This window comes from Oryza sativa, chromosome 5 (genome assembly GCF_034140825.1).
Source record: "Oryza sativa Japonica Group chromosome 5, ASM3414082v1".
NCBI lineage: Eukaryota > Viridiplantae > Streptophyta > Magnoliopsida > Poales > Poaceae > Oryza > Oryza sativa.
Window position 1 is genome coordinate 9,313,016 of NC_089039.1, and position 72,089 is coordinate 9,385,104.

Genomic DNA, 72,089 nt, shown 5'->3' on the forward strand with positions numbered 1-72,089 from the left:
ACCATTTAAAACTCCAATTTAGGCTTGGGAAAGAACTTCGGGATGTGACAAACCTACCCCCCTTAAATGAAATCTCGACCCCGAGATTTGGAGGAGCTGGCGAAGAGGTGCGGATGGGTGGCCTTCAACTCATCTTCCCTTTCCCAGGTTGCTTCTTCCTCAGAATGGTGGCTCCACTGAACCCGGCAAAACCTGGTGACCTTGTTTCTAGTCCTCCTTTCGCTGGTCTCAAGGATACGAACTGGCCTCTCCACATACGTCATATCTTCTTGGATATCGATGTGCTCCGAATTGGCTTGTTCTTTGGGTACCCTCAAGCACTTCTTTAATTGGGATGCGTGGAACACGTCATGGATACCGATCATATTGGATGGAAGTTCTAGCTGATACGCAACTTCTCCTCTTTGTTCCAAGATTTTGTATGGTCCCACGAAGCGTGGTGCCAACTTGCCTTTCGTTTGAAAACGGTGCACTCCCCGGAGTGGAGTAACACGAAGATACACGTAATCCCCTGCTTCAAAAGTGAGCTCTCGTCGGCGGTTGTCCGCGTAGCTTTTCTGTCGAGACTGGGCAATCCTCAGCCTCTCTCTGACAGTCCTGACTTTCTCTTCTGCTTCCGCTAACACTTCTGTTCCGAACAGTTGACGTTCGCCTGTCTGATCCCAGAAGAGAGGTGTGCGGCACTTCCGACCGTATAATGCTTTGAACAGTGCCATTTGAAGGCTAGCCTGGTAACTGTTGTTGTAAGAGAACTCCGCATACGGCAAGCTTTTGTCCCAAGCTCCACCAAAATCAAGTGCGCAAGCCCTTAACATGTCCTCCAATATTTGATTGACTCTTCTGTCTGACCATCGGTCTGCGGATGGTAGGCTGTGCTGAAATTTAACCGGGTTCCCAATTCCTCTTGCAATTTCTGCTAGAACTTTGAAGTGAATTGGCTCCCTCGATCAGATACAATCTTCTTGGGTACTCCATGTAGACACATGATTCTCGAGAGGTAGAGCTCTGCCAACCTTTTGCACGTATACGTGGTATGTACTGGTATGAAGTGAGCAACCTTAGTGAGTCGATCCACGACTACCCAGATTGAATCGTGACCCGATGATGTCCGGGGCAGTCCTATTATAAAGTCCATTCCAATCTCCTCCCATTTCCATTCCGGGATTTGAAGAGGTTGGAGTAAACCTGCTGGCCTTTGGTGCTCTGCCTTCACTCGTTGGCAAACGTCGCAGAGTGCGACGAATTCCGCTATTTCCCTTCTCATGCTGACCCACCAAAACTTTTCTTTGAGGTCTTTATACATTTTGGTGCTGCCTGGATGAATTGAGTACTGAGTCTGATGAGCCTCGATAAGTATCAGATCCTTCAGTTCCTTGTCGTCAGGTACACACAATCTTTCTCCCATCCAGATTGTGCCATGTTCATCCTCAAGGAAGTCCCGGGCTTTTCCCACCCTCATATTCTTTTTCAGTTCAGCTATTTTGGGGTCATTTACTTGAGCTGCTCTGACTTGATCCACGAGCGTAGGCTGTGCTTCCAGAGCGGCTACGAACCCGTGTTCAACAATTCCCACGTTGAGACGCTCAAGATCCTGCTGCAATTCTCCACACATGCCCTCGATGCATAGGGCATTGCAGTAGCTTTTCCTGCTTAGCGCATCTGCCACCACATTGGCTTTACCCGGGTGGTAGTGAATGCTCATGTCATAGTCTTTGATTAGTTCTAACCATCTTCGTTGTCGGAGATTTAGGTCCGGTTGGGTGAAGATGTATTTCAGACTCTTATGGTCCGTATATACTTCGCAGCGGTTGCCAATCAGATAGTGCCTCCAGATCTTCAAAGCATGAACCACTGCTGCCAATTCTAGATCATGAGTTGGATAATTCCCTTCATGTGGACGCAACTGCCGCGAGGCATATGAGACCACTCTACCTTCCTGCATTAGAACACATCCAAGCCCGTGGCGGGATGCATCGCAATAGACTTGGAAGTCTTTCATCTGGTCGGGCAGAATCAAAACTGGTGCGGATACTAATTTCTTTTTGAGCTCCTCAAAACTTTTGTCGCACTCAGCTGTCCATTTAAACTTCTCATCTTTCTTAAGCAACTGAGTCATGGGTCGGGCGATCCTGGAGAAGTTTTCAATGAATCGGCGGTAATAACCCGCAAGTCCAAGAAAACTCCGAATCTGCGACACGGCCTTAGGTGGGGTCCATTTGGTAATTGACTCCACATTCGATGGATCAACTGCCACGCCCTGAGCTGTAATAACGTGACGTAGAAATTTGACTTCAGACAACCAGAAGTCACACTTGCTGGACTTAGCGTATAACTGGTGCTCCTTTAACTTCTCGAGTACCAGACGGAGATGTTGCTCATGTTCTTCTTCGGACTTTGAATAGATAAGTATGTCATCGATGAATACCACAACAAACTTGTCCAGAAATTCCATGAACACTTTGTTCATCAGATTCATGAAGAATGCGGGTGCGTTGGTAAGTCCGAAAGACATAACCGTGCACTCATATAGCCCGTACCGAGTGGTGAAGGCCGTCTTTGGAATATCCTCTTCCCGAATTCTCAACTGGTGGTAGCCTGATCGCAGGTCTATCTTAGAAAACACTTTAGCTCCTTTCAGCTGATCAAACAAATCATCAATCCGCGGCAAAGGATATTTGTTCTTGATTGTGACCTCATTGAGTGCGCGATAATCGACGCACATTCTCTTTGTCTTGTCCTTCTTCTCCACAAAAATGACCGGAGCACCCCAAGGTGAGGTACTTGGTCGAATGTACCCTTTCTGCAGCTGCTCATCAACCTACTTCTTGACCTCTGCTAGCTCGTTGGCTGCCATCCTGTACGGTCTCTTGTAAATTGGAGCGGTTCCCGGTGCCAAATCAATCCGGAATTCAATCTCTCTCTTGGGTGGCATGGTAGTGAGGTCTTCGGGAAACACTTTTGGGTACTCGCAGACTATGGGAATCTCTTCCAATTTCCTCGAATTCTTCTCCTCGGTGACCACTGGGATTTCCACCTCAATCTGATTCAAAGAGACCCCTTGCTTTGGTGAGACTGGTGATTTGTACACTACTGTTTCTCCCTTCTCGTTGGTCAAGGTGACTGTGCGATTCGCACAATCAATGACTCCCTTGAACTTGGTCAGCCAATCCATCCCAAGAATGACATCTAGGTCTTTGGATCCGAGAAGGATGAGGTTGGCCAGAAATGGTGATCTTTGAATTTCTATTGTTATAGAAGGGCTGAATTGAACCGAAGTGGAGCTATTCCCTGGGGTATGAACCCGCATTGGTGTGCTAAGTTCCTCTCTTATTAACCCATGCATCCCAACAAACTTCTTTGAAATGAACGAATGCGTTGCACCAGAATCAAAAAGTATTGTTGCAGGGATTGAGTTAACAGGAAACGTACCTAGTACGACCTCTGGTGCTGCTTGTGCCTCCTCTGTAGATGCGTGGTTGACACGGGCCTGGACAAACCTTGGCTCGGCACGCCTAGGCTTCGGGCATTTCTTAGCGAAGTGGCCAAGCTCGCCACAGTTGAAGCAGGACCCTGGCTTTGTCCCAGTCTCCTTCTTGGCTTGCGCGGACGTAGCTGACTGTGCTAGTGCCATTTGTGGGCGCGGAGCTGCACTGCGGTTGGGCTGACCACCATGGTGGTTCTGGCTGCCACTGGCACCCTGATGGAAGTTGCTGGCATTGAAAGGGCGGTGCTGGTGGACGATCAGGGTGGTAGGTCCACTCTGCTGTCCGGGAGTGAAGCGCGGTCGCTGGTGGCTCCCTTGGTTTGACCGGAACTGCGCCGCCTTGCTCTTCCTGTCCATTTTGTTGCGTTGATCCTCCTGGCGGATTGCCTTGTCAACCAGCCTCTCAAAGTCGGCGTAATCTCCAGATATCAACTGATTGGTTAGCTCATCATCCAGACCTGCTAGGAATTTCTCCTGCTTCTCGGCGTCGGTACGGACATCCTCCGGTGCATATCGCGCGAGGCGATTGAACTCATGGAAATACTCCGTCACTGTCCTGTTGCCCTGGTGGAGTGCCCGGAATTCCCTCTTCTTTTGTGCCACAACCCATCTGGCACTTGCCTGAAGCTGCGACAGAACTCTGCCCAAGTGACTTCAGTGCCTGGTGGGCGTGTGGCCATGTGATTGTCCCACCAAGCTGATGCGGGACCTTGGAGCTGGTGTGTGGCGAAGGCGACCTTCTCCTGATCATTGCACTGTAGGAGATTTAGCTTCTTCTCTATGGCATGGAGCCAGTCATTCGCCTCCATAGGGTTGGTGGTGCTGGAGAAGGTGGGTGGTCTAATGCGTCGAAACTCCGGCAGTTTGGACGGAGGGGGAGGGGGACCAAACTGCTGCTACTGCTGCTCGGCTTGCTGCTGCATCCTCTGGTACATCTGCTGGTGCTGCTGCTGCACCTGCTGCGTCATAGCTGTCATCATCTGTGTCTGATGAGCCATTACTTGGGCAAGGGTCGGATTCTCGGGGAGTGGTGGCGGACCATTGCCGAAATCGCTGTTGGGATGCACACCATCAGTGCGCTCTTCGCCGTTGCTGCCCTCGCCTGTTGTACGGCTACCATTCCTGGTGTAGACCATCTGGAGGAAGAGCAGACGGGGCAAAAGAAGAAAAACAGATGCTCAAGAACTAAGCTTTATTATATAGCAATTTAAACTGCAATTGTTCTGATCTGAATTAAAACACTTAAACAGCAAGCAAAAATCCTTATTAGGACAGCCATATCATAGGCACATGATATCGACCGTCGACTGACCCCCAAGCGAACAGACCTAAACACTCAAACTAACAGACAAAAGCTAAACAGTCGATAAACTAATGGAAAGCGAGCCTAATGCTCGGAACGGCTCCTGCGGTCGATGGAGTCGAAGGCGTCCTCCTGCTCGTCACCAGGTCCCTCTGAGCGGCTCCTGGAGTCTGGCAGGTACGTCTCGCCACTACCCGGCTATGTACCACTGGAACTGCTGCTGCTGTGGTCGCGACTGCCACTGGGAGTAGCAGGCAACCAACCCCCGTTGCCACTAGCTGGACCCCTGGCGGCCGATGCTGGAGCGAAGGAGAGAGCGGACGCGGGAGCTGGCACTGGAACTAGAACTGGAGCTGGGGCTGGAGCTGGAGCTGCGGGAATTGCGGGCAGAGGTGGGTTCCTGGGCGCAAGCTGAATGCGCACAGGTGCAGTCGTCGACTTGCGGGGCGTGGTGCGGATCCGGACTCCTCCTGGCGCTGGGAGACCCTTCAATTGAGCATTCTCCCTCTTTAGGCGTGCTATCTCATCCTTCAGAGCTATGATCCTCACGAGCTTCCCATCGTTCAAGGCCTTGGACGCCTTGTGTAGATTCGAGTGCATCCTATCCATTCCCCTCATCACGGCGCACATGTGGCCGAAGGTGGTGTCGTTCTCACCGGCTGTTGGACGGAAGGTACTGACATCATCACCGCTGGCTCGACGAGGGTGAAATTGGTACGCCGTGTCGTGGAAGATGTAGTTGTGGCGCTCCCGTAGTCTGGGCATCATCAGGTATGCTGCCTCCTGACAGGCGTGATCTGCTATGCCTCCGGACGCCTCAACCACCATATTAGCTAGGCAGGTACCCACGTAGCCATGGACCTCCAGGCGGACACGGTGAGGAAGCTCACCACTGAGAGGTGGAACAGTCGTGTACTCTGGCGCGTTGGGGTAGCCCACCACCAGCGTCATACGTGCCAACTCTGCCACAAAGTCAATCATGCCTTCTCCGCGGTGGTTGGGTGGGTGGTCGGCCATCTAGAGAAGACAAAGGAGTAGGATCAATGCATGCTCAAATCCAAATTTAAATAAAGCAATAAAGGACTCAAATAAGAGAAGCGAGTAAGAACGAAATTTTATGCATAGATCGTTTTGCATGAGAGCGAATAAATAAGACAGACTTACATAACGATAAAATAATGGGGAAATTAGATACATACTAATAATAACAATAAAAGCAGAAATACCTTGCAACCCATATTCCTGAGCTAGGACCTAATGCATTTCACCCATCAAATCCCAACTGACTGACGAACAAATCTCAAATAATTTTACTAAAACCGTAGACTGACTTGTTTCGACAAATCTCACTTAAATGAGCGACCAAGATTTTTCCCTTGAACCACAAGAACAGATCCCAATTTTCCCGGAACAAATCCAATTGCAAAGAACATATGCAATGAAAAGGATTCAGAGGGCTCTTAGGTTTTTCCATTTTGATTGTCCTACGGTCAAGGTCGGCTCTGATACCAACTTGTCATGCCCAGAAATTCCCGAATAGAATTCCAAGCAGAATGTGCATTAAAATCCCCGTCCAGGACCGGCCGGGGTACACAAACGGCAATGTTGACATTCAGATCCACGTCTTACAAACATCATAAAAGTCTTACATAAATGCAGCGGAAAAATGAAAGATAACTGGAGCTAAGCCTTGACTTGATCTGCAGCGGGAACACCACTCCACAGGCATCCTCGACGGCACGGACGAAGCCTACTCCTCGGAGAAACCACCATCTGACACATACTCGTACTCTGGGGTTGGGGAAAATAGAGCAAGACTGAGAACTACCCACTGTACTCAGCAAGTCATACCGGAATAGGGGTATGATGCAGGGAATTATCAAAGGAGAGCTAGAGTGGTTCATTTGCATAAAGCGAGCATTTATAAACAGAAGTTAAAAGAATTAAACAGTCGTGATAATTAATCAATATTATTCATCCACTGTCCAACGCTATACCCCGTTGCGACAGGCCCAACCATCCACCTATACTATCCAATTTCATTAGACTAAACTAGGATGAGACTAATCACAGTGAATCTGGTTGACCGCCCATAACCGCGGGCACGGCTATTCGAATAGTTTTACTCTGATCAGAGGTGTACAACTGTACCCACAAGACACAGCCCCACGACACGTTTCCGTGCGCCAACATGCCACCACGACATACCAGAAAGAGGCCGTGACAGGACCCTTCGCATAACCCCCTCTAACCAAGCACACCACACCTCAAGTTTCACCCCCACTCCTTGCAAGGCAGTGGGCAGTCCCCTCTCATGCTTAGGTGAATCCGGAAGAGACAGAGGCCGTCGTAGGGCCCGCCCCGCTCCATCACGCCCACCCTTGCCTGGATGCGTCAGCTAGAGGAAAGCTACACTATAAGCCCAGCCGTTGCCCACGCTAGTTTGTGGTAAGTACGATAAGTTCTTCCAGGGCATCCCGCGAACCGGTCCTTAACTGCCATGGGTGCGACCAGCAAAACCATGCACCCACAGCCCACCATGTGATTCATTTTAATTAACCAACACCAAAGCAGTGGCACTAATCCAACAATACCATTAGAACTAACAGTCTAAACATTAATAGGATTTTTCCCATTGTGTACTAGTTGAACTAAGCATGGCTAAGCAACCCCTAGTCCAATCTCTAGTCATGTTATAACCCAAGCTAACAAAGGAACATGGTACAACAATAGCATGGCTATAACAATAGGTAAACACCCCATAGTAACATTATAAAACGATGCAGTATTTGAAGAAAAATAATAGAGCATTTGCAATATAGGATCAACATGTTCAAGTGACAAGTATGACTTGCCTTGCTCTGTTGTTGGAGGAACCTCGGCGACTATTTCGAAGTACACCGGAGCGTCAGAAGAACCGGAATCTAAGCGACATACAAAGCAAACAATACAAACAGGCTATAAGACTACTGAAACAGAGAACAAAACCATTTTTAATGGATGCTACACATTTTTCTTGATTTACTGAGACTTGAATGGGCTTAAACGGAGCACGGATGAATTAGTTATGAATTTTGGAAGATTCACTGTATTTATTACTATAACAAAAGTCCTTAAATCATTTATTGCGCAATAAATCCCAGGGCTGACGTCATCAGGGGGGCGGCGCCGACAGGCGGGGCCCGCATGTCAGTGGCGCACGGGGGCCGGTCTACCGTGGACCGGGACCACGCGGGTGGTCCACCGCCGGTCCACGGGATCGACGGCCCGGATCGGCCCGGGGCCGATCGGACGGTGCGGCGGCGGCCTGGCTTGGCTCGGCTCGGCACAAAGCCGGCCGGCCGGCCATGGCAAGGGCGGCGGCGCGCGCGCGTGTTGCTGGCGACGGCAACCGGCGGCGGGAGGCGGCGGCGCAAAGGCGGCGGTGCACGACCGGGGCGGCTAGGAGGGAGAGGGAGGGGAATAGAGGAGGAGGGATGCCTCACTGAGAGTGGCCGGCGCGGAGGAGAACGACGGCGAACGGCGACGGCGAGCCACGGGAGGACAACGGCGGCGGGCGGACGAGCTCCGGGAGGCCCTAAGAGAGGAAAAGAGAGAGATTAGGGGGAGGGAGATGGACCACGGCGATCAGAAACCATGGCCGAAGGCGGCAGACATGGCGGCTCTCACCGTCGCACGGCGGGAATGATGCTCCGGCGGCGAACCTCGACGGAGGAGGGGTGGACGGGGTGGATCTCGGCCACTCAAACCCAACGGCGGTGACGGCGCGGTGCGGCGGCTAGCCTAGCGGCGGCTAGCGGCGGCCGGAGTAGCGGGAAAGGCGGCGGCGGGTGGATGCACGGTGCGGGAGCGATGGAGAGCTCGGGAGAGTTCGGCGAACTGGGGAAAAAGAGAGAGAGGGTGGCGGCGGAGCTTAAATAGGGAGAGAGGGGGCCGGACGTGGCCGGAAGAGGCGGGAATCGCCGGCCGACGTGGGTGAGTGGGAGAGGAGAGAGAGGCGGGATTCGAAAATCGAATCCCGGTCGTCTCGGGAGCGCGGGCGAGCGGGAGAGTGAGGGGGAAGTGGGCGCGGGAGACGCGGCGCACGACCGGGGCGGCCGACGTGGCCCGGAGGGGGCGGGACGTGGGCGCGGCGGCGGTTTCGGCGGTGGTGGCGACGTGGGGACGGGCGGCTGGAGGAAGGGGACGACCCCGACAGGTGGGGCCCACCTGTCGGCGTCCCGGGGAGAGAGGGGAGGCGGGCGGCAGGCCTGCGCGGCTTAGCTGGGCCTCGGCCTTCGGCCGGCCCAGCGGGAGGAGGGGGAGAAAAAGGAGGAATGGGCCGGCGGCCCATTCAAAGGAAAAAAAAAGAAAAGAAAAGAAAGAAAAAGGAAAAAGAAGGAAAAAGGATTTTTCCTGGGATTAAAATTGCATGTGCTTAATTTTAATTGGTTAAAATTATTTCAAGAGCTCTAAAAATTCCACTAAAAATCTTGTTAGCGTATTTCGGCATGTAAAACTCAAGAAAAATTCCACATGCCAATTCCGATTATTATTTGCATTAATTTATTAAGGTTTACTCTTGCTTGACACAGGTATTTTCTTGAGACCATTTAAAACTCCAATTTAGGCTTGGGAAAGAACTTCGGGGTGTGACATTGCCTCTCCAATATAAATGGCAAAACTTCTTGTTCTATTCGGTCAAAAATCTAATAACAGAAACAGAGTCAGCAACTGAAGAATAACCCTCGTTCTAACCGGATTCTAAACCTTTGCACACAATTCTTTTTCGTAATCGGTGTGATCTCTATCAAGATTACAAGATAAACTAATCTACTCCTAGCTTGGTGCATGGCTTGAAGATGATCGATCGTGTGACGCACCGCGGCTCACCGTGGTAAACTGCAACGGCTTCCAAGTTCCAACTAACCTCGAACCGGAAACTGTATTTTCATATTAAGAGTTCTTAAAAGTTATCAACTCAAAGCCCAACCGTCAAAGACCGAAAACCAAAAGGGGAGTTGGTTAAGCGCGTGCCGATTTCGAGTCGGGTCCATGGGGCCCACGCACCTTCGCGTCGCCGACTCCGTCGGCGGCGGACGCAGAGCTTAATTCATTTTTTCTCTTCAAATTCCTGGGTATGCACTTGAACGAATTTTTCAACAAATTTTAAATCACATTTGGAAAACCCAACATTCTACTAAAACATTAAAACCTTGGACTAAAAGTTTAAAAAGAAACAATTCTAATATCGAAACTTTCAACTCAAACTAGAAGTTTCAGCTTAAATTAAAAAATATATACTTAAAAACTAAACTCAAAATTTGAAATTTAAATTTTTCAACTGATTTTTAAAAATCTTTCATATGTTAATTTGAAATTTTCAACTCAACTTATTTATTTATAATTTTCTAGTAGAAAGTTATCAAATGCTAGAAAGGAGAACCACACGGTGCAGGAGGGGTTGCGCGAGGAATGAAAACCGTTCACGGTTAGCCTAGGGCGTTCACGTTGCAGGATACATAGAGTTATGTGGCAGCATACCATGTAGTTACATGATGAGGTTATACTATAAGAACACTAGCTGTAACATCATAAAAATTAATTTAAAGCACACAAAAAAAAAGAATAATTTAAAACCTTTTTTTCCCCCAAATTGCATCATGTATGGGGATGTTTACTGTGAAGAGTGCATATATAGCTTGGAATCTATCTCGGAAAGGTCTTGTCCAGGCATCTTCGGGCACCGCAACATCTCGTAAAAGGGAGGTATGGAATAGTGTGTGGAATGCCAAAGTGAAGGGCACTGTAAAGATTTTCATTTGGAAGCTGGTCTAGGACAAATTGCCAACGTGAGAGAATAAAGAGAGAAGAAAAATCGAAAGGCAAGGGATGTACCCACTCTGTGGAGCAAAAGAAAAGAATAGCTACCATGCAACAGTTGAATGTACAAAAGCTAAGGTGCTAAGGGAGGCTTTTAGAGCAGTCTGGCACCTTCGTGAAGAGGACAAATTTGCATAGACAGGACCGGATTGGTTACTGATATTGTTGGATGCTGTAAATAAAGAGGAAAGAGTGCACATTATGTATATGCTATGACGGGCTTGGTACCTACGAAACGAGTTGATTCATGGTGATGGATGAAGGCCAATAGCAGTATCAGTGAGCTTCCTTGCTAGCTATGAGGAGGTGCTGCTTCGCATCTGACAGCAGCTGGACGACACATAAGGAAAAAAGCCAATGTATAGCGAAGCCCAGACCGAATCTCATAAGGTGGAAAAGCAAACAAACAAATGCACGGCTCCACCTGAAGGCTCGGCTAAGATCAATGTTGATGCTAGATTCAGGGCAGAAACAAGGGACGCAAGTGTAGGAGTAATAATCAGTGATTGCAGAGGTCTGATCCTACTTGATGCATGCAAGACGCTACACCGATGCAGTTCAGTAGCATAGGCAGAAGCGCTGGCGTGCTTGGAAGGCATCCGACTGGCGATTGAATGGGTGCATATGCCTGCTATTCTAGAATCTGACAACGTGGAAGTTGTGGCTAGCTTGACAATGAAAAGCTCATCAATATCAGTGTGGGAAGGAATAATCTTTGAAGTGAAATCAAACAAAATACTCATGCTTTAGCTCAGCTAGCATTTAGTTCAAGAATCTACTTAGAGTGGAGATTGTGTGCCCCAATAGAAATACTTGAGCTTCCTAAAACTGGTAGATGGTTGAGGGCAGGATCTGGACTTAGTGGAATTGGTCAATTTCATTGCGTTCCCTAGAACCCAACCTATGCCTATCACATTGTCTGAGCTAGGCTAGGCTGGAGCTGAGGGTAGTTCAGCCCTCACTCTGTGGCTTCTGGTGGACCCTCCTTGTTAGTCTCGATGGTCTCGCAGAGAAAAAAGAAGCCAGCGATTGCGATGTCCCAATTTTCTAATTTCTCTTCGTCTGTCGTTCTCCTCTTCCTCCTTCGCTCCGTCTCCCCTTGAACCCTAATCATTTCCCTCAAACTCCATCTAAAAATCATGTCGGGAAAGACTTTGATCTCCCTCACCGGTTCAAACTGCACTTTCCATCTTGAAGGGGAGATGCTTTCACCGGGTGAATCCTTTTTGCTTTCACTTTGTTTTGTCCTTTGTGTATTTGAAGCACCACAGGTACAAAAACAAGTGTGGGGGTGATCTTGTGATCACACGACACATTCACATACAAGATCACCCATATCCGTGCTACACCATAATGCTTGCACATTCACGAGATGAAACGTAGCATCCATCGCACACACGGCTGCTCGTCATCACACTCACATATGAGCGTCGCTTTGCACGTTTATCCTTATTCTCCTTAATCTTTGAGTAGGATTAATTCTGCCAAATAAAAATTAAGTCAATAATGAAAAATGAGTATTGACATGATCAATTAGTGTATAGGACTTGCTTGCAACAAGGACTTACATGCTTTTTAATCTCTGAACATCACATGTTGCTTGTGAATCATATTCATTGTATCACATGTTATCTGAGTTATTGATGAATGAGATATTGCCCAATGGTATGAACTTTGTTCTTAATGTTGAACCCTTAGGAATTTTAGAAAATAAAATAAAATGAAATAACATTACATACTCCTCATTGATGTTTCATTCGTACCAAAGCTATATGTCGATCTTAATGATAAACCTTGAACATATGCTGCTTGCCATCAATTTGAGTGTTATCAAATGGTTGTAACCCTTGTTAGATTCTTTTCATATTCTCATGATCAAAGTCTTGTGAACTTATTCACTAAAATATATTGCTCTCCCTGTACAATAGAGGATTTGCAAGGTATTCCATCCACCTATCATACGCTAAACTTCTATACTAGAAATCAGCATCCACCATCTTCATCCAATAAATAAAAACTCTTGATACTAATGGTCTCTCCTCCTATGATCCATGCCAAATGAGACACGAGCTTAAAAAAATGAAAACAATGCCCAAAAGAGAATGAAACAAAGTATTATTGAGCATGATGAAAAAAAAGAGAGATAGTAATGTAGTCATTCTAAAATAAAGTATAATGAGGAGGGCCATACAAAAATGAATCACCATCCAATTTCCCATTTTTATACATTTTCCACTTCCATCCAAATATAAGTGCACAAGCTTGATCATGGTTATAGGATTGGTTATCTTCTTGGATCCTCTATTTGACTTTACAATATATTTGATACAAGTATGCTAGTTCTTATTCCCTACCCTGACCTCCACATAAGGCTCAGTAGAAAGGTAGGATAAGAAAAGGCAACATCAATGCCTTGGTGACGAATACACACATTGAGTGATTCGAGAGAAACACCAGAGGAGTATAGTAAATGTTATATTTTTATGAGCAACAAAGAAAACCCCAAGGTTCTTTGGGAGAAAGAGTAAAGGTGACTTGAGTCAAGGACCGTTCCACTCTTCAATCACCCAAGATAACATGGTAGACACATCAAGGTTTTGACAAACATAGGTATGCCTTGGAATAACTCATATGCCACATATCATTGAACGTGAAGTCATTGTTCTAGTGGATCCAGGAGCTTTACTCAGGGACGAGTAAAGGATAAGTGTGGTGGTATTGTTGATAGTCGTTATGTACAAGCTTTAACTGTCAACTTCTGCATGAAAGAAATAAACTATAAAATAAAAACTTAGTGGTAGGGGTTTATTACTAACAATTTCCACTAGCTTTGGTAAATATATGTATGTAGGTAATTTAAGGAGAAAATACACCCACCATGCGATGAAAATGAATCTCCGGCCAATCACACATGAGCACAAGGATTGAAGGGCCCATCTGATAGTCAAAACCTACTTAAAGTGGGGCCAAACCGTCCTCAACCGGGTCCACCTGTAAGGCATTGGAGAAAGGCGGTGGAGAGAGGTAGGGCCCACAAGTTTGGCCGAACTGCCACTGGCCTCCCTCATCTCCACCTCACACATGTAGGCTCCTGATGCTCTCCCAATGATGGTTGTGGAGGAGTAAACGCCATCCTCAACCGTCATAGATCTTGACTCACTTGGAATATGCACAACAAAGTAGAGTACAACTCACTTTTACAATTTATACTTTACTTTAGTATGTGGGTTTAGGAAGAGAGTGAGGGGAAGCTCCATAAGGAGGGCCCGTATATCAGAGTTTTCTTCGAGAATTTTACGGAGGAGTGCTGTAATTGTTGACATTCTTCCAACAGAGTTTCGGTGAAGCGCCGGGATTGTCGGCCTTCTTCTTGCTTGTACCTCGGTGTTTGCTGTCTTTTATTCGAGATTCTTTTATGTTATCTAATTAATTTACTTAAGTGAGATATATTCTCATAGGTGCGGGTTCGTCGCTTAGTTTGTAATTAAGTGCTCTAGTACTAGAACTCTGGATAAAGAAAGAAGTTCATGTACGAGGCTAGTATTGTAGAAGATGGTAAATACTATCCCCCTATTCAGCCTAAACATTCTAGGAAAGTTGGAATGGAGTTGTCCAAGGTGTTTTCTAACAGTGATAACTTCCTTTCGAGTTATTTCCTATGGTCAGAAGGGAAATACCCCATTCAAGCTGTTTCCCATGGCCAAAGAGAACTCTCACCGATGATTTACGTACTCAACCCATCGAGAATGGACAAAGTGGTTTTTACTTATACCCGGAGAACTTCCTAGTGGCTTTTACTCATGGCAGGTAATCTCTAGACGACCGGTACGCACATGGTTCAAGCTCAGAGTATCCGAACTCGTGGACAAAAGGAGAAGTTGCTCAAGTGAAGTTGGGGGAAACTTCTAGGAGATGCCATTGGCCAAGGAATATGCCATGGGGACCACGTAAATGTGCATTCATGTCCCCAGTATCATGCACTTTATAGTGGCATTGTAGTAACTTTCTATGCCTTTCTCCGGGGCAAAGTTGTAATAATATGCACACCCTTCTAGGCTATATAAACAACCCCAGCCCTGTATCGGGACAAGACATAATTAATAGCAAAAATATCATCTCACTCATCTCAGCATTTTCCTTTGAGCTCATTTTTAGGATAGAATTTGTGTTTTGCCGCTTATTGCCGAATTTGTCCGTGACTCAAGGACACGACAACTAGAGTAGTAATCAATATATTAGATGTGGTGTGTTGGTTAGCGGTTATCTTCGTTTGTTGTGTGCTCTATGGAAATTGAGGTAGGTGGCAAGTGGTGATAGCCCTGTTCGTCCTTTACATCCTTCTATGTTTGGGTACATAATAGAGCTCAAGGCCGAAGTCAGCCTGCCAGACTAGGGGAGGGCTGTTGCCCGAAGTATTAGATAGAGTTTTACCTTTAACATAAGCTAGCTAGTTTGATTCATAGGAATCTCTATAGCCAAACCTATCATCAGTTGTTGTCCTTGGATAGAATCCCATTCGTAGATAGTACACACATGTTCCTCATGTCCGATACACTTGGAATACTTCAAGGGAAGTGCTACAGCGGTATCTGCACGGATTTATCGTGTAGCAAATACCAACAATATTGACTAAACACGATAAATATAAAAGTGCTTATGAAGCCATAACTATTCTTTTTATCTTTGTCTACTAGCTAGTTTACTTGTTAATATGATTCTTCCGTGTCACACTACCCAATTATTATTAAAATTATCATTTACCTCTGTTAGACTATGACATAACTATAGTATGATTATGAATATATCAACCCATAATGTACACCACCATCATCCATGCAAAAAAAAAACAAATAATGATACCTATGGAATACTCCCGGGTGAACTAATATAAAAGTATACATGCGCTTGTGTATTTAATTGTGACCGTATCAAATACCAACCACAATTAAACAGTAAAACAACAGCAAAAGAAAAACATAGATTGGACTTGTCAACCGCATAACATTATCAGTTGACTCACGGCTGCAACGGATTATGATTTATTCTTCGAGAAGGCCGCATAGCTCGTTTGATTCTTAGCCATCCGGATGAATAGGAAATGAATATATAAACACAGTTGCGTTGCCCTTATCTAGATAAGTTTCATACACTCAATGTGCATGCAAGTGTAACATGCATCACTCCTGCATGGCTCTGCCTATAAATAGTATCAGCCTATGCCTGATTTAATACAACTTGTTTGATCTTTAACCACCTGAATGAATAGGAAATGGATGTATAAATACAGTTGCGCTACCCCTAATCTGCATAAGCTTCATGCACTCGATGTGAGTGCATGCGCGTGTAAAATGCATCACTCCTGCATGCCTCTGCCTATAAATAGTATCAGCTTATTCTCGATTTGATACAACATTTTTCTTTGTGAGAGGTGAGCAGAACAAACAGAGGAGTGTATTCGTTGCGGTCTCAGTCCAGACTTTCAGAGGGGTGTATTCCTTGCGGTCTCAATCTAGACTTCAGAGGGGTGTATTCCTCAGTCTCAGTCCAGACTTCAGATTTATGGATGGCAGAAATGTTACTGCTTGTTTCCTCGTATTACTTGTGTTTCTTGGGAACTCGAATATTGCAGCAGGTTAGTTTCCCTCTCCTCATCTCTTCAACTGACTATTGACAAACAAAATTTGTATGTTTTAAATTTCACCAGTTTCTTTTTTTCTAAAAAAAATAATATTCATTTCTTCAAATACTGATAATTAATTGGTAATTAACCGGTTGATATGTGCGTGTAAATATCTTGCAGCTGAATGCTGGGAAACTACTTCGAGTAGTCCGATCTGCGTAGGCTTTCTGTGCAAGGGGACGTGTTGGATTGGTGCAAAAATCTGGAAAGCCAAGGTCAAGGTTCACAAGTGTATGGGATCAACACTGAGCAGCAGCTGTTACTGTTACTATTGTGACAATAAGCCCTGAAGATAGATTATTGCCTGCAACTATTGAAAGGAAATCAAAGATTTATTCGTTGCTTTTTTAGCTAAGGAAAGAATAACTAAAACCTGGAATTTAGTAAGATAATTAGTTTTCTAGTTTATGAAATTGTTCTTCTTAATTTTCCTAGATTTTATTAGTAGTAATATTTAGTCACTTACTTCAATTAATGGTGTTTATTGTATTTATGTATCCTCCTGTATTTTTGAAGCTTGCACTTACTATGGTGAAATGATGGATTTTACAGGCGTAAAAATTGGCTATATTTATTTAGAGTAGTATGAACATCTACGGCGGCATCCTATTCATGATACTGAAAATTTTATGTCTTGGTTCAATTAGATCAACATTCTGGAATTCTATACGACGCGGGAAATGTGTTAATCGGCCTGACTAGGTTGTACTTCTGCAGAAGCGATAGAATAACTATATTTCATTTAAATGAAACTTTTCGTATGAATTACAACCTTAAACGTTATATTGAAGGACTCAAATTTGCTGCACGCTTAAAAAAATATGAATTTTCTTATTAAATTTCCTTTTATCACTTGTTTAAGGCTACTTTTTGAAATGCATATTTCTTAAAATATTAAATTTATCCTTACAATTAAGTAGATAATTAGTGCAAAAATCTAGTCAGTAATCTAAATCAAATAGGACCAATCACTCATCCAAAAATTTACTCAACTTATTTTTAGATACAAAATCTCGTAAAATACGTGATACATATTTGATGCGATTTGCACCCCTGAATAAAGATTTTTTTTTCTTTTTAAAATAAACAATGCAGGGTAAGCCTCCGCACCCCTGAAAAAAAGATAGTGACTTATTTGAGAAATCCTTTGTAGTTCTATAGTTTATATCCACTAAGTATATAGGAAATGCTATTTCTCTCATCTGTTATTAATCCACACCATCTCAATTATTTCCAGCACTGGATAATAAATTTATGGTCCAAATAACCCCTCATCTTTTCTTCTCTCACAAAGTCACATCACCTTAGTTTTTGCCTTAATCAAAGATGCAAATTATACAAAGTATCATTTTCTATCTCATTAAGCCACATCATCTATCCCTTAGATGATTAGTTTATGATCCAAATTATGTCTCTTCATTTTCTTTTCTCAAGAAGCCACATCATCTTAGATTTTTTCTTTGGAATTTGGATAATCAATCTGTATATGATCAAAATTGTCATAAAGCACATCATCTCGATTTCTCAGCTGTTTATAGCTTTTTTTATGATAGATCGAAGATGCGAACTATACAAAGTACATAAAGTTTTGTCGTTTAGCTAGCAACAAATTCATCTAACAAATTATGTATACTATTATTATGAAATATTTCAGCAGCAACGCGCTAGGTTTCATCTAGTGTAATTATAATTATAAGGTGAGTGATTAAATTGCACCACCTTATTAGTGTGGAGCCACAAATTTATTTAACAACAAAAGGAATTCAGTACCAATGATAAATTTCAGAACAACCAGCAGTCCTGTTCTTCCGGCGAGAAGATGTGTCATGCAGAGCAAGATCAAGGTTTCCTTGCTAAGCATGATCGCCTGCTGGCAACCAGCGGGATTCAGTCTTGGTTAGTTACCGTTTACCTCATCTTCATCACCATGCATGAACAATTGAGGAACCTCTGCTTTTTGCTAGCCCATTCTTTGGCTAGGTCTTTCTGCTCTATATTAATTTCGAACAGAAAATAATGGCCCTAACAGAATTCGGTTATGATATATTATTGAAGGAATATAAGCTTTTAAAGGGAGGAGATGAACTAATGCAAACAGTACATGTGATTGATTAATTTTCTGTCATTTAAGTTAACTCGTTAATCATCTAGTACCCTATAACTAGTAATATGCATGTGCTAACGCTACGATAATATTTAATAATTCAAATCAAATAATATAAAAAGATATATGTTTGAGATTGAGATATATACTGAATATTGATTGAAAAAAAAGAAACAATATAATATAGAGTTATTATACATTGTTAATTACATAGCAACTTTTTTGTCTTTCAAAACCCAAGCTGGACTTCTCATGGAATGTGTGTTTGGCACTTAGTAATTTTATTCATTGCAATGGGGACACATCAACACCTCAACAAGTCTACAATGGGCTCAGTTGCTCAGAACTGATCATCGAACATAACTTCCTAAAACCATTGTATTGGCACTTAGTCCTCTCGGTCATGGAGTATATTTGTGAGCTGGTTCACAATATTGAGAGCCAAAGCACGGTGTATGCTCTTCTCCTTCATGGACTATAAATAGCAGAAATTTGATGGGATTCATAGCACAAAAAACAAAGGAAATCCTCTTATCCTATATGCCATCGTTTGTAAATATACTTCTTGTTCCTCTTTGCATCAATATATCAGCCAACTAAAATAAATCACCAACTGATAGGGATGGATGCTTCAAGCCTTCAACCGCTACTTCATCTTGCAAGTAGGTGCGTGTTGCTAGCCATGAGAAGTTTCTTACTTCTCACAGATAGGGATGGATGCTTTGATTTTTGTTTCAAAATTTTGATCCGGAGCAATTTTTTCAGGTGGAATGGTTAAGGCGAATTTAACACTGAATTACTTTATGTCTCCAGACCCCAGACATGACACTTTATCAATTTATCTCTACGTATTTTGTATTCTTTGACCCCCAATCTAGCATTCTGTATCTTGTGGACAGCGTGTATTGCATTAGCACTGTGGTGCCACGGAGAGGACCGATCTGCATAAACTTTTAGGAGTGGATACGAAGTTTGGGGTGTAAGATAAAATCAAGCAGTTTTCAGAAACTTATATGAGTGAATCATGGTTCTTTAACCATGGATTGGGGCAACTGGTAAGGCATTAACGAATGTTCCGTCTGTTCGAATAGGTTGTAGCTTTCATGGCCCTCTGTTTGTGCTTGCTGACCTTCCAGCTGCTATGAGTCAAGGCGACAATGCCTTAAGTCCTGGTGCAGCATGATTCTTGTACTAGTGTTTCATGACCCAATTAAGTGGTTATTATCTTTTTTTTTTTTCAAATCCTTGTGAATTGGTGACAAAACTTAGAGCTCAAATGGGCTACTCTATATACCATGACAGTGCGCACTCTCAGAGATTAAAGGAGTGCAGGAGGATCTAGTTAGTGGAGCTATTTTGATTGCGACGAAGTTGGTCCGCTCCAATTATTTAGCTTTCTATATCTTTCTATCTTTTTTACAAACTCAGGAAGGAGAAGGAGGCATCTGCAGTATCAGTTACTGTATGATGTAGCTCTCTGTTTGTACTGCTTTGCTTATTTAGTAACATTTTTCAGATATTGTCTCTGTTTAGTTCTGCCTTCTCAATCTAAAATAATAAGATAAGATACACTACTAATATCTAGGCTGAATTTGATCATCGTGTGTTATGAATGGAATGTTCTAGGCCTTTTTGCGAGGTTACAGTGTCAACGGCCAGTTTACTTGCATATTAGTAAATGCAGTTCTTGTCACAACGTAGGCCTCGTTTGGCTGCCCGTGTATATTATACATGTGTGAATAGTTCCACCCGTGTATTGAGTGAATCCACACCACCCACCCAATACACAGCATGATTCAATATATAAGGGGGGGCTGGTGGTTCGACCGGTGATGCCCAGGTTTGACTCCACAGCAAGTACGTAGTGCTAGCTAAGCTAGTGGTATGCATGAAGAGTTGGGCAGAGCTAGGTTTACCTTTTAGGTCTCATTTGTTAAGTAAAAAATTAATATAAAAAATACAGAAAAACCTAAGAAATAAAATACCAGAATAGAAAATCCAACATGTATATCCATCTGTAATTCTAAAAATCCTGCTTTAAAAATTAAAAAAAAACACAAGAGTAGAATTTCACATAGAAAATAGAGAAATTAACATGCATGTGCATGTATGAACATGTTACTGATCCATGAAATATTTATAGGTGAACTAGAATAATTGATTCAACACAAATCTTCCAGGTAGAAACAGCACACACCAGACATGCACATCCAAGCATATATGACAGTAATAAATAACTTTGATAGCTAAGTCTACCACAGATGTTTAATTTGAAGTCTACTAGGTGTTCCATCTACGAATAATTTCTTTGACATGAAACATCCAAGCAAAAGATAGACAACTCCAACAGCAGCATATCTCCCTACTTTCCGTTGCATCTTTTTTCCATGCATCACCTGAAACAAAGTACAAGGCAAAAGATTAATTGGCTCCATATCTGCCGTGGCAAACTGACTGCTAGCAACAGAGAGAAACTAGAGAAAAGAGCTAATAAGGAAGCTTGCAAATTCCTAGGACAAGAGCACTAAGGGTGTGTTTGAGGAGAAGGAGATTGGAAAGATACGCAAAACGAGGTGAGCCATTAGCGCATGATTAATTGAGTATTAACTATTTTAAATTTCAAAAATGAATTAATATGACTTTTTAAAGCAACTTTCCTATAGAAATTTTTTTGCAAAAAACGCACCGTTTAGTAGTTTGGGAAGCGTGTGCGTGGAAAACGAGGTGCTTTCTCACCCTATATCACACAAACGAACGGAGCCTAAGGGACTAAGAAAAGTTGGAGCAAGATGAAATTAATTGTGCATTTTACAAGCGATATCTTGATAAATAAGTAGAAATGCTTATATTTTGGAACGGATGTAGTACATTTAAACAAATTCACTCTGTGCATCTTCAAATTTGAATAGATAAGCTCACTCCAAGTATCAGCGTTATCATTCATTCAGCAAATTCAAATCATGCTTTCAGAGCCCAGTACTACTCACCCGGAGAGAGCAACAATAATATATTGGAATATATGTATATAAAAGTTTACACTCCCAAAAAACAAAAGAGCATGAATAATATGTAAGGCATAATGAGCATCATTTTTAGCATAAATAATACACCTGCATCTCAGGTGATGCTACAATGTGAAAACTACAAATGTATCATCTGCCAATCTGCTCAACATTTACCCCCAAAAAATAGTTTTGCTGAGCATCACTGAATTGAAATTTTAGGTGATACAACAAACAAAATCCAACTGTTTAATATGACTAAAGTGTAGTACTAATTAATATATTCATCAGTTTCATAGAGGCAATAACAAGACAGAAGGAGCAGTACCAGATTTACGCAGTTGTAATCTTCCTCCTTAACCACTTCAGTCGTGTAGAGTCTTTTGCAGTCATGAAAATGGCCCTGTTTTGTGGATCTTTGAAGACATCATAAGCCAGGACCTTCTCATCATCCGACATATCTTCCATGCTGTCCACAACAGCAATGCATACTGGGATCGGGAACTCATCCTCATGCACATTACTTCTTGCCCTTTCCTGCTGCGTAATTTCAGTCTCAGCTTGCTTCTCTTTAAATTCCAGAAATTTTCCCATCATCTCAACAACTTTCCCATCCTGGCGACGCCTTTGTGTTGCCTTTTCTGTTTTGTCACTTGTACCAGCATGCTTGTTTGTTGCACTTGCAACTCTTTTTCCCATTCTTGACCTTGTAGAGGCATCACTTGCAATTGGCTGTTCCACTATTCTCAGGTCGTCATCATCACTTTCAGCATTGTGTATATGAGAGTCAAAAGGGAAATTCTCATCTTCTCCCATATAATGTTGTGTGACAGTAGCTTGAGAAGTTTGAGAAGGCTGTGTGAGAGGAATATGAGAAGGTTGTGTGACAGGAACTTGAAAAGGCTGTGTGATAGGAACTTGGGAAGGGGCAATGGAGGTGAAGTTCATGGTTCCCTCGGCAGTATGTCCCACAACAGAAAGTGAAGTCAAGTAATGTTTAGGAGAACTGAATAGAACATGCTTGGCTGGTAGGAAAATAAAGATTCAACAATGGTGACATACCATCATATAGCTCTCCTAAAGCCTCAAACAATGAGAAAGATTTATTCCGGAATTTTTTGGCCTTAGGATGAGACTGTTTATTGAATACCAGAAAGAAAAGTAATTAGCAAATGAAATTAAAGCAAGAACTATATTTAAGAATTTAACAAGAATTAACAGCAACGAGAGACAAGAAATCTCACAATAATGATGTTATTCCAAACAGCTTCATCTCCTTCAATCCTTCACAGCTTATCATCCCAGGACACACCACTTTGTTTTCTCGCTTCTTTTAGAACTCTATATTCCCTCTTCAACTCTCTCTCTCTTTGTCTTGAATTTGAACCTTTGTAAAATTGACATAGGGGAACTTCTCATGGAAGGATTTGACTATTCGGTTCCATGCTTCTGTGGACCACCCATTCTGACTCCTATAGCAGTCGTTGTTGTGATCATGTAGTAGGTCAACCAAAGCTTTTTCAAGTCCTGCATTCCAACTAGCTCTTGAACGATCAAGTACAGCTGGAATAGAGAACCACACATAAGCTACAGATAATTACATGTTTTTAATCTATCAACCTACTAAACTTGAGAAGCCCATATGTGCATTTAACATGACAAGAAAAAGCCCATACCTTTTGGCGATGCCTTTTTCTTTTGATGTCTTGAAATCTTTGGAGATGGCTTTCTTTGGACAGCTGTAGCTTGGATTAAATTGAACTTTGGGGACCCTCTTCCAAACATTGTTGCTGCGAATACAAAAAAAAAACCGTTATCAAATTTAAGCATGCAAAAACATCATGATGCAAATACAAAAGCAAAATATTTCATGAGACCAGTTAAGACTCACATTTATTAAGACAAGTTTTGACTGTAGTCATTCCACATATTTAGGGCTATCATATCTCTAACCGCGTTTCCATCATCTACTTGACTGTTAAGGGACATCACATCATTACTATATTCATCGTCACCTTCAGGGACATCAATAAACTGTTCTGGAGATATGTTGCTTCCTTGGTGATTCAACCAACCCTCATCCCCATTAAGCATCCGTATAAGATTGTGGAACACCACTATGGCAACTGGAATCTTCACTTGGTTTTCAATAGAATGATGCGTTCCAACTTTTAAAATAGGGAACCGTTTCTTAAGAACACTAATTGCTCTCTCTATGTGATTCCGCAATATGGCATGCCTATGATTGAACAACTCCGTATACTTTCTTGGTCGTTGCTGTCCACGCCCAAATTCCTTCAGATGGTATCGAACACCACGGTACGGTGCAAGGAAGGATGGCGTGTTAGCATATCCACCATCAACGAGATAATATTTGCCTTGAGGCACATTGAATCCTTTAAGCATGGCTGACCTAAGAACCCTAGCATCAGTTGTAGATCCCTCCCATCCAGATGATATAAACGAAAAATTTAGATCAAAATCACAAACCAACATCACATTTTGACTTAGGGTACCCTTTCTATTCCTATATGGGGCCTAAAGGTCTTGAGAAATGGTGATAGGAACATGTGTTCCATCGATAGCCCCCAAGCAATTTTGGAATTAAGGAAAGAACTGTTGATCTGTGCTAATCTTCCAGTGAGTTTCAACTCCAGTAGGTTGCTCGATAAATCTATAGGTCAAAGTGGGATTACATTTTAAACCGCCATAATATGCCGGTGAATCGTTTCTCCACTATGATGGAATTCATGTTGTAGATCTTCATAGCTCGCATTGTGAGATATCATGTAAAGAAAAAAATCCAAGTTTCTCCTCTACCGTAATACCTCTGTGTCACGTAGGAGATGTTCTGTTCGAAGATATGTCGCTATTGCTCTAAATATGTTAGGCTCCATGCGGAATGCAACAAGGCAATTCTTTTCATGTCCCTCTAAAATATTTCTGAGTTGTTCTTCACCGTACTGACTTGAAGTATGCCTTACTCTTTTCTCTATCCCTCCATTACTAGTTAAAAGATATAGGGCAGGCAACCAGAACATAATAATCTCCTCATCCTCCTCATCTCTTCTCTTCCTAATTAGCGAATTCATACCTTCTAACTAGAAGGAATACTGAATATTTAAGATGACCGCAGTTAGCAAAAGAAAAAAAAGGTTTCAGCACTCTAGTTTTTAGTTTCAACACTATATATGTTCATAAATAATTAAAGCTAATTATGCATGTGTATGAACTGAACACTCACTTTGTTTAATAGAAGTGCTATACTACTATGCTAGTATGCTCTTTTGTGCATTCAATGGTGTTAGTGTAAAATACTGTAATGTGTGCTGCTTGCTATACATTTGTATATCATGTAGTGGTGGTGGTACAGTCTCAGCAGTGTGTAGAGGAGAACTACTAGTTGTAGTTTATTTCTGCTCAAAATCTCTTTGCACTGACACAAGATCGAAGCTAGTGATTCCCTACTGTGTTTTATTCCCTTCAGGATGGCTGTACTTTGCATATCTCCAAGCATTGACATACCTCGTCTCCAATATTTCTCTTGCAGATCGTCAAACCCTAGCAGGATGGCTGTACTTTCCGGATCTTGAAGGTCCTAGCAGCAAAACAAGTGGATGAAAGAAGATGGGCAAAGAAAATGAGATGAGATGAAGGAGGAGAAGGAGGAGAGGACTTTGAACCTTGATCAAGCGAGTAGGCTGCCGGGGCGACGCTGGCGATGAGGCGACAGACGACGGAGGCCGACGAGGAGGCGGTGGACGGCTCGGAGAAGGCAGCGGCGTCGGCGGCATAGGAGGATGGTGAGGACGTGGTGGATAGCTCGGAGAAGGCGGCGGCGCCGGCGGCGCAGCAGGATGGCGAGGAGGCGGTGGATGGCTTGGAGAAAGCGGTGGCGGTGCAGGAGGAGCCGCGAGCTGCGGCGTGCACGCGAGAAAGTTCCAGGCCTCGGGTGAGGATTATTCTCTCATCCGTGGGTCGGCATGGATCGAGCCGCAATACACAGCAATACACGAACAGCCAAATGCACATTTGGGCCAGATGTGGGAATTGATCCAGGCGTGGGCTGCATTCCACGGAAGGGCGGGTTTGGGGCCTGTTCCACATCGAAACACAAACAGCCAAACGAGGCCTAAAATGTGATGTTTGCAATCATATGTAAGTTGTCTGATGAATTTCAAGAAGATGCAGGTAAAAGGAAGCTTGGCAAAATCAGATTAAATGGGAAAGGGCGAAGGCTGTCTCAATTTCCCCCCAAGCTTGCAAACTTGAGCTGGTCAGAAACCAGTACTGAGAACTCAGCTTTTCATTTATCACTATTTACATATACATGTGCTTTCTTCTCTCTTCCAATTCAATTAACTTTCCTTGAATTATTCAATATCTTCAAGTTGCAATGCCTTACACTCTACTGAAAAGTATATGCATGTTGTTGCCTTGCTACTTTCTTTCTTGTCGCATAACATAATATTTGGTCTACACTGTGAATCAAAACGTGGTTACATCGGGCAAGAGTTCTTTGGAGGAACAGTGAGCCTAAAGGTCCTCTCAGTGATGTCCATGGCCGACTTGAGTCCATCTTAACGTTGAGGGATCAAGAAATTGAACAAAGATGCTGAGTATACATGACATGGACACCTTAAAAGGAATCAGTCTAAATCTGCTTGCTTTTAAGATATTACTCAATGGGAACCCAAAAATAAGAGGAAAGGTTGTCCTTGTATAGATTGTCAATCCAGCAAGTACAGTGAATGATATGGAGGAAGCAATAATAAAGGAAAAATTGGTTATATAGCATCGAAAGTTTACGTTTTTGGTTTTATAGCACCTAAAGATACCGGTTCACTTTAATAGCACCCAAAGTTCACCTTGTTCCCATTTTTAGCACTTCCGTCAATTCTCGATCGTTTTCCGTCCGTCTTGATCCAGCCACACACACGATATGACGTTTCTACCCCTCACAAGTACAAGTAGAATGCATGTCAATGAGGGGTAGAAACGTCATATCGTATGCGTAGCTGGGTCAATAACGATCAAGACGGACGGAAAAGTTGACGGAAGTGCTAAAAATGGGAACATGGTAAACTTTGGGTGCTATTAAAGTGAACCGGTATTTTTCGGTGCTATAAAACCAAAAACGTGAACATTCAATGCTATATAACCAATTTTGCCAATAAAGGTGTCCTTGTAAGAATCAACGTCAAGTATCCTCCATAACTACAAGCATGTTATCTTTATTGACTATTGTATACCGTTTCTATGAAAATATTGCATTTTATGATGCTGATCTGATTGTTGTATTCTAATTGTTGTGAGCGTATAATGGACATTTTGTAATATAAATGTTGAATTGGATTAACCATGTGGCACATCAAGTGAGTCCATGAAAAATTTTGAGCCAAAAATGAATACTTAGAGGATCTATATATATGATAAGATGCAACTCATATGAGGATCTATATGAGTTGAAGGACTAGATTAGCTATTCATCCTTCTTTCTTTACATGAATTTTAAAATTAAATTGTCATCTTCATGTTGTTTTGTTTGTATTACTAAATTTCGCCGTAACGTTAGTACAGACACATTAGTAGCTATCTCTAATATATCGGTACAACTTGGAGAGAGCTACACATTAGACGTCCGACGGGAATGAAAAATCAGATCTCACGGTAATGCTTGTGTACGTACTCCCTGCCCCCTCTTTCTGTGCCTCTGAACATCAGGATGGCATCCCTCTCTCTCCCTCTTATAATTAGCAGCATGCCAGCATATGTACGTGCTTGCATAATCTTTTTATTAACTTTTAATCATTTTCCCTCCTATATTGTTTATTCAATCTATAATCCAATTATACAGTTATATTCATTACAATTAAATATTTATAATATGATATCATACAATTATATTAATTATATATGTCATAACTAGTCATGGCCTCATAGGTTGTTTCACCACTTATAGAAAATTGTTTCAACCAAGTTAATAAAATGTTTCACAAAGATAAAACACTACTGATTTTTTTTTGAGAATTATACAGTACAACGCAAGCACTCATAACACATACACACTTACCCCTATGAAGGCACGCACACAAACCCTACCTGCTGATTTAAAATGCAGGGTTTAACTCTTTTCATCGTCATTTTCTTTTCACAAACAAAAAACAATAAATACACATACATGTGCACACACTTATCCCTATGGATATACAAACGCACATTCTACCTCAAGAGACTAGGGTAGCATATATATCATTAGATTGTCGAAGTCATCATAGGCACCTCGCATCGATTGATTGGTTGGTTTGTTTATTTTAGGACCGAGCGAGTACTTTCTTATCTAAAACAATCACAAACGTCCCTATTTAATTCCACTTCATTAATACCCATACACACCTCCAAAAATCATTATATTTCAACACAGATGGGCACGCACGCACGCACGCATTTAATTCCAAAACGCATTTAATTCCAAAAAAAAAAAATCATCCGTTCACGCACGCACGCGCTCGCTCGGAGTTGGGCCCGCGTTACGCGTTTCCTCTGCACCCAGCGTCGCTGCTGATCTTTTATCTGGACCAGCTGGGCCATTTGCCCACAGGCCCCAACTGCAAGTCTAACACACGTCCTCAACCGGCACCAACCTGAGCCATTGCTAAGGAGCGATCGATCGACCCTAGGGCGCCCCCCTCTCCTTCACGTGGTTTTCTTTTTTGGCACTGTATTACTTTTTAATTTTAGTAAATTTATGCACCTAAATTTTGTGCACCTTAAGTTTACAAATCTAAAGTTTAAAGAACCAAAGTTTATAAATCAAAAGTTTGTATATCCGATTCAAATTTGAATTTGAATTCAAATATTTTTTATATATAGTATTTCTATACATCTAAAGTTTGTACACCTAAAGTTTATAGACCCAAAGTTTATAAGTCAAAAGTTTACATACTCGATTCAAATTTGAATTTAAATTATATCCGATTCAAATTTGAATTTGATTCAAATATTTTTTATATATAGTATTTTTATACATCTAAAGTTTATACACCTAAAGTTTACAGATCCAAAATTTATAAGTCAAAAGTTTACATATCCGATTCAAATTTGAATTTGAATTCAAATATTAATTTATAGACCCAAAGTTTGTAAGTCAAAAGTTTACATACCCGTTTTAAATTTATATTTGAATTCAAATTTTTTATATATAGTATTTCTATACATAAGTTTTTTCAACTTTGTGTTTTTTATTTTTTAAAATTTTATGGTGTAGTAGGAAGAGAAGAAGGAGATGAGGAAGCAAGAGAGTAGTGTATAAGAGAGTAGTGTATAGGGGGATGGGGGGCGATCACCCGCCCATTAGCGGCCCCGAGCCAAACTGCCCTTGCCATCACAAAGCTTGTGCATGACGCGATTATCAGTGCATGCACATGCGTGAACACGGTGAAATGATATTCATTTGATGATTTCAAAAATAAAATTATTCTATACTCTTTCTATTTTTATTTTTTTCATAATTTAATATAAATATTTTCACCCAACATCTCGGACCATATGAAAATTGGCTCTTTTCTGAGCATAGTGCACTGGTGGAGAAACCATCTTTGCTCGGTCGCCCAAAATCCACAATAGTCCCGATTCGAATAGGAACCGGGACTAAAGATTATTTTTAGTCCCGGTTAAAAACCTTTTGATCTTTAGCCCCGGTTGGTAACACCAACCAGGACTAAAGATCATTTTTAGTCCCGGTTCAAAAGGTTATCGGACCGAGTTAGACCCCAATTCTTTTTTAGTCCCGGTTGTTTATACCAACCGGGACTAAAAAATCAACCGAGCTGGCGCCACTGCCTCGCCCGGCCGCCTCGGTCTCTCCCCTTTCCTCTCTCCTCCCCTCTCATTAATTAAACAGCCCTTATCCCTTCTCCATCCTCAGCCTCATCCATCCTCCTCCATCCTCATCCCTTCTCCTCTCCCATTCCTCTCCCTTCTATTCTCTTCCTCCTCCTCCTCCTACCACGTGAGGCCGGGCGGCGCGCGGTGGCAGGGAGGGCGCGGAGCAGCGGGCGGCCGAGGCAGCGGCTTGCGAGGTAGGCGAGGCCGGCGGCCGGGCAGGCGGCTTGCGAGGCCGGCGGCGGGCGGCCCACCAGGCGGCCAGCGAGGTCAGCGAGGCCGGCGAGGCGGCGGAGCTCGAGGTGGCAGCAGGCACGCACCGGCCGCATAGGCGGCTGGCGGCGGGCGGCGACGCTCCCCAGGCGGCGGCGGAGCCTGAGGCCCGGGCGGGATGCCGGCGAGGCGGCGGACGGCCGGCGCCCGATCTCTGCGATGTGGTTTTTTCCTGATCTATGTGATGTGTGTGGTCGATCTGTGCGATGTGGTTTCTTTTTCTAATCTGTGCGGCCGATCTGTGCGATGTGGATTTCTTTTTCTGATCTGTGTGATATGTGATGTGTGAATGAATTTGTGGAGATGATTTTATGATTTTGTGAATGATTTGTGATGTATTTGGGGATAGAAATATTTGGGGATTTTTTGAATGATACGTGGTGTTCGAATGATTTGTGGAGATTCGTGGGGCTCGAAATCATGCAAGTAGCAGGAAACAAAAAAAAAAGAAAAAAGAGCATTAGTCCCGGTTCGGAACTCCAACCGGGACTAAAGATCCTTTTTTAGTCCCGGTTATTTGAACCGGGACTAAAAATAGGTATTTTTAGTCCTGGATTCGTAGTCCCGGTTGCATAACCGGGACTATAGGGGAGTTGTGAACCGGGATTAAAACGGGTTTGTCCACCAGTGGTGCTGATTCTCCCTATCATCAAGGTTGACTCTAAATTCTTAGTCACCAGGCCATCGGATCCAACCACCTAGCGCCGGTAAGCCACGAGGCGAGTAACAAGGCAAGGTGAGTGGCTCAGCGAAGTGGTATGAGAAGCTAGCCGAGGCGATGCTACATTGTTTGTTTTTACTTTTCTTTCTTTTCTATACTCTGGTTTTACTGATTTATCATGGTAAAAATAAATTTAATGAGATATTCTACATGATGTATAAGTAGATTTTATAAAATTTATCGAATCGTGCATTTTTTATATAAATTTTGTGTTGTGCTTTCTTTTCCTGAAGCACTTTTAGCTATTAATTGATTGTTTTTCACTGATTCACTGGTTGTGTATGTAATAAATTTTATTAAAATTTAGATAATAAAATACTTACACATCTTTTTATTAAAACCAACAAGCGTGGGCTTGATTCACCATCCCAGGCTTATCAGGTCCATGGAGTGATTTCAGCCAATTCCTTGTGGTGAATACGAATCATTAGATCTAGCAACAATACGTAAATTGACCTTTAGATCTCTATCATATGTTTCATCTATCACGTGTACTAGACCCACGCCAAACATTTTAAAAACAAATCTCTCCAAATCCCATGTGAATCATCTGTCTCACCACTATCGTATAAGTATAGAAAAAAAACAAATCATGCAATAAATAGGAATAATATATATATAATATACATATCCCGTTGCAAGTCACGGGCATATTTGCTAGTTAAGTTTTATATCAATGGCAACTACACTTAGTGCACATGGCTTATGGAAGGTTAAGATTCAAATACGATGCATACAAAGAATACTATTTTTTATTTTTAATGATGGCTCAATAGATATCAATTTTGGATTCATCTGTTTATCGAGAAATTCTATAAATATACTTCTGAAATTACCTTATCTTGTACCCCGATTGTGCAATATATATACCAGAGGGTGCGATTGAATCGCCGTGCGGGTCGACAAACAAAGGCCGATCTTCAGAAGGTTCATACGTACAGGTTACTAAACGTCGACGCACATTGAGCCGATCGATCGAGAGATACACGATGGCCATGGGGTTCTTTCGAACGGCGGCGGCTGCCTTTCTTGTTCTCAGCATGCTCGTCCTGTCTTGTCAAGGCATCCACACTGTTCCTTGAAATCTTGTTCTGATTTTTCTATTTACTGTACAGAATGTACACAGTATCTACGTACACAAGTACACACGGCATTTTGGGCTGTGTACATCCATTATGGATGTAGAGGCCGGATTTTAATCCATTTTCTAAAAAAGTACACACGGCATTTACTGGAAAAAGCTCTTCGTTTGCTTGAAAAATGAAATAGACGTCATGCATCTTTGAAATGACGCTGGTGCATTACACAACCCAAACGACATTTTTCGGTATGGGCACGTGAATGTAGTCTTAATTTGATCATCGGGATGAATGGGGATTTGGTGATAACCAGAATACCCATTAAGGAAACAAAAGAAGGAATGGTTCGCTAGCCGCTCAAGCATTTCATCAATGAAAGGCAGCGGAAAGTGATCCTTCTTCGTAGCCTTGTTGAGTTTCCTATAGTCAATGCACATCCTCCATCCCGTAATGGTTCGTTGTGGGATCAACTCGTTTTTTGAGTTTTCAACGACCGTCATGCCTCCCTTCTTAGGCACTACTTGGACATGGCTAACCCGCTCACTATATGGCACGGGATAAATAATCCCGGCATGTAGGAGTTTCAAGACTTCCTTTTTGACGACCTCCTCATCGCATTGTTTAGCCTCCTCTGAGGTTCCCTAGATGGTGTGCAAGATGGATCTAAGGGAATGCGATGGGTGCAAAGGGTCGGACTGATGCCTTTTAAATCTTGGAGGGAATAGCCAAAAGCAGCACAATGTTTTTCTAAAACGGCGATAAGTCGGGTCGTCTCCCTCTCAGAGAGTTCGTCACTTATAATGACTGGAGACTCCGCATCACCATTCAGAAAGGCATAGCGTAGGCCTGAAGGTAAGGGCTTTAGCTCAATTGGGGCTCGTGATGGCTGATCCATTTTTGGTAGATCAATCGTTTCTCCAGATTCATCCTCCCTTTCATTGAATTCTTCAATGGATTCATCGAAAATAGACTCTGGGGGCTCGAATGGAGAAATTGCCATCACTGCCTCACTTGGCTTAGGAATAGGAAGAGGCTCCGTGCAACACAGGGACAGAGGTGGCGATTCTTCCTATATTCAGGTTGAGGACACCGGTTTCGGGCACATCTAAGAGTTTATCTATGGGATGGTCTATGAGTATGTCGAAATCAGAGATATCGAACACATGGAAATCTAAGATGACCTCAACGTTATTGTGCCGTGTGGGCACTCCAGAGATAATCCCTAAACCTTCAGTAGTAGAATTTGTGGAGATTTGGAAGGTTTTGACCGTTGGTTTCAACAGTCTGTCCCCTAAGCAATCAAATGCAAAGGTAGAGGGCATGGACCAAATTCCCTCCAGGCATCGGATCTGAATTGCTTCAGAGGAGAGCTCTCCTTCCCTCAACCATTCGTTACTCATGATGGTGGTCAACTTCTTCACCATCTCTTTAAGCATAGCTTTATCGAGAGGTTCATTAGAGATGACCTTGATCGGTGGTCTCTTCTCACAGGAATAATTCGAGGTGTTCCCATAATCTTCGAAAAGATCTTCTTCGAATTGGAATGGAATTTCCAGAGGATGAATTTCTTCTTCCTCCGGCTCCTGCGATTGGGATGAGGATTTAGCAGTAGAGTCGGGTTCCGACTCCACGTGCAGAGGATCCTCATGGATAATCTCGACCTCCGGGATGGCTTCGCTTTGGCTGAAAGAATCATTCTCTAAGATCATATCCAAGAGTTCATTTCCTTCGGCGGTTGTCTTATGTGCGAATGATCCTCTGGCGGAAATATTGAGATATTCAACAGACTCTTTGTCTAACCCGTATCGAAAATGTTGTAACAACATATGGTCGGGTAAAGACAAGTCTAGGCCAGACTGAGTTAACAGTGAGAACCTGGCCCAGGCTACACCGAGAGATTCCTTCTTGTTCTGTCGGAAAGAGAGGATGTCTAATCAAAGATTAATGACACGAGTTAATGGAAAGAAAGCAGGGCAGAATTTGCACTTTAGCTCCTCCCGTTCATCATGGAATTTCTTGACAGACAGAGTGTACCATTGCTTCGCTTTATCTATAAGAGAAAAAGGAAACAACTTCTACTTTAGAGTTTCATGTTTCATGCCTACGATGGAAAGGCATGAACACACTAGCTCAAATTCCCGAAGATGGAGGTACGGGTTTTCACCGATACTACTAGAGAAGGTTTTCTCTCGAACCTTGGCTATAAAGCCAGGACTGATTTCATAGCCATCCGAAAGGATTGGTTTGAAGAACACGATGGCTCACAAAGATCAGCCCGATGGGCAGAAATGTTTTGAATTGTGGGTTGCTTTATCAAGGAAAGGAACAAAAGAAGAAGAAATAAAAATAAAGATACGAGGATGACCTAGACTCGGATAAATTAGCAACTGTTCCCGACAACGGCGCCATAAATGCTTGTTGGTATTTCTTGCGATCACAGATAAATCCGCAAGCGCACGAAATACTGCTGTAGCACTTCACCTTCGGGTGACCCTAAAAGGATATCGAACTCAGAGAACGTGTGTAATCTACGTAAGGCTAAGACTATCCAAGGACAACTGATGGTAGGCATGCTAGAGAGGACTTTCTATACGTTTTAATTATCCAAGCTAAGTTAATTTAATTTCCTATCTATTGCTTCGGGCATCGACCCCTGCTGGTCTGCCAGCATGGTTCCGGCTATAGCTCTATGATGTATCTGAATGTGGAGGATTACTAGGACGGGATTCAGGGCTGTCACCACCTACCGCCTACCTCTGATAAATCCGTGGGATACACAACAAACAAAGGTAATATCTAACCTAGACACCACGTCTAAGTTATTAATTATTACTCTAATACTTGCGCAGGAACTTCCTTCTTTATCCAGAGTCCTAGTACTAGAGCACTTAGTACGAATACTAAACAATAAACCCGCAAAGATGGAAATCTATCTTACTTAGACAAAGTAATTAAATAACATAAAAAGGAACACAAATGGTTACTTTATTGAAGAAGTTTCTCCTAACCCGGAGCAGAGTGTACCGACAGCTCCGGTACTCCTCCAGAATTCCTTCTAGGAAGCTACACTCGTTGAGATAGAAGTCGGATGAGCGCCAAACTTCCGGGCACTCCTCCAGAGCTTCCCCTCACTCCATACCTTATTCTAGTGTAGAAAAGATACAACAGAGCCTCCTTATATAGGCTCCAAATGACGGTTAGGGGTATGGGAAATGACCAAAACACCCTGCAACCGCCATAGGGGAGGAATCCAAGCCGTCCACGTGGAAATAGATGGCGGGAAGCGCCAGGAACGGTTCGGCCGAACCCAAAAACACACCTCCCGGCCTTTCCTTTGGCCGGTAGGTTGCTTAATGGTCCCCCAATAACCTACACTATGTTTTGGCCCAATTCTAAATGGTTTTCATTGACATATGGGGCTTCGAATCCGTGTAAACGTGTCCTGAATGTGCAGAGGTGTATTTTGTCGCATGACGGATGTGTTTTCTCCTCAAATTACCTGCATACACTTATTTCACCAACACTAGTAGAAATGATTAGTAATAACTCTGGCCGTCGAGCTCGCGCTGAGTGTCCGCTGAGGAGCTCACGCTGAGGAGCAGGGTGGAGGCGTTGAATGTCCATGCCGGTAGTCGGTTTTCGCGGCGAAGACGCTGAGTGTCCGCGGCGAAGACGACGACAGTGAGGGCGAGGGCAGCGGCGCGTCGCCGCCAACTCCCTCTCTGACAGCAGCTCACGGTGCCCACCACCATCTCGCCGGACAAGAGGAAGACTGGCCAGCTAGCAGCTAGCAGCAGCCAAGCACACGCCGACGAGCTCGCTCCACCAGCAAGAAGATGGCTAGCTAGCTCCTTCAGACTTGAGAGCTTGAGCAAGCAGCTGCAGCCAGCCAGGGGCTCGATCTGGTCTCTAATTTGCAAGTCGGAGCACGCACAGCCGCCCGCTCGCACTGACCTTGCCGACCTGCCCCACAGCGCGCCTTCCCAGTTAATCTGGGCATGCATTTAGGAAAATATATCACCTCTTTTGACCCGGAAATAATAAAATAATCCGACCAATGTCCTACAGCCATTTACATAATTTTTGTAGTGTCCATCAGCCATATCACGCTTTCGTGGTGTTTCCAGCTAATTACACGTTTTTGCGTGTCCTGTAGCAAATTTTGCCTTTTTGAGCAATAGCTTTCATATTTGTAGCCGATTCATTTGTACATCGACTGATAAGATACAACATCGACCTATCGACCGATCGACTATTGTGTACTAACTTCTGCTATTGTCTATCTTGTTGGTTACAGGATCAAACCAATTGGCACTCTCTGTACCCGAAGCTTTGGACCTGCACTGAAATTAATCAAAATTTTCAGGCCATCGTGTTTTGCATCAACAACTTGCCAAAGAGAAAATCGTGTGTTTCGATCCAACAATGGAAGATCATATTTGAAGGACACCATGTCGAAGAAGCTAGTATCTGATACCACTTGTTAGAAAATAGCAGGCACAACAAGTATGATCATGATCTATGAGACACTGATTTATATGGAAACTTCTTCCCGGAAAAGCCAAGGACGCAGAGGAAAAAAATTTTTAACTATTCAATATAACTGGAGGCATTTTCTGTTTACAATGAGTGGTTAACTCATCCAAGTGGATTATAAGAGGTATAGAAAGACAATAATTCTGCTAACTGCGAGAGAGTGGGAGATGGTGTTGTTCGCACGGCAAAATAACAAAGGAAAACGATAGACAACAACAGAATTGAAGGTGGATGACTAAGTCATATATATGCTACGTACTTGACTCAATTTATTCGTCCCTTGACGAGCATGGGCTGGAACTGGACATATTGGATTAATTTAACACTTTAAGTACTCGATCGGTCTCTGCCAACAGGTAAGTAGTACAGGAATGAAAAGGATAGGATGATGCATGGGATCAGAAAGACATTGGTTTAATTAGTTAAAACAAAACATCCCTGTTCGTTTTCGACAAGCTATATATGCCTGCGTCATCCTCTATATTTTTTCTGCTCAAAATTTCTAGATAGCCAAAATATGCAGTACATACACTGATATGGCTTGCATACCAGCGTTGTCTCTCAAGGTTTGTTTCCTCGTGACACGAATTGTTGAAAAAAAATATATGTATATTAGTATATATATCTTACTGGCGGTATTGTGTGGGATCAAACTGAGGGAGATGGAGCGGGTAGTGTTGGTGGTGGGCAGAAAGGTTGAAGGGAACAGAGAGCACAAGTAATAGAGCAGTGAGATCGAGTGGTTCGCTTCGGGCCTTAGACGAGAGAGGCTCTTATGTCTATTCAGTCGGCATCCTTATCGGTTCATAATAAAAACAGACAGTGATAGATAGGATTAGGAACTTAAGATAGGTGGTTCTGTATTAGTGGGTCTCGCCAGGCATTTAATTTGGAGAGAGATGATCATGGTAGCTAGCAGAGTAGCCATCTCTCACATTCCTATTGGAGGTAGGTAATTCCAAACCACCTACAGCTCATCTCTTATATCTCTCTAGGATCTAGGAACTGGTACTGAAAAAGAATCATGTGATGGCTAAATTAAAGAGAAAGTTTTGGCAAGCATGGACTTTTTAAAGCTATTTATGAACTCAATTTAGGTATGCAAACATCACTAATCTAAAAAAAAGTTACTAAACTGTTTTCTGCTAATTTGACAACTTAGATACATAACAATTTGGGGAAGCATAACGTTTACAATGTAGCTTTCTAACTAAGGACTTGTTTCTTTCAGCTTGGGATTATTATAATCCAGATTATTGGGAGTAAGCTGAAAGAAACAGACAACTTATTGGAGTAGATTATTATAATCTGGAGCCCAGCTTATTATAATCTGATAAGCTCATAATCTGATAAGCTCATTTAGGTGAGCTTTTTTCAGATTATTGGGTGAAAAATTACCCATCATGCCACCCCACTCCCTCTTTAGACTTGCAAACCTAATAATCTAGATTCTAATAATCTAGGAAAGAAACAACTAACGGCTTATTCTACTACAGATTATAATAATCTAGCTTATAGTAATCTGACTCAATAATCTAGATTATAATAATCCCAAGCTGAAAGAAACAGGGCCTAAATGGGTTTGTGACACCAAAACATTCACTATATGTACTCATCTTCTTGTCGTAATCAACCATTTCACACAATTGAACTTACCACAAGGAGTTGCAATATGAAATTGCATAGTAAATTATGTACAAAGTGATACCAGCAGGGTAATAATTGTTCTAATCAAATAAAGCAAAGTAGCAAGTAGAGCTATGGGGCCTTTAACTTTTGAGGTAATGGTCTTGATCAATTAATTTTGAAGAAAAAAATTGTTTGGAAGAAACATGCTAAACACAAAGTCAAAATCCTAAGAAAGTAAAGAGTGGCGTCCACAAGGTGGCCCGTTTGAGAAGTTTCTAGTAGCTGCAGCTTCTCTCAAAATGAAAAGCTCCCCAAATATTCAAACTTCTCGTTGAGATTAATATATTCAAAGATGTTCTAGTTACACATAATCTAAAAAATGAACTATAAATCAAAAATTAGGTTTCTAACTTCTCCAGAATTTTAGAAGCTAGCTATCAACCAACTGCTTTTTAGAATCTTAAGCTTTCCGAATAGGATGTGGCTAACTAGCTACTAGTGGGATAAGGTCATCCTAGGTACGTATAGGCCAAAGAAGCAGGTGATCAATATCTCAAACAAAGTAATAAAACCAAGGCTGGCCCGGTGAAGCAATTCTGTTCTGGTTTTGATAAAAGCAATATGGAGTTGAGGCCATATCCATATTGGAATAGAGTGTGAATTATGCTTTGAGCTTCAACTATCTCCAAAACAAAATCCATTTAAAAAATTTTAAGCAATTTTGTGCTATCGAGGAGGACGAACCACACTTGTACTATGTATGGGAGAATTTGGATACAAGCTTAACTTGTGAAAGTTAAAAGATATAACTGTTTGTTTATATATTACAAGGTTCCTAATTATAAACATATCTATGAGAAGCGCATTAAATAGTGCTCTATTTCCCAAAGCAACACATCCAAATCTACAAATGACCTCACATGATAGTTATGTCATCGTGTACATACCCGTATTATTTATCTGTCGCTATGTAGGATTTGTATGTGTGTCCAAATATATGACATCCTCATCCGGGAGTGCGGGAGAAATGTGGATAAGAATAATAAGGTTGACAAATGCCCATGGTGACCTATCCCAATATTAAAGAAGTCCAACGATGGTGCCGTACTTCTCTTTTGTTTGGGATCTTGACTTGTTCTCTGCTGTTTGTCTTAGAGTGTAACTACTACATTTCCCAACTATCAATAAATAATGCTACTACCTCCATTACACATTGTAAGTCATTTTGTCTTTTTCTCTAAGTCAAACTTCTTTAATTTTGATCAAATTTATATAACAATATAGCAATATTTTCAACATAAAAAACTATCAAAATATATTCAATGTTAAATTTAATGAAACTAATTTAGTGCTATAAATGTTGCTATGTTTTTTTATAAATTTGGTCAAACTTTTTAGAAAATTGATTTTGCAAAAGTCAAAGCGTAAAATATGAAACGGAGGGAGTATTATCTTCTGAACATATGTTTGACCATTGGATTAATTAAAAAATTATATAATTATCGTTATTTCATTATAGCTTGGTTAATTTTCAAAATATATGTTTTGTATGACTTATATTTTTATATATTTATATAAAATTTTGAATAAGTCAAATAGTTAAACATACGTCGAAAAGTCGACGGCGCCATTTATTAAAAATCCAGGAGTATTCATCAACTGACAATTCTCTTAATTTTTTTTGTCGTAAAATAAAATTTTATTTCGTATACACATGTGGCTATAATTTATAATGTTTGGTTGCACGTTCTGTACATGGACATCTATTTAACAAGCAGCGCAATGCTTGTTTTGGCAGCAATAGTGTGAGAGAGAGAGATGTGGCGTTGCTGCAGCAGCAACAGAGCCTCTGGGCTTCTCGTGTGGCTGGTGCTTGTGTGCTCATGGCAGATTGCAGCTGCTCAGCCTCAACAAGCAGCAAAAACTGATCCAACCGAAGGTAAGAACGTAACCATGTTCCCCGCAAAAAAAAAGAACGTAACCATGTTCTTGGGTTTTCTTGGCTTAATTTGTCCGTGGACACTACATGATTAATTTAGAGGAATTTGTGTTGATTCATCGCCTAATTCTGCTTACACATAGTATTAATTAATGTTGACTTTGTTGAGTTAACCGTGCAGTGGCAGCCCTGAACACGATTTTGGGAAGATGGAGCAAGAAGGCATCGTCGGAGTGGAACATCAGTGGCGAGCCCTGCAGCGGTGTGGCCTCGGATCCGAGCAACTGGGATAACTTCCCCAACATCAACCCCCTCATCAAGTGCGCTTGCACTTACTACAACAACACCGTTTGCCACATTACCAAACTGTATGCACAGTAGCAATTTTGTGTCTGACATTTTGCTATTGAAGTTAATTAGAACCTGTACAAATCAATTACAAATTAAACACCAAAATTACAAAATATTTGGCTAAATTTGAATAAACTTATGCTAAATTAGAAAGGAATGAAAATTTTGTCCTGAAGAACATCCTAGCAGGGACCGAGTGACAAACTGACAATCCCAAAATTCTGAAACTCTTCCCAAATATGGAACTGTTAGACACCTCTTCTCTCAACAAATAACAGCATATCTAATACAAGCTCGACAAGTACAACCAGCTGTTTGAGGTGAAACTGAGGAAGAAAAGGGATAGAGGATACAAGCTCTAAAAGGTCTAGAAGCTAGGAAGAGCAAGTGGAGCTAGGAGGAGAGGTAGTGGAAAGATCGCCGAGGTTCCAGCCCGGAACCAGGACACTGCCATCGCCGAGCCACCATGGCCAAGTCACCGTTTTCTGCTCTGTTCCATCGTTGAAGTCCTCCTGTTTCGGCCTTTTCTATTCCTCTACATTGCTTGTTTGAGCCTCGGCATGGATTAGCAATTGAGTAGGCCCTACAGCCCAACGGGTTCCTAATAGGAGGCAACTATTTTTTGCACCTGAAGATCCTTAATAGAAAACCCCTTATATTTTCAGGGCTTCAGGCTGGAAGGCAGAGGCATTTGGTGTTTCTTCCAATCAGTAACTTGGGATTCACATCGACTAACCATTACTTCTCTCAAATGTTTTTAGTTGGCCATAGAGGAAATGTTGGTATGTCCTTTACAAAAACCGATGGTGTATTCAGTCCTCCAGGTCAAGTGGCATGGTTTTGCATGCCCTTGCAGGAAAATCAAACGGTTTATAAGTTAGGGGTGAAAATTTAACTGTCCCTATAGAAGTTGAGAGCAGATGTCACGTCCTGATAAATTCATCCCGAAATAAAAATCATCTTCTAAAAGGAATAATAGAATTAATTAAAATTCGAAAAGAAATTGGCAAACCCTAAAATACGTACAAGAAAAATTCAAATGTGGCCCGGAGAATTTTTGTTAAATTCTCCTTGGTCTAAAAGGAGCCCTCAAATTTTAGTGGAATTTTCAGAGCACAAATAATAATTATTAAGAAATAAACAAAGTTGAAAAGGTTTTATAAAAAGAAAAATCCCTAAAAGTCTTCTTTTCCCCCCCCTTCCTCTCTTGGGCCGGCTCGGCCCAACTCTCCCTCCCTCTCTCTCCTCTCCCCCCCCCCGCGGCCCATCGGTCTCCCCCGCGCACGCGCCGCTGACAGGCGGGCCCGCCCGCCGCCCTCGCTGACGGGTGGGGCCCACCTGTCATCGCCTTCCTCCTGCCGCTCCCGCCGCTCGCCCGTGCCCTAGCGCCGCCGCCACCGCCGAATCCGCCGCATCCCGCCGTCCCCGCACGCCATAATGAGGGGGGAATCATTCCCCGCGATTCCCTCTCCCGATTCCCCCGCTTTTTCCCTCTCTCTCTCCCTCGGTTTCGTTCGGAGTTAATCCCGCAAGTTTCGCCGGCGTCTTCAAGGGCGGCCGAGATCTCCGCGCCCGTTTCCTCCCTCTCCGGCCGCGCTCTCCCCCTCCAGACGCTATATAAGAGTTCCCCGTGCTCTCCTCCTCCGTTTCCGCCACTCGCCGCCTCTCCTCCCCGTCGGAATCGAGCCCGCACCGTCGCACCTTCTCTCCGCCGTCGCCGCCGAGCTCCGGTTCGCCGCCGTCGTCGCTCCGGACCTCCTCCCCACTCGGCGTCACCTCCATCGGCTTCGCCGCGTCCCCGTCGACCTCGGCCACCCCTCCGCTTCGCTCGCCGACCGCCGGAGCACCGTCGCCCTCGCCGTCCCGAACCGCGCCGCCGCCTTCCTCCGCTTCGGCCGCCGTTCCCGTCGTCGCCGTCGACTCGGGGTGAGCCGAAGACCGCCCTTTCGCTTCCCTCTCCTCTCCGCTCTCTCGGGCGCCGCTCCGCCGCGCCGGTGGTCGCCGGCGGTGACCATCGGGGCGCGGTCGTGCCGCCTCCCGTCGGCCGTGCCGGCGAGGCCGCCTTCGGGCGCGCCCTCGCGGCTGCCAAGTGGGCCCGGCCGTCAGCCGCCCGCGCCCGCGGGTGCGGCTGACGCGTGGGACCCACGGCGCCGGCCGCCGCCAGCCGCGTGCTCCCGGTCCACCGTGGACCGAGAGGCTGACGCGTGGGCCCCACTCCCGTGGACCCGGTCCGCGCGCCCTCTCTCCCGGCTGACGCAATAAATGGGTTTTTAATTAAAATTTAAATGAAGAAATTCGCAAATATCCATTTAAAGAGCATATAAACTTCAAATGGCCATATCTTGGCCATTTGAACTCGGAATTGGACCGTTCAAGTCTCTAATTTTTCCTTAAGAAGTCAAGAACCCATTTTTGTGCTTTGTTTCTGCTGTTATGTGGAGTTTAGTAGAGTAAAAGCCTTTTCTTTTCCGTCGGTCGTGTAGACGCTGCAGCTTCGGAAGATCCGCTCTTCGTGGAAGTTGAAGCCGGTGTTTGGGAAAGCGAGCAAGGCAAGTCACATCATCCTTGAACATATTGAATCCCAGTTTGTAAAATTATGTTGATTTAAATTATTGCATTATCGCTTTATTTAAATTCCCGCGTTATCACTGTTTTATCTAGCCATACCTATTTACCTTTGTTATGACCTTATTATTATTGTTATTGTTATTATTTCCTTGTTCACCCTAGAGTAAACAAAACCCCAACTAGTGGACACTCTACTCATGGCACCACTAGTTTAATTTTAGGTAGATGCTTCGCAATTTAATTAGGTAACATTAGGTGGTTTTACAACTCTAGACTTTGGGAATTCTCATATCATTTGGACACTATGGAATTGTTGGTTTATGGTGGAATTGGACATACACCTCTCTTCCTCTTTCAAAACCCCTAAAACCTGTTTTCGGTGGGGTTTGGGTGCATGCCAGTTGTGGGAAGTAGCACCCCGGCCACTATAAGGATTAAGCTCGGGCCTCTGTTGCAAAGCACTACCGTACTTCCACATGTCTAGTGGGTAAGGCTTAGTTTGTGGCTCAGTCTGGTTATAAACAAAAGTACACGGATTGGAGATGGATGAAGTCGGGGGTCGATGGACATTCTCCAGGGCAAATGAAGGCTACACGAGCTGCGGCCCGGTAGTCGAGATGTCATGGCAGAGGGTTGGTGCCCTGCTGCTAGGGGCTCAGTCCTGCCTGCCTGTCCCGGGGGTCCCGGCCGTAGGTGGGATTGGGTCGGTACTCTTGTCTATGGCTAGGATGGGTTGGAAACTATGTCACGTCTTCCGTCTGTATACCGTGGTGGTATGTGGCACGTGGTTACACGTGAGGAAGATGTGTCTTGTGGGTAAAGATGTACACCTCTGATCAGAGTATAATCTATTCGAATAGCCGCGCCCTCGGTTATGGGCAAGCCGAGCAATGTACCCAAGTCAGTGTTTTAATTCTTAAAATTTGCTCAACAACTAAAATGTGGAATGGTTGGCCTGGGTTGGCTTGGGACGAGCTGGGACCCAGGGTCGGGTTGCCAGTTCGGTCTGAATCATCGTAGGCCTTGGGTTAAGGCAGGTTCGTGAGGGTTCACGGCCTTGATTAATAATATTGTATAGCTCTAGGATCGTGTTTACAAAATAGCTTTGGGCAACTAAGTGACTTTTAAATGCTGTTTACTGCAAAACTTAACCCCTATATTATTATCCCCTTGTACCCCCTTGCATTAATCATGCATCCGCCGGTGTGGCTTGCTGAGTACTGTGGTTGTACTCATTCTTGCTCAATCTTTCCCCCCTTCAGTAAGAGAAGCTTTGGAGAAGATGTCTTAGGTGGAGTCCTGGCTTATACCCCAGTTGAGCGCCTGTGAAGATGGAGCCGTAGGCCGCTAGTCCGCTGCTGTTTATTTTTGTTTGTCAGGCCTGAAGTGCCTTTGTAATAATGTAAATATTATCGATATAATAAAGATGTGTCTTTTATATCATGTTTGTGTGGTGTACCCCGGCTTTTCCTGGGACGGGGATTAATACACTAGCGTTCGGGAAAAGGCGATTTTCCCGGTCGCGACAGCAGAAATGGGGGATTTTACTGTTAATTCAATGATTTGGCCTGAATGGCATATAAAAGTCTACAATAATCACATATGAATATTACTTGTAGTTCTTAAAATAAAAAGAATATTACTGGTTTGTTTGGGCAGGAAGGTATATAAGTTGGACGTGGTTGGTCAAATACCAGCGGAGCTGCAGAATCTCACCTACCTAGAGGACCTGTACAGTATCTAAGACTTATCATCTTATTTCTTGACAATGAAATGTTAAACCGCCCATCTATGTTGTGCCAAAAAAAAATGCTATCTCTGGTTTTTAACAGATGCCAACATTTACTTTTTAATACATGTTTGATCAATCATCTTATTAAAAAAATTACATAATTATAATTTATTTTGTTGCAACATGGTTTATCATTAAAGGTCTATTAAGCTGACTTACATATTTGCATAAAACTTTTTAATACGACATGATCAAACGTGTGTCAAAAGTCAAAGGCATTGTTCATTTTTTAAACCAGATGACAAATTCAGCCCCTTCTTTTGAATTCTCAACTCTCAGTTTCCTGGTGAAAACCAAATATAGCTCGTTGTGAGGCATGCAAGTTTTTTTTATATATGTTGGCTAATGGACTTGATATTCTGGTGTTGTTTCAGGAACCTAAATTTTAATTACTTGACTGGCGCCATTCCGTCATTCATTGGAAAATTTCCTTCCATGAAATATTTGTAGGAGTTATTTATACATCAAGTTCTAGATTCCCCTGTACCATCGATTGCTTGGCATTTTGTCTTAACTACTTTTTATTATTTAAAGGGGTTTGGCTTTGAATCCACTATCTGGACTACTTCCAAAGGAGCTTGGGAACCTCACCAATCTTCTTTCATTGTAAGAAATATTTTCATAGATGGTGGATCAATTTTTAGCTATATAACGGGGACTGCTTGAGCTAATTTAATTATACAACAAATGTTAATCACATAAATCCTTAACAACAAAGTTATCAAGAACTCTAACTGTTATATACATTATCCATGTTAGGAACTTCCCTGTTTCACGTGGTGTTTCATATGTTTGAGTAAAATTGAGCTGACAGGGACTTGAAAACTAATAATGATGAATATTGTGGGTCAGATGGCTCAGCTGGAAAAACAATTCCTGTTTAGATTGCACCTAAAATATTTCATCTTGATTCAGGGGCATCAGCTTGGACAATTTTACTGGTGAACTTCCTGAAGAGTTGGGCAACCTGACCAAACTTCAGCAGTTGTACTAAAACACCCATCACTAACTTCCGATTCTTACTTCTAAACAAACTAAAATTTAGAATCGAGAGGTCTATTACTGAACACAATAATTACTACAAAATTTCTACAACAGGTACATTGATAGTTCTGGATTCAGCGGTCCATTCCCGCCAACATTCTCAAAGCTTAAGAATCTAAATACCTTGTACGTTCAATAACAGAGAGATCCATCTATTATGTCCGTCCTCTTCCTATATTCTAAAGGCCAAATATTTTGGTGTGCTTTCAGGAGGGCATCAGATAATGAATTCACAGGGAAAATACCTGATTATTTGGGGAGTTTGACTAATTTGATAGATCTGTAAGATTATTTAATATTAAATTCTTTATACTTCATATGATGTACCTTATTCGGAGAGATGGAAATCATGAAACATAAATCTTCTGTTTCCATTTGAACTCAGATAATATCATTTTTCACATTGGAGCCCTTTGAATAAATATACACTTCTCCATGCCATTATACTAGTTTGCATGGCATGTCGATGCGGAGATTTTCATAAAAAATGTTGATACACATGGATTACTTTCTTTTACCATTTTATGAAATTATGAACTTGTAGGGCTTTCCAAGGAAATTCTTTTGAAGGACCAATCCCAGCAAGTTTGTCGAATCTAACAAAATTGACAACCTTGTGAGTACATCTGTTTTCGCGGTGTTGATCCTTTTTCATGGTTGATAACGTCATGCTTGATTGCTGATTTTTGCTACAAATGAGCAGAAGGATTGGTGATATCGTAGATGGGACCTCTTCTTTGGTCTTTATCAGTAATCTGACATCTTTGAGCACCCTGTATGTGATGCTTTTACCTGTAGATATTATAATAATGACAAAATTGCGAGTTCCCGTGATTAAATCCTGTTATTACAGAATACTAAGGAACTGCAAGGTATCAGGTAATCTTGGACCAGTAGATTTTTCCATGTTCACAGCATTAATCTTGTTGTAAGTTTTCATTATGGACCACCAATCCAGTTTATGATGCTATTGATTATTTCCTGAAAATTGTGAAGCATCTGTTCATTTAATACTGATATCATGTGGTATAGGGACTTGAGTTTTAACAATATTACAGGCGAAGTTCCTCAATCCATCCTCAATATGGGAAAGCTTGAATTCCTGTAAGAAATTGTTTTTCGACATTAATTCAATTTATACAAACACCTCTTAAGATGATGTCCTTGTTTCATTATTTTGTCTCGCTTCCAATTCAGGTTTCTTGGTAATAATAGCCTTACAGGAAAGTTGCCAGATGTGATAAGCTCCTCGTTAAAAACAATTTATGTAAAAAAACAAGATAGCAGTATGACATAATTATTTTCGTAGTACAACGATGTGTTCATTTTGGATGTAATAGATATATATTGTTTGTAGAGATTTCTCCTACAATCAGCTCACTGGAAACTTTCCTTCCTGGGCTACCCAGAACAATTTGCAATTGTAAGTGTAAAATTATGAGATTCGTGTTGCACTGAGAAATTTGTGGATATTCTAACATTTTATATTGTACAAGGAATTTGGTAGCAAACAAATTTGATGCTGGTAGCAATAACCGCAGGTACTTATGACATTCATTCATGATTTTTCAACAGACTAATTGTAACAAAATATTTGTCAGTAACTTGAAGTTTCCGATTCAAATGATGCACAGAACTCTTCCTTCTGGATTAAACTGCCTTCAGCAAGACACTCCTTGTTTTCGTGGATCTCCAGAATGTATTTATCTTTTTATTCTTCAAAGATTGTAGTAGTCAACATGATTTTAGGAACTTCAAAAATAATGGCTATGTTTTTCACATCTTAACAGATTATTCCTTTGCGGTTGACTGCGGAAGTAATAGTTCTACACGAGGATCAGATAATACTATTTATGAAGCAGAGCCTACAAACCTTGGGGATGCATCATATTATGTTACTAGTCAAACAAGATGGGGTGTCAGCAATGTAGGAAAATTTTCCCTGGCCTCAAATGGAATGAATATAATATCTAGCTCCGAGCATTTTCAGAATGCAGTTAATTCAAGATTGTTCGAAACTGCAAGGATGTCACCATCATCGCTGAGATACTATGGCCTTGGACTTGAGAATGGAAATTACACCATTCTTCTTCAATTTGCAGAGGTTGCTTATCCGGACTCACAGACTTGGCAAAGCTTAGGAAGGAGAGTTTTCGACATATATATCCAGGTACAAATAGAGAGTGTGTCCTGTAGCAATTTGTTTACTAATTTTTTTTCATTATCTAAAGATATTGTTGATATTTGCATAGGGCTCTTTAAGAGAAAAGGATTTTGACATAAGGAAGATGGCTGGTGGAAAATCTTTTATAGTGGTTCACAGGAGTTACACAGCTACCGTGTCAAACAACTTCCTTGAAATTCATCTCTTCTGGGCTGGCAAGGGCACTTGTTGCATACCTACTAATGGTTACTACGGGCCTATGATCTCAGCATTGAGCGTCTCTCCAAGTAAGTATAATTATTAACTTAACATTGAAAAGGACTATGTTGGCTTCCACTAAGTTGGACCATTTTTTTTTCAGATTTTACTCCTACTGTGCGAAATGGAGTACCAAAAAGAAGAAGTAAAGTACACACAATTGCAGGAATATTGATTGGTGCATCAATTTTAGGATTGGCAGCCTTATTTGGAATTTTTATGATGGTTAAGAAGAGAAGAACAATGGCACAACAGAAAGAAGGTATGTTTATTAGTAACAGTAATTTAGACATGAAATTTCCAAATGATTTATTCTCTCATCTGTCTGGAAAAATGCAGAACTGTACAACCTAATTGGACGGCCTGATGTCTTCAGTAACACTGAACTAAGGCTAGCTACAGACAATTTCAGTTCTCAAAATATTCTTGGGGAAGGCGGATATGGGATGCTGTATAAGGTTATCAATTTCCTTCTATTAGCTATTTGAAATTGTGAATGAATGTTTAGCTGTATTTCATAAGGGTCTATTTATCTGATTTTGTATTTAAAAGCAACTTTAGTAAGCTTCTTTTTGGCAGGGTAAGCTATCTGATGGAAGAGTTATAGCTGTTAAACAACTTTCTCAATCATCTCATCAAGGGAAAAGCCAGTTTGTGGCTGAGGTTACGACAATATCTGCTATGCAGCATAGGAATCTTGTGAAATTGCATGGCTTCTGCATCGACAGTAATACACCCTTGTTGGTTTATGAGTACCTTCAAAATGGAAGCTTAGACACAGCACTCTTTGGTGAGTTCCCTTTTACAAAGTGACAGCTCCACTGAAATTGCAATCACTCGACTTTGTTGATAAAACCACCTTATTTCTTTCTATTTTGCCATCATTTTGTATTGTCGTGGCCTTACTGAGTTATTTCTACTTCTACAGGACATAGTAGATTAAACCTAGACTGGGGAACACGTTTTAATATCATTTTAGGCATTGCAAGTGGCCTAACTTACCTTCATGAGGAGTCCAGTGTACGCATCGTGCATAGAGATATCAAAGCCAGCAATATCCTACTTGAAACCGATCTCACTCCAAAGATATCTGACTTTGGACTCGCCAAGCTCTATGATGAGAAGCAGACTCATGTAAGCACAAGAATTGCGGGCACACTGTAAGAACATTTCAACATTTCTCTTCTTATGATTGTAACATCAAAATAAAAGCTACTTTTAACTTGTGTGGCCTTTGTCAAGTGGATATCTTGCTCCTGAATATGCAATGAGAGGCCGATTGACGGAAAAAGTTGATGTTTTTGCATTTGGGGTGGTTGTGCTGGAAATTGTCGCCGGTCGATCCAACACCAATAATTCCTTGGAGGAAAGCAAGATCTATCTCTTCGAATGGGTAAGTTGATCAATGATGTTCCCATCGAAGAACAGATAAGTCCATTCATTGTTTTATCTTCTATTTATAAACCTATGTTGGTTGACAGCTCTGGGACCTGTATGAAAAGGAGCAAGTTCTTGGAATCGTTGACCCTTCTCTCAAGGATTTCAACAACAATGAAGCTTTTAGGGTCATCCGTGTTGCGCTCCTCTGCACACAGGGCTCACCGCACCAACGACCACCAATGTCGAAGGCCTTGGCAATGTTGACCGGAGAAGTTGAGCTGTCTGAGGTGGTCGTGAAGCCAAGTTACATCACCGAGTGGCAGCTTAGGGATGTAAATAGAAGCTATGCCACTAGCAGCTACTCAGGCTCTACCAACCCTGAGTTTAGCACACAGAAAGAGATAGAGCCTCTTACCCAATCATGATCTCTAGAGCTAGTCAAGTCGGAATGCGAATGAAGAATTGAACTACTGCAGATGATCTTGCAATGCGTATTGAACCAAGATATATACAAACTAATGCACAAATTTTAAGTTTTTCTTGGAGCCAGTGATTTCAGTTTTCATGGGATACCTATATCTAAACAATAAACATATAACTGAACGAAGTTGGCAAGTGGCTCATTTTCACTAGAGCGATCTCTCAGATGTTTTTGGCTAAAATTTCAGAAAGCATATATCGAAAACTTTTTCAGTGTGTGATCAATTGCGGAGGGCTCGGTATGGTGAGATGTGGTGCTCACTATAGGCTTGTTTTGTGTAAATGTGGCTTTTGACGATTGAACCCTGGAGCAAAATTTCCCCATCTCCTCCATCTGCATTGATTCCCCAATCCCCATCGGCGGGCGGCGCGCAGGAGGAGCCTAGAGGCGGTCCGCGTTGGCACGGTATCGTGGGCAGAGCCGCGGAGGCGAGAAGGGGTGCAGGAGCGTGGCCGCCAGGCTCCCGGGTACAGAACTGCGGCATCCGCACCGTCCATCAGCTGGGGGGCGCGGCAGCTAGCAGGCAGTGGCCACTGGCCAGCCGGCTAGCTGGCAGGGGCACAGGCGCGCAGCGCAGGCAGGGCAGGGCCACTTCGCCAGAGAAAGCAGCAGCAAAGCATGCAAGCCAAGCAGGAAGCAGGCAAGTCAGTCATCAGTCCACTCCATCAGCAGAGAGGTAAATATTGTTGACAACTTCAGAACATTGCAATTTGCAAATTCAAGTGTACAGATTTGTTATTGAAATTGCATTTGTGTAATTTCATTTCTCTTCATCTTCTCCACCTCAAATATAGTATACTAATCAATCTTTCTAGGAAGGGCAGTGGCGGCAATATCGTGTGTCGTTTCCTTCTCGTAGGCATCGTCGAGAAGGTCCTTTCCTTACGTGTGTCGTGTTCGTTTGCCTTTCAGTAGCGGTATCTGGCAATAGACGCATGGTGCGGTTGTTTTTTTCCTAACTATAGCCTTCCAGTGCTATAGATTTGTAACGCTTTTCTGCTCTATCAAAAGAAACGTCGTACTATCTTATATCTTGTGTGGGTTGTTTCAAAAAAAAAATGCCACATGGATGGTTCGCAATTTCGGTTCAAAATTTCCAAAATATCAGACCCCACCGTTGAGAAACTATTTCACCCAATTTTTAATATATTTTTTGTGAATTTAGAACAAATTAATAAATTCAATTTTCTTTCTCTCGGTTCCAAAATATCCAAAATTCCTGAAATTTTGGTCCCCTAGATTTATGCATACCGGAATAGTAAACCTGTCCCATGGTGGCAGATACGTGCATGGTTATTTGTTAGAGCGGTCCGGAGTATCCCACGTGAAACCACATATGTTGCTGCGTGATCTCCTCTGCTCTCCTTGATGGATTTCTTCAGATGAAACAATGTCGTGGCTTTCCAGGATGGGCTCAACCAACGTAATTTTCCCATATGGTACTAAAATCTTGGTTTCGCACGTGAGCACTGCCTGTACATGCTGACTACGTTCAGCTATCCGCCACTGCACACGCGCGCGGTGATTTTGCATGGTGTACGTGTGCGCTGTTCGTGATCATCGTTTGGTCGATCTTTTCTCGCAGACTTCGTGATACAATATCAGCCGTGATTCAACTACCAACGGGTGCGTAATAACCTTAGATACATTTTATATTTTGGACACACGGCGAGATCGGCCACCGTTCGCCACCGGCAAACCCAAATATGGCCGCCGGCCGTCGATGCCACCCCTGTCCAGGTCGCAGGGACCTCTTCTGAGAAGAAACAAAACTCTAGGCACTAGTTTATAAAAGTTCGCTCAAATAGAGAACAGTCACAGGACTGCGGGTTGATTCCTAGAAATCTCAAGAGCCTTTCTGCATATTCTCAAGTCACTGACCAGTGGACCCCTTTGTTTAAATTCTGGATAAATACCAAGAAAATATCTAAAGCATTGTTTGCTGAACTGAAAATTATACAAACTTTAGAAATGCATAAAATGTTCATCCTAGCTCCATTTTAGATGAACAAAGTTCCAGTAAACTCATAAAATTTATGCTCTTTTATTTTGTAGATTCAAAAGATACACTTAAAGTACAAGAAAATATCTCTAAAATTTTGTACAAAGAATAATTAACATACAGCATAATCTAACTTATAAAATTTGTACAGAACTAAAATGAATCAAACTAAAACTTGTTAGCTTCACATGAGTTTGAACTTTATTTTGGTGAACTCGGATTTGGATCAAATAATGTACAAAATATATCCACCTTTAGATAGATGTAAATGATTATAATTAAAAATAAAAGATGAACTTCTAAAATTCATAAGAAATTGGTTCCAACTCTAAATGAGATTATTATAATTTTGTTAGATGCATAACTTTTTAAACTTGATTACCATTGAAAGGGTCAATTAGGGCTGGGGGGTGAATAGGCTAATACAAAAACTCAAGTAATAAATGCGGAAGTAGTAAATTTCAGAATTTCCGAAAATAGCAGAGTAAGCGCAAATCAATGTAAATTCTAGATCTAGCTGTATAGAACAAGAATATGCTAGCACAAATAGCAACTAGACATATAGCGGCACAATTAAGCAAAGCTAGAGGAGAGGAAGGAAGTAAATCACCAAGGATGAAGCACACAAAGTTATTCCCGATGTTCGAATCATTGAGGGGATTCTACTCTTTGTTGAGGAGCTCACAAAGAGCCGAGTCTTTGCTAACTCTTTCCTCAAGAGGTTACACAAAGCACTCCTCTTTCCACTAGTGGTATCTCTTCCCTTTCGGAGGTGAGATCCGACCTTCACGAACTTTTCCCGGCCAACCACACGAAGATCGGTGGCTCGAGAGTGACACCTAACTGCCTAGGAGTCCTCAACCTCCAAGAATAGCAAATGATGCAATGAACTTCCGGAGACACTACAAGAAATTAAAATCCCTATCTCTGTCCTTGGGCCTTTTTTGGCCCAAGTATTACTCTCTCCCTCCCTCAGCCCGCAGCCTCTCTCGGGGGCGGCTAACTGGCGCGTGCGCGCCAGCAGCGAGCACTCCCTCCTCCCCCTTTAGTCTTAATAACTACCTATATTAGTTAATATACTTAACACTAATGATAGTAATTAGGAAAGATTCTGGAGACCTTTTTGGGAGATTTTTTTACTAATAGATTGAATATATTTTAAGTTAGATTTGAAAACTTTCGATTTAAGTTTTAAAATTTAAAGTCAAATTTTAAAAACTTTCAACTTAGATTTGAAAGTTTTCAAATCGAGATTCGAAAACTTTCAACTCGAGATTCAAAAGTTTCAAATCAACATTTGAAAAATTTGAAAATTTTCAAATCAAGATTTGAGAACTTTCAACTCGAGATTTGAAAACTTTCAAGTCGAGATTTAAAAACTTTCAAGTTCAGATTTGAAAATTTTGAACTCAAAATTTATAAACTTTCAAACTCAAAACATGCTAAAGAAAAAAAACAGAAAAAAGTGGGAAAGAAAAGGAAAAAAAGGGTAAAAAAACGAAAAAAAGCGAAGAGGCGTGCACGCGGCGGCGCAGCGGCGCTGGGCCTTCTGGGCATTTTAGTGTTTCCGGCCTCTCTCTCGCTCCTTAGGCCGGCTTCCCCTTCCCGTCCTCCCTCTTTGGGCCGCCGGCCCAACCCTTTTGCTCCTCCCTCACCAAGAAGTCCATTTTGCCTCCCTCCTATCAATTAATTTTAAAATATTAATACTTCGGGTAGTAAATTAACAACAACAAAGTTGTATAACTTATCAATAACTACAATTTTTGTTTTGGTCATTTTTCTATATGACTTTGTTTCAATAATTTGAATTTGAATTTCAAATTATGACAACTTCAAACAACATTTTCAAATACTAAATGAATTCAACTGAAAAAGGCATCACAACAAAGTTGTATAACTCATCAATATCTATAACTTTTATTTTGGTCATTTCTTCATCCGACAAAGTGATAGTAATATTGTTCACAAAATTTACACATCACTCTTATAGTTTATAAAACCATATAAGAGATATGTAAATTTTGTGACAATGTTACTATGACTTTGTCGGATGAGGAAATGACCAAAATAAAAGTTATGGATATTGATGAGTTATACAAGTTTCTTGTTGATGACTTTCTCAGTTGAAATCATTTAGTATTTGAAAATATTGTTTGAAGTTGTCATAATTTGAAATTCAAATTCAAATTATTGAAACAAAGTCATATAGGAAAATGACCAAAACAAAAAGTCTTTGATATTGATGAGTTATACAACTTTGTTTTTGATGACTTTTTTAGTTGAAATCATTTAGTATTTGAAAATGTTGTTTGAAGTTGTCATGATTTGAAATTCAAATAATTTTTCGGTTAGTAAATGATTTCAAATGAAAAAATTATCAACAGCAAAGTTATATAACTTATCAAGATCTACAACTTTTGTTTTGGTCATTTTGCTATGTGACTTTGTTACAATAATTTGAATTTGAATTTGAATTTCAAATTATGACAACTTCAAACAACATTTTCAAATACTAAATGATTTCAGCTGAAAAAGTCATTAACAACAAAACTGTATAAATCATCAATATCTATATCTTTTATTTTGGTCATTTCTTCATCTGACAGTCATAGTAACATTGTTCACCAAATTTATACATCTCTCCCATAATTTATGAAACCATATAGGAGATATGTACAATTTGTGAACAATATTACATTCACTTTATCGGATGAACAAATAATCAAAATAAAAATTGTAGATCTAGATGGATTATACAATTTTGTTGTTGATGATTTTTTAGTTGAAGTCGTTCACTAAAAAAATTCTATTTGAAGTTCTCAAACTTTGAATTTCAAATTTCAAATTATTCAAATAGAGTCAGATGGAGAAATGACCAAAATAAAAATTTTGCATCTCGATGAGTTCTACAACTTTGGTTTTAGTGACTTTTCCATTTGAAATCATTTATTTACTTCAATTTTTGTTCGAAGTTGTAAAATTTTGAAAACTCAAAATTTGAATTTTTCAAATGAACTTATTTGTAAAAAGGACCAATACAATAGTTGTAGATCTTGATGAGTTCTGCAAAAATTAGCCTAAAATTAAATTTAAAGTTCTCATAAATTGAAATTTAAAAGTACAACATATTGTTTGTATTTTTTTTTTGCAAATTTCTGGCGCCAATCTTGGCAGTCATGCCAAAAAAAATTAAGGTGAAATGTCCATTTTGTCCGTACAATTTCATAACTACTGTGAACACACCAGGGACAGTTTGGTAAATTCGCATAGGTTATCCATGTACCCTCCAAGCCCTAGCCCAAATTCCATCCACTCCGCCGCCACCTTCATCCCCTTCTTCGCTGCCACCATCCACTCTGTCGCCGCTACCGTCCCCTTCAAAGGACAATGGCCTCCTCGACCTTGTGGTTGCGTCGAGGGGGGGGTGGAGGGAGCAGGCGGTGCCCGCCCGAGCTGCTGCTGGTGCTCCCCTCCTCCTTCTACATCTACTTGTGGTGACGGAGGCGGCGGGTCGAGGGACGCCCACCGAATCTGCCTCCGGTGCTCCTTTAGTCCTTATTCCTCCTCCACTTGGGCCAGCGGCGGCGGTGGCGGTGGGGAGGGCAGATCCGGCACCCGACGCCAGCGGATCCGCCGTCATGCCCCTTCCCTTCCCTTGAGGCGGCAATTGCGGGGGTACCTGTGTTGGCGGCAGAGCCGGCCACGCGTTTGCCGCCGATGCCCTTCCCTCATGGTGGCGTCGAACCGGCCGCCGGCACAGGACTACCGTACGCCTTCCCCCGTCGCTGCGTTGCCTCTCCGTCCTCTCCTCCACCACTTCCCAACTGTTCGCCTCTCAACTCTCGACCTCTCCTCTCAACGCAGAACACCATGGCCGTCGCCACTGTCGCGACCGAGAAAATTTGCATTTTCCCGAACGCTAGTGTATTAATCCCCGTCCTAGGAAAAGCCGGGGTACACCGCACAAACATGATACAAAAGGCACATCTTTATTATATCGATAATATTTACATTATTACAAAGGCACTTCAGGCCTGACAAACAAAAATAAACAGCAGCGGACTAGCAGGCCTACGGCTCCATCTTCACAGACGCTAAACTGGGGTATAAGCCAGGACTCCACCAAAGACATCTTCTCCAAGGCTTCTCTTACTGAAGGGGGGGAAAGATTGAGCAAGAATGAGTACAACCACAGTACTCAGCAAGTCAACCCGGGAGATGCATGATTAATGCAAGGGGGTACAAGGAGTTATAATATAGGGGTTAAGTTTTGCAGTAAACAGCATTTAAAAGTCACTTAGTTGCCCAAAGTCATTTTATAAAGACGATCCTAGAGCTACACAGTGTTATTAATCAAGGCCGTGAACCCTCACGAACCTGCCTTAACCCAAGGCCTATGATGATTCAGACCGAACTGGCAACCCGACCTGGGTCCTAGCTCGTCCGAAGCCAACCCAGGCCAACCATTCTAAATTTTAGTTGTTAAGCAAATTTTAAGAATTAAACCACTAACTTGAGTACATTGCTAGGCTTGCCCATATCCGAGGGCGTGGCTATTCGAATAGATTTACTCTGATCAGAGGTGTACATCTTTACCCACAAGACACGTCTTCCTCACGTGTAACCACGTGCCACATACCACCACGGCATACGGACGGGAGACGTGACATAGTTCCCAACCCATTCTAGCCATAAACAAGAGTACCGACCCAACCCCGCCTACGGCCGGAACCCCCGAGACAGGTAGGCAGGATTGAGCCCCTAGCAGCAGGACACCGGCCCTGTGACATGACATTTCGACTACCGGGCCGCAGCTCGTGTAGCCTTCATTTGTCCTAGAGATGTCCATCGAGCCCCGATTTCGTCCATCTCCATCCATGTACCTTTGTTTATAACCAGACTGAGCCACAAGCTAAGCCTGACCCACTAGACATGTGGAAGTACGATAGTGCTTTGCAACAGAGGCCCGAGCTTAATCCTTATATTGGCCGGGGTGCTACTTCCCACAATTGGCATGCACCCAAACCCCACCGGAAAACAGGTTTTAGGGGTTTTGAAAGAGGAAGAGAGGTGTATGTCCAATTCCACCATAATCCAACCATTCCATAGTGTCCAAGTGATATGAGAATTTCCAAAGTCTAAAGTTATAAAACCACCTAATGTTGCCTAATTAACCAGCGAAGCATCTACCTAAGTTCATACTAGTGGAACCATAAATAGAGTACCCACTAGTTGGGGTTTTGTTTATCCTAGGGTGAACAAGGTGATAATAACAATAGCAATAATAATAAGGTGATAACAAAGGTAAATAGGCATGGCTAAATAAAACAGTGATAACGCGGGAATTTAATTAAAGCGATAATGCATTAATTTAAATCAAAATAATTTTATAAACTGGGATTCAATATGCTCAAGGATGATGTGACTTGCCTTGCTCAGAGAGAACGGCCTTCTGAACCTTCGGCGACGACCACGAACCACGCTTCGGAACCTCCGGAACGGCAGAAGCTACGCAAAGCACACAAGCAAAGCTACAAGCCTATAAAGAAGTAATAACAATACATAAAAAAGAAAGCACATGGTTCTTTAGGTTATAACAAACATTAAGAGACTTGAACGGGCCGATTCGGAGCTCGTATGACCAAGATATGATCATCCGAAGTTTAATGCTGTTATATGGAGATTTACAGATTATTATAATTAGGTTTTGCAACTATAAAACATGTGTAAGCGCTAGCCTGGAAAAGACAGGAAGGCTGCGCTGTTGACATGCGGACCCCACATGTCAACCTAAGGGACCACGGCAGACCGGGTACACAGAGACGGTCCACGGGTCGACGGAAGCGGACCCCGTGTGTCAACCGATGCGAGTGGCCGACAAACGGACTCCACTAGACACCACGCGGGCTGCACACGTGGAAACCACGTGGCTACCGAGCGGGCACACTAACACGGTCACGACACGCACAAGCGAACGACTACCGACACAGATACACGGGTACCGGGGCCGACAACCGCACAACGGGCACGGTGGCAACACCGAAAGGACAAGAGCGGGCAGCAGAGGAGGGATCCTTACCACCACACGACGAGGCGTGGGAATGACAACGACGAACGGGCGCGGCGGAGACGGCCGAGAACGACGGAGATGAACGGCGAGGGGACGACTTCGGCGGCGATCCTTGGACGAAGGCGAGACACGGCCGGCACGAGGCTTGACGACGCGGAGCCGAGGACGAAGACGATGACGGGGCTGCAGCGGCTCGCTTGACGAAACGCGGATGATAGACAGGATCGGCTTGACGGAGGGATGAACGCCAAAACGAGGAGGAGGAGGAAGACGACGACCGGCGGGGAGGCGATGATGGCAGCCGGCAGCAGCTGCACGGAGGCGAGGACAGCGTGGGACACGCCGCAGCGATGCCCACGACGGTGGCGACGCAGCGAGACGACGAGCCGGCGAGGAGGAACGACCGACCGGAGGAGTCGTCGATGAGGACGAATGGAGACGACGATAACGAACACCGGTGGGGTTCGGGTGGAGGGGAGGCGAGGCCGAGGGCGACCTTGCCGCTGCGATGCCAGAGGTGGTGGTGGTGCGGCCGACGGCGCACGGGTGGAGGAAGGGCCGACCGGGGAAATTCCGGCGAGGCGGATAGAGAGGCCGGCGTGGCACGGCGGTGTTCCGGCGAAATTCAGGCGACGCCGTGGCCTGGCCAGGGAAGAGGACGGCGTTCCGGTGCCGGGAGAGGTGGTGGCGACGTCGGCCGACGCACAGGACACGCAGCAGAGGCGGCCGGAGGCGGAACAGTGGCGACAACACCACTGTTGCCGGCGGGGGCGCACCTCCGGGGGTCTCCGCGCGAAACGGAGGGCAGGCCGGGGGAGAGAAGGCTGCTGCGACGCCGGGGAAGGCGACGGCACGGCCGGCCGGCGTGCTGACGCGGCGGCAGGGGTGGCTGGAGGTCGGCCAGCGGCATGGGAGATTGAGGGAGGAGGTGATGGGGAGGTGGCTAGGGGCTCGGGAGGGAGCAAAATGGACCAAAGGAAGGAGGAGGGCTTCGTTTTATAGGGCAAGGACGGAGTGCCAGTCACGGGAGAGGCCGAAACTGCACCGGAGGAGGTGGCCGGCGGCATCAATGGCGGTCAAAGAAGAGGGATTAAATCCCGGTGATTGGGGGCGGGATTAAAGGGGGAAAGTTGGGGGAAATAATGAGGAAGGGATGGGGATTCCGTTTTTGCAATTTATTTGGCTGGAACTTGTGCAGTGGAGCGGGATCGAAGGATGGCGGCGATAGGGTTCGGGAGAGGGACAGAGAGAAGCGGCCGGCTGGAGGAGGAAGACGGGTCCGACAGGCGGGACCCGCCTGCCAGGCGCGGTTAACGCACGTGGGCGCGCGCGTGACAGGCGCGTGTGGCGCGGCCTGGGGAGGCTCGGCTGGGCCGGGACACGGCCCAAGTGGGAGGGAGCAGGGCGGCCTGGGCCGGGAGGGGGAGGGGAAGGGAGGGCGGCCCAAGAGAGAGAGGAAAGGAAAAAGAGAGGAAGGAGGGAAGGACTTTGGCCGCAGGCCGAGGGAGAGAGAGGGAGGACTTTGGGCCAGACTTGGCCCAAAGGAGGAAGGAGGATTTATTTTTAGTTTTTCTTTTTAATAAACTCTGATAATAGTTTTTGTTGCTTAATAATTATTTCCGGTGCTCTGAAAATTCAAGTAAAATTTGAGGGCTCCTTTTAGACCAAGGAGAATTTAACAAAAATTCTCCGGGCCACATTCGAGTTTTTCTTGTACGTATTTTAGTGTTTGCCAATTTCTTTTCGAATTTTAATTAATTCTATTATTCCTTTTAGAGAATGATTTTTAATTCAGGATGAATTTATCAAGACGTGAAAGCCACCGAGGTCGACGCATCCCCTGACGAAGAGGAGAGGAGGAGGCAAGCTTGCGCAATCACACAACCATCTGTCGATTTCTCCCTCCCCTTCTCTTTCTTCTTTCTTTCTTTCTTTCTTTCGTTTCCCCTTTTCACATGTGTTAGCAACCAAATTTGGTAAGCCATGAACTAAGTTCAACATCGGAATCAAAGCGGATTTGGCAGGGAATCGTATGCTGAAAACAGAGTGCGCGTCAGCTACGAGGGCATTGGCTGAAGACCGCATCGGCTAAGATGAATCGGATAGAAGATAGCCGATGTAGCTGATGTAGCCGATCTCGTTGAGATAGTTGTACAACCATCTCCGAGATCGACCAACGTGCTATACAAGGATTGCCATGATGGGGATAAGATCACTGGTTGGCAATTGTATCTATTAATTAGGATATTCTAAATAGTTTCTTTAGAGATATGTTTTGGCAAGAGTCTGCTGTAAAGACTTGTTTGTATCTTAGAGTCTCTTAGAAATAAGAGTTGTGTCCGGCAATGACTAGTAATGTATCTCGGGTATAAATATAGCCCGATCCCATGTAATTTACAAGAACAGTTCAATAACATTTTCGGCACATCGCTACCCTTTTCTCTACTTTTATTTCGACGAGTTCTTGCTTTTGGGTTGAGCTGCATCGGTTTCGATCTTCAACAAGAGGTAAACTTGTCATGACGGCTTGCGTTCTCGGGATTAGTGCTTCCATCTTTATGATACTCTAATCTTGTTTATGTAAATCGTCTAGTTATCATATATGTTTTATAATCTTTATTAATTTCACGATCTAACCCTCAATCGGCTATCATCCATCACTGAAAAGTACCCGATAGAGTTAGATCTCATTGTTAATCTAGCTTATAGAGCGTATTTACCATCTTTCTAAGGTTCATCAACTTGTTTAGATCTTGTGTTTATTCTTATGCTTAATGCTGCATCAGTTGAGTTCGATTTATTAAGTAATATTTATAACTACAATATTTAACTTATCTTATGATTGCCAATAGAGATAGCTGTATCGGGGTTTCAGCCGATCTTACCTGATTTAGTTATTTTATATATTGCATGTTCACATGATATGCTAAATCCGCCCTTTATATTAAGATATTATTGCATTAAAAGTATATTAGGCTTGTTGTTTGATATATTTTTTTTGTCTTAATATCTTAATATAGAGAAGTATTGGAGTATTAGCCGATACATGTTAGATCTATTTGATCGGCTATGCTATGAATGTATATATAATCTTCATCTTAAAGTACTTTTAGGCATAAGTGATTTATACTGTCTCGACTTGCTGTTCGATCTATCCCAATCACTTGGTTTAAATATACTTTGAGAAGAAGATTATATATCGTTAATATCTACAACTGATCGGATAGATTTAGCTTTATTATTTCCTTATCATTGAATGCCAATTTACTGCTAACAACATCGGCTCAATGATTAACGATATGTCATCGGCCTTTAGCTGATCGGCTATCGTTTATGGATTTAACCTCGTTTTCCTTGTTTTATCTTCTTGTTGATTGCAGGATCAAATCAACTAGCACGCCTTTAAACCCAAGAGCAAGATTTAGGACCTGCACTATAGCAGCTGCTGCGCCCCTGCGCCGCTGCTATGCTGGGAGCTGCCAACCCGCACCCTTGCACCGCCACTGAACTAGGGAGATGTCGAGAGGGAGGGAAGAGGAAGGAGGCGATGACGAGGCCGAGGAGGCGCGGCCGCACGGTGAGGTCTGGTGGTAGGAGGTAGATGCGACAGGGGGTAGGGGTGGTGGTGAGGAGGAGGTGGGCGGTGCTGGGGTCGGGCAGGAGTTGGGCAGCTGTGTGGGGTGGAGGTACTGAGGGAGGAAGAGGAGCGGGTGCTGGGGATAAGGTTGGTTGATTGGTAGGTCGGCTCCAACCAGTTTATTTTAATAAGGGTCGGTATCCAATTTTTAAAATAGGTGTCGGTTTTTTTTAGAGCAGTCACCTATAAGACTAATATAGATGATTAATATATGTGTTGGTTGTGAAAAACTGGGACCTAGTGTTGGTTCTTTTTTAAAAAATAAACTAGCATATCTCTACTACTTAAAAAATTGAAAACGTTCCCGTCATCTCATCCATCTTAAAATAAAGAAAGAGCGAAACAAAATCTTAGCACTATCCGATTCCGCCACCACACGAAAACTGGATACATACTCGATTTGGACTCAAAATCGGATGAAATTAACCCCATAAATACAAAGGATTTCACAGGACAATCCAATCGGGCTGGACTACTACTTAAAAAATTGAAAATGTTTCTGTCCTCCGTCTTAAAATAAAAAAAGAGCAAACAAGAATCTTCGCCCGGTCCGACTGCGCCACCACACGAAAATTGGGTACAAACTCGATTTGGACTCAAAATCGGATGAATAAAACCCCAAGAATACAAAGGATTCCACATGACAATCCAATAGGACAATCCACTATTTGAGAAAAAGAACGGGAAGAAAATTAGGAACATCAGCGTGAAGCCGCCAACGCCGTCGTCGCCACCGGATTTGTCCACGGGAAGCTGCCGGCGCCATCGGTGAAGCCGGATCGGCGACGTCTACGTCACGTTGGATACGCTGGACCTTTGTGCCCAAAGATTGTGATGCTAGCGGCATCAACCACCTCTCCCGGTCTGTGCTTCTTAGGTTCAATCCTCCCCCCCCCCATCGCTTTCATGTCTTTGACTTTGTTTGGGAGGAAATCCGTTGGGCTTCGATTCAGTATAAGAAGGGGTTGGTCTATGCCCCTCACATCATGAGGATGATTGAGATAGTCACGCTTCTACGGTATCATCATGAGGTGCCTCACCCCCAGCTTCACTTGCGCCTCATCAAGGTCGATCATTTGTCCCGAGCGAGCACTTCTGCAGCTGGGGACATCTCTTCCACCTCCACTCAGCCTCCTCCTACTCGTGAGCGCCACTCTCCTGTGGCTCGTCGTGAGTCGTCTCCCTTATTCCACATTTTGCGGAGTCTCTTTTGGCCTTTGCTCTGCGGAGGCCAAAAAGAACCGCAAAGCTCGGAATGAGGTGAAGAAGATGGCTAGGCGCGTCAAGCACATGCAGGCGCAGCTCAACGAGTGTCTTCACGTGGATGTTCCTCCCTCCCCACCGGGCTTTGAGGCTGAGCCCGATGAGCCCGAGGAGGAGATAGAGGATCCTTTTACTGGGTTGCCTCCAGATTTTGACTTCTTTGGGTTTGGCCGTGGCTATGGCTATCCCCCTCCTCCTCCTCCAGAGGATCCTCCTCAGGCCTCGTTCGTTTGAGCTCGTTGCATCGTCCTCTCTTTTTGGTGCTTTGATGCCAAAGGGGGAGAATTTCTCTATTCATTACATTCCATCTTTGGTCGAACCATGTGGTTTTTATGTGTATGAGACTATGTGTTAATAGTTTGAGTTTTTGTAATCCTTTTATGCATTTGTGTAAGACTGTCATTTGTGATATTGGGATGTAATGACTATTATATATGCCCTATATTAATGTGACGTAATGTTCTCATTTCCTTTATATATTGTGCATGCGATGAGTGAAATGGCTTATGATTGTTGTCTTGTGAGCTTCAATGTGGATGCATAGATTTAGGGGAGCTCTCCACTTGCCTTAATGCACACTTCTAGGGGGAGTTTTCACTATACCTTTACACCAAACCCTTCTATTATATTCATTCCCAATTGTAATCTAATCGTATTGTTATCAATCACCAAAAATGGGGAGATTGAAAGTGCATCTAGGCCATTAATGATTTTGGTGATTAATTACAATGCGATTAGAGTGGACTAACATTTTTTTATTCAAGTAAATGTGAAGGTTGTTATGTCCTCAATGAGTTGTAGTCCAATTCATATCCCGCAAAAAGCGTCGTTGTGATGAGATGTGTCAAATGAACAAATGATATATTGTACTTTTTCATCTGTTTCGGCCTATAGGAAAACCGCACTATTAATAGGGATGATGCATTGACATATGAGGAGTGATGAATGTGCTCAAAATCAAATTTTAAAAGTGTTTCTCCTCTGATTTGTGTGTTCTGGAAATTTTTGGAGTTATCCGAAACTGATTTTCGGAATTTTCGAAAATACCCAGAATCGGAATTCTCTTATGGGAATTTTTGGATATGTCTGAAACTGATTTTTCGAACATCCGAAAATGATAGTGGAGTCAAAAATCGTTTCTACAAATTTTTGGAGTTGTCCGAAACCATTTTTGGAATTTCTAAAAATGTTTGTGAACCCAAAAACGCTTCTGGAAATTTTTGGACTTATCCGAAAGGAATTTTCGGAATTTTCAAAAATATCCGGAGGTTGTTTTGGTTCTAGAAATTTTCGGATATATCCGAAAAGTTTTCGGAATTTCTGAAAATTCTTCGGTTGACTTCGTTGTTTCGCTGTTTTGGAAATTTTCGGATATATCCGAAATTACTTTTACGAAAATCACAATTATTGTGCATAACGGGCAGATCTGGAGCTGTGGATATAATAGCCCACTCCCCTTGGCTTGTTCATTTTGAGATTCACTTTTGAGCCTTGCTTTCTTGTTTCTCCTCTCACCTGTGTTCGATTCCGATTTGGTGTGTGTGAGAGAGTTGTCGATTCGAGTTTGTGTGAGTGCTTGTTGTTAACTTTACGAAGATTTGTGAGCGCTTGCATCATCTCCGGGAGTTTATTGCATCATTTGTTACTCTTGGAGGTTGAGGACTCTTAGGCGGCTAGGTGTCACTCTCGAGCCACCGATCTACGTGTGGTTGGCCGGGAGAAGTTTGTGAAGGTCGGATCTCACATCCGAAAGGTAAGAGATACCACTAGTGGAAGGAGGAGTGCTTTGTGCAACCTCTTGAGGAAAGGGTTAGCAAAGACTCGGCTCTTTGTGAGCTCCTCAATCAGAGAGTAGAATCCCCTCAAGTATTCAAACTTCGGGAATAACTCGGTTTGCTTCATCCTTGGTAATATTACTTCCTACCTCTCCTCTAGCTTTGCTTGATTGTGCCGCTATAGGTCTAGTTGCTGTAGCATATTCTTGTTGTTGGGAGCTAGATCTGGAATTTACTTTGATATGCGCTTACTCTGCTATTTTCGGAAATTTCGGAAGTTACTGCTTCGCATTTACTTGAGTTTTTGAATTAGCCTTTTCAACCCCCCCGCCCCCCCCCCCCCACAGGCCTAACTGACCCTTTCAATGGAAATCAAGTTTAAGAAATTATGCATCTAACAAATTTATAATCATCTCATTCAGAGTTGGAACCAATTTCTTATGAATTTTAGAAGTTCTTCTTTTATTTTTAATTATAATCATTTACATCTATCTAAAGGTGGATATATTTTGTACATTATTTGATCCACATCCGAGTTCACCAAAGTAAAGTTCAAACTCATGTGAAGCTAACAAGTTTTAGTTTGATTCATTTTAGTTCTGTACAAATTTTATAAGTTAGATTATGCTGTATGCTAATTATTCTTTATACAAAATTTTAGAGATATTTTCTTGTACTGTAAGTGTATCTTTTGAATCTACAAAATAAAAGAGCATAAATTTTATGAGTTTATGGAACTTTGTTCATCTAAAATGGAGCTAGGATGAACATTTTATGCATTTCTAAAGTTTGTATAATTTTCAGTTCAGCAAACAATGCTTTAGATATTTTCTTGGTATTTATCTAGAATTTAAACAAAGGGGTCCAATGGTCAGTGATTTGCGAATAAGCAGAAAGGCTCTTGAGATTTCTAGGAATCAACCCGCAGTCCTGTGACTGTTCTCTATGTGAGCGAACTTTTATAAACTGGTGCCTAGAGTTTTGTTTCTTCTCAGAAGAAGTCCCTGCGACCTGGACAGGGGTGGCATGGATGGCCGGCGGCCATATTTGGGTTCGCCAGGCCATATTTGGGTTCGCCGGTGGCGAACGGTGGCCGATCTCGCCGTATGTCCAAAATATAAAATGTATCTAAGGTTCTTACGCACCCTTTGGTAGTTGAATCACGGTTGATAATGTATCACGAAGTCCGCGAGACAAGATCGACCAAACGATGATCACGAACAGCGCGTACATAAACTAACCATGCAAAATTACCGCGTGTGCAGTGGCGGACAGCTGAACGTAGTCAGCATGTACAGGCAGTGCTCACGTGCGAAACCAAGATTTTAGTACCATATGGGAAAATTACGTTGGTTGAGACCCGCATAAAAGAGGAGGCGCTCATGCTCCCCCCGCTGAGCTCGGTGGTGCGGGCTTTGTAACCCTAGCTGCGGGGGGCGGGAGTTTGGCAGGTTTCGGCCGTTTGCGGATCGAGGTAGGCAATATCTCTCCCACCGGGGTGCCTGTACTTGGGTGCCTGGCATACATACGCTGCTTGCTTAGGGCCGGTCAAACGGCGTCCCACACCTGCTAACTCTCTCTTTTTTTTTTTCTGATAAGGCGAAGCCGACTGTGCACGGTGGCGTGGCGCCGGAGGGGATCAGGTGGCTGCCGCTGCAGTAAACGGTGGCGCCATGGGAGAAGAGACGCACGCATCGCCTGAGACCAAACACCTTCGACCCGCGGCTCAAAGCGTGTGTATCTGTGCTGCGTATGTGACGACGTAGCTGGATGATCTCAAACTTTCGCCGTTGGTGGTGGTGACGGCGAGGGTGGCCGGGACTCAGCTTCGGTGACATCGTGTAACCATGTCACAGTGTAACATTCGGTGGATCTCAGCCATCCAAATTAAATCCAACGCCTGTTTTGTTGGGCCCGCCTGCAGGTAAAAAAAAAATCCCCAATCCATCCATCCCGACGGGAGACGGCGCCCCAATCCATCCATCCCGCGTGCGGCTCTCCTCTCGTTCGCCCGACGACGCGAGCTGGGAGGCGCGCCGCCGCCGTGACTCGCCGGCCTCGCCGCGAGTGGGGAGGGCTGCGAGCGTCCGCCGTCGTGCCTCGCCGGGCTCGCCGCGAGCGCCGCGCGAGGCGTCCGCGCTCGCGTCGTCCTCGTCCGGCCGTCGCGGAGACCGAGGACCGCCTCGCCCGCCCGCGTCCGGCCGTCCAGCCGGGGCCCTGCCGTCCCGCCGCGGACAGGGAGGGGTCAGGGGCAGCCCGGCGGCGGCGGCGTCGTGCCACGGCAACGGGACAGCGCCCACGCGGGGCCACCCGGCGAGAGCCACAGGAGGAGCGCGGCGAGGACGACCATGAAGATGAGCGCCGTCTTGGGCCACTTCGTCGACGTTCTCCACGACCTCCATGGAGAGGAGAAGATGTCAGACTCCGACATGATCGCTGTTCTTTGGGTAAGTCTCGTCGTCGTCGTCTTTAAAGCTCGAGAAGGAAACGTCCATGGCGTTTTCATGGATTGGTTTCTTGTTTTTTTTTTCTTTAGGAGATGATCTTTAGAAGGACGGACACGGTGGCTTGAGCAATGGCGGCCGGACCTCGTCGACGTCAGGGGCAGCCGGCGGCTTCCACGCGCCTCCCTGGCCGCGGCTGGACGGCAGGGTGCCACGCTGCCGCCTCCGCCCGCAGCCGCGCGACACGCTCCTCCAGCTCGGCGCCGCGCCGCGCCGCATTCGAGGCCTCCGCCTCCTTCTCCCTCCGGCAGTCCGGCGCAGCCTCTCCGTCTGCAACAAGCAAGCAAAAGCGACGCCACCACCGTAGAAAACGCATAGTCGAACACCAGCAGCAGCAAGCAACGAATCAACACGATCGACGACGTCGACGATCCTCACATGATCCTGGAACATACGCGCCATCTCGTTCTTGTACCGGTCGAACTGCGTGGCGAGCTCGTCAGAGAGGATAGACGACGCGGAGGAGGTGGTCGTCATCGACACGTGCTCCGACCCGCCATCGTCAAAGTCGAGGCGGAGCCCCGTCGCCGCCGGCGGCCGCTTGTTGTGCAGCTGCGCCAGGCTCACCACCTTGTGCCCCTGCGCCTGGCGAGGAAGAGGGGAGGAAGCAGATGCTGCTGGTGCTGGAGGTGGGCCGGCGCTGCTTCCCGTTGGATTAGTTTTCAACGCCCCAGATCGCTCCAATGTCACACCGTGACATGCCATAGTAAAGTCACCGAATCCGAGTCCGGGTGGCCGTGGCGAAATCCAACACACGAAGAGCGCGCATTTCGTCTAAGCCACCGGAATCTTTGCACGTAGGTTTTTCCCGGTCATGCGCCTCTTCCAATGTTCTCAAGATCGAGTGAGCTTCCCTGAGAGAGGGATCTCGTTGGTCATATTGTTTCCTGTGTCAACCAACATACTGATGTTCTACACAACCAACCATGCGAGATGTTCGAGAGAAATAATTATGCGCAAGCTTCTGTACTCTACATGTTTTAAACATATATATATATATATATATATATATATATATATATATATATATATATATATATATATATATATATATATATACACATGTTCAGGTCTTCTCGATGAGAAGGAATACCCTACTCTTGTCCGTGGAAATATTCCGCCGAGTGTAATATTGATCTAATGATTCGGGTGAAAAGTTATGCTCCTAGAAGCATTCGGACCCCTCCTGAGAGAGAGAAAGAGAGAAACAGAACATGAACACAACTGGTTACCGATATCCCCCGTCGTTGGCCTGTTCATCTTGCTGAGCCATTTGTTTGAGCGCATGCATTTGGTACGGTTTATTAGACGGAATAGCGTGGTTCGGTATTGCGACATGATTCTATTGTTTCAGCTAGCTCCTCTCAGATCTTTGTGCTGGAGGATTTTCTCAACTGCTAACTGACGATGCCAATTCTCAACTGAATGTTTAGGTTTCGTAGCTGAAATTGCATGGAGCGAGATCGATCAATGTCGAAACAAGATTTCGGCAATACTAAAAGGGGTGGCAATCAAGCTAGAAAATTGGATGGGTTAGAAGAAAAAGGTTTGTACAGGTTCAGGCCTTCTCGATGAGAAGGAATACCCTACTCCTGTCCGGAGAAATATTCCGCCGATTGTATTATTGATCTGATAATTCGGGTGAGAAGTTATGCTCCTAGGAGCATTCGGACCCCTCCTGAGAGAGAGAAAGAGAGAAACAAAACATGAACACAACTGGTTACCGATATCCCCCGTCGTTGGCATGTTCATCTTGTTGAGCCATTTGTTCGAGCGCATGCATTTGGTGCGGTTTATTAGACGGAATAGCGTGGTTCGGTATGGCGACATGATTCTATTGCTTCCGCTAGCTCCTCTCAGATCTTTGTGGTGAAGGATTTTCTCAACTGCTAACTGACGATGCCAATTATCAACTGAATGTTTAGGTTTCGTAGCTGAAATTGCATGGAACGAGATCGATCAATGTCGAAACAAGATTTCGGCAATACTAAAAGGGGGTGGCAATCAAGCTAGAAAAGTGGATGGGTTAGGAGAAAAACGTTTCTATAGGTTCGGGCTTTCTCGATGAGAAGGAATACCCTACTCCTGTCCGTGGAAATATTCCGCCGAGTGTATTATTGATCTGATGATCTGGGTGAAAAGTTATGCTCCTAGGAGCACTCGGACCCCTCCTTATATAGGGGAAGGAGCCGAGATTACAATGTACAGCCCATATGCCTTACGGACTAGGCTAACAGATATATTACAATTGTAACTGACTAATACAGGATATTTCCTTGATATACAAGTTAACATAATACCCGAGTCCTTTCCTACACATATTCTATATGTATAAACTATCCCCTTTAATAACCAGTCGGATATCTATGCCATATAGGTATGTTGTATCCATAATCTCCACAGTAGCCCCTGAGACCTTCACAGTCGACGAAATAATCTTCTCCCGAGTCATTAAATAAAAATCCCGAGTGCTTCAATCATCTCTGCCTTGGCCTCCCGAGTACTTGAATCAAAGGCTGTGAAGGTTACAGCCTAATTAGCATCCATCACAACCTGACAAATATCCAATAGATGACGCTTCATTTACGTCACAAACACATAAAATTGAGAAAACTCCCTGTGTACCCCTAAAACTTCACCCAATCCCTTCTATGTCCTTGAGATTTACTCATTCTCTTCCATACCCTTAAATTTCAGTTTAGATCCTTCTATACCCTTTCCATTAGTTGACCGTTAGTTGACCATTAAATTTCTATTATAAAGTCCATTTTGCCATTTGGTATCAAGAGAATATAAATTTATGAAGTATATTGATGGAGGGTATAAATTTATTGTATGTGATTATTATATGCATAAGTTTATTTTTTGATATATTATTTAACAAAAGGAATATTTTAGTTTCGCCTCACAAAGGGAAAACAAAAAAAAAATCTATGACAATTTTTTTAGATAAAACAAATAATTAATTTTTTTACCATTGAAAAATGTATATATATAGCATATTTTGTTATAGTAGTACGAATATTTTAAGATAAATCTTGTTATGCGAGATAAAAATTATTTTTGTTAAATAATATCTCTCAAAATAAACTCATAAATATAATAGTCGCATACAATATATTTATACACTCAATCAATATGCTTCATAAATTTATATTTTCTTGATATCAAAGGGTAAAATAGACTTTATGATATGATTTTAACGGTCAACTGACAGAAGGGGTATAGAAGGGATCCAAACTAAAATTTAGGGGTATGGAAGGGAATAAGCAAATCTCAGGGGTATAGAAGGGACTGGGCGAACTTTTAGGCGTACACAGGGAATTTTGTCCATAAAATTTTGTCACGTTTCGTAATCTGTGACACTCGCGTGACGAAAATTCATTTGTCACCTATCATGCGTCTCTAATGGCGTTCTATGATGAAAGCTTATTTTTTCGTCATTCATCTAGTGACGATCCTTCTATCGTCATAACTTTGTGACGCTCATATTCATCATTATTTAGCCTAAAAAAGTCATAAAATATCTGATGGCCCATTAAAATCCATGTATTGAGCACCTTGTTTATGGGCTTAGCCCAATGGCAAGCCCGACTAGATTTTAGCCTAGCCCATCTATGATGTATCATATTTTTAGCCCAATTCTATTATATCCATTTGATTTAGTATCAAATAATAAATGGGTGGCGGCGCATGCGAAGGGCGGCGGCCGGCAAGGAAGGGGGAGGGAAAAATTAGGAGGGAGGAGGAGTCCTCACCGAGGGGGCGCAAACGAGGGAGGCAGCCAGCGGAGGGAGACGCCGGCGCTCTAGCGGCTGGCGACGTCAGCGGAGGGGCGGTCAAGGATCGGGACGACAGGCGCGGGAACATGGGTGTTCAGCGGGTTCTAGGTGAAAAGTGGTGGCGGCCGGGGAACGGCTTGGCACTGCGGTGCTGAGGGTGGAGGCGGAGTGGCCCGGCGGCACTCCAACCGACGGCAAGCGGTAGCTGGACGCGACGGGGGTGGTGATGGATTGGGTTGGCTGTGGACATGGAGCTCTCGTGGCGGTTTAGGGAAATGAAGTCGACACCGGGGCGCAGCGTTGAGTGGGGAAGCTGTGAGTGGCGGCGGCACGGCCGGACGAGGCGGCGCTCGCCAGCGGGGAGCTGTTGGAGGCGGTGGAAAATGGCGGCGGCTCGGGTGCACGGGGAGAATGGGATTTCGGTAGGGTATTGGGGAAGAGAGGTGGAGGCCGATGGGCGGCTGGGAGCAACGCAGCTCGGCGGTGGCTAGGGCGGCGGCAGCGCGCGGCCGGAGTTCGCCGGCGGGTGGCGATGCGCGGGACGGAGTGGGGAGAGCATTACGGGGCGCGAGGAGCTCGGGAAAATTGGGGAGATGGAAGAGAGGAAGCCGGAAGGTCGATTTTATGGGTTCGGGGAGGAGGGATCGTGCTCGAGAAAGGCGGCAAGCACCGGCGACGTGGGGCGGCATCGAGGGGCGGAGTGGTGGTGGCTCAGTGCCATTTTTCTCGGGGAGAGTGGGGAAATAAGGGGAGGATGAGGGCTGCGACCGCGCCCATGCACACGCGAGAGAGGGGGTCACGCGGGAGGGGCGGCGACGTGGGCGGCTCGGGCTGGAGGTTGAAGGAGAGCCCGACAGGTGGGGCCGACCTGTCAGCGGCTCGGGGAGATGAGGGAGGAGGAGGGAGGCAAAATAGACTTTTAGGGGGAGGAGATGAGTGGGCCGAGCGGGCCAAGGGAGGGAAAAGGGAGGCCGGCCTGGCCGGGAAGGAAGGAGGGAGTTGGGCCGAGCCCAGAAAGGGAGGAAAGGGATTTAATTTGTTTTTCTTTTCATTTCAATTGATTATTTTAGGGCACAAAGAATATTACAAAATATCCTCGGCCAATGATTTTTAATGGAAAATTTTAATTCTCCCATTATTTCACTTGATTAAATTGCTTTAAATGTTTATTTAATTTCTAGAAAATGCATTATTTAACAATTTTTAATGCCGAACGAAATCGGGGTGTTACAGCTAGTATGGGGGAGAGGGGATCCATTCTTCTCTTACCCTTTCCCTCTCGAACCCAATTGCGTGGATGGATTCAGAGCGCGTCGGTGACCGAGCTCCGTGATCGCCGACTAGCGACGATGTGCTGGACGGGTGGTGAGCTGCTCTTTCCGGCAAACAACCTCGACACGGGGAGGGCAGAAAGATCATGAGCAAAAACCCAGCCTTCCAGCCAGCAATGACGACGTCTGTGGGCGCCGCTTTCTGTCAGAGTGTTACTGTGTGATCTCCTCTGCTCTTCTTGATGGATTTT

At 43.5% G+C, this 72,089-nt stretch overlaps 1 protein-coding gene, 2 long non-coding RNA genes and 2 pseudogenes across 4 annotated transcripts; 3 read left to right on the forward strand and 2 right to left on the reverse strand.

The window, feature by feature from the left end:
• Positions 1-15,893: 15,893 nt before the first annotated feature.
• Positions 15,894-16,890, forward strand: LOC107277223 (uncharacterized). Its single transcript, XR_001545961.3, has 2 exons — positions 15,894-16,281; positions 16,450-16,890. It is a non-coding gene; the product is annotated as an uncharacterized lncRNA (long non-coding RNA).
• A 4,878-nt stretch (positions 16,891-21,768) lies between these two features.
• Positions 21,769-34,533, reverse strand: LOC107280926 (uncharacterized protein At2g29880-like; annotated as a pseudogene).
• LOC136356513 (uncharacterized) lies at positions 23,332-24,527 on the reverse strand (annotated as a pseudogene).
• A 7,858-nt stretch (positions 34,534-42,391) lies between the features above and the next one.
• Positions 42,392-49,602, forward strand: LOC4338226 (probable LRR receptor-like serine/threonine-protein kinase At1g56140). 2 transcript variants are annotated; one of them, XR_010741577.1, is made up of 21 exons: positions 42,392-42,400; positions 44,079-44,146; positions 44,582-44,653; positions 44,742-44,813; positions 45,123-45,194; positions 45,306-45,377; positions 45,462-45,533; positions 45,796-45,867; positions 45,955-46,179; positions 46,284-46,355; positions 46,609-46,674; positions 46,748-46,792; positions 46,886-46,950; positions 47,042-47,421; positions 47,504-47,702; positions 47,777-47,935; positions 48,013-48,131; positions 48,253-48,463; positions 48,602-48,807; positions 48,916-49,066; positions 49,155-49,602. XR_010741577.1 is itself a non-coding variant. In XM_066310796.1 (21 exons), the coding sequence occupies exons 3-21, from the start codon at positions 44,643-44,645 to the stop codon at positions 49,476-49,478; spliced, it is 2,619 nt and encodes an 872-aa protein (XP_066166893.1). In that variant the 5' UTR covers positions 42,392-42,400; positions 44,079-44,146; positions 44,582-44,642; the 3' UTR covers positions 49,479-49,602. The 2 variants fall into 2 exon arrangements, 1 of the variants encoding a protein (XP_066166893.1); XM_066310796.1 differs by having other exon boundaries at positions 48,602-48,833.
• A 16,628-nt stretch (positions 49,603-66,230) lies between these two features.
• LOC136356589 (uncharacterized) lies at positions 66,231-67,756 on the forward strand. The gene is made up of 2 exons (XR_010741578.1): positions 66,231-66,728; positions 66,818-67,756. It is a non-coding gene; the product is annotated as an uncharacterized lncRNA (long non-coding RNA).
• The last annotated feature ends 4,333 nt before the right edge of the window (positions 67,757-72,089 follow it).

Bases quoted from the DNA above. Each gene is read 5' to 3' on its own strand.
- LOC4338226 (XM_066310796.1), top strand. The intron at 44,814-45,122 runs GTAAGAAATATT...ATCTTGATTCAG, and splicing joins CTCACCAATCTTCTTTCATT to GGGCATCAGCTTGGACAATT. The intron at 45,534-45,795 runs GTAAGATTATTT...ATGAACTTGTAG, and splicing joins TTGACTAATTTGATAGATCT to GGCTTTCCAAGGAAATTCTT.